The sequence below is a fragment of the Lepisma saccharinum genome, chromosome 11 (assembly GCF_977018435.1).
Source record: "Lepisma saccharinum chromosome 11, izLepSacc3.1, whole genome shotgun sequence".
In the NCBI taxonomy this organism is placed as follows: Eukaryota; Metazoa; Arthropoda; class Insecta; order Zygentoma; family Lepismatidae; genus Lepisma; species Lepisma saccharinum.
The window spans coordinates 68819255-68891343 of record NC_139239.1 but is presented as its reverse complement, the minus strand read 5'-3'; the positions used below and the strand labels follow the sequence as shown (position 1 = coordinate 68891343).

The following is a 72089-nucleotide window of genomic DNA, read 5'->3' as shown; positions in this document are numbered from 1 at the left end:
ATTCTATGCCTTGTTGCTGCTAGATATCTGAGGTATGTTGCTGGTTCATATCTGAGTTAGCTTGTTTGACTATCTATTATTTTTGCTATGGCTGTGGCTATTGATGTCCCTTTCTGAATTCCATGTTGGTTTCTGTTTATCCTTGTTGCTGCTTGTTATCTGAGTTAGGTTGTTTGACTTCAGGACTATCCTTTTTTAACTTTATTGTTGATTGCTTTTTTGTTTATTTCCTTATTTGTTTTTATTTGTTTACTGAATCTATTTGTTTTGTGTCTTGTAATATTATTTACTATAGTAACAAAATTATTTTTAAAAATTGATATTTATCAACATACTTGTATATTTCTTGTTCAGTATTTGTCAAAGTTTAATTTATTTTGTCCGCTATCTTTAGCAAGTAACACTATTTTGAAATTTAATATATAAATTCATGAAAATTTACTGTAATTTTATATCAACTAACATATTTATTTTAACAACAATAACAAAATTGTACAAAAGTTCAAATAGCAGAAGAATTGTACTCTTAAATTATTAACTTTGAAAGAATAGTATTTTTAAAACATTAACTTTGTAAAAATTGTACTTTTAAAACATTAACTTTGAAAAAATTGTACTTTTAAAACATTCACTTTGAAAAAATTGTACTTTTACACCAGAAATAATCAAATATATGGGAAAGAAGGAGAAGTTCTGTTGCTCAGAATAATAAATATCAATTTTTAAAAATAATTTTGTTACTATAGTAAATAATATTACAAGACACAAAACAAATAGATTCAGTAAACAAATAAAAACAAATAAGGAAATAAACAAAAAAGCAATCAACAATAAAGTTAAAAAAGGATAGTCCTGAAGTCAAACAACCTAACTCAGATAACAAGCAGCAACAAGGATAAACAGAAACCAACATGGAATTCAGAAAGGGACATCAATAGCCACAGCCATAGCAAAAATAATAGATAGTCAAACAAGCTAACTCAGATATGAACCAGCAACATACCTCAGATATCTAGCAGCAACAAGGCATAGAATAGAGTAAAACAGGACATGCTTATGGAGAAACTCAACAACATAGGAATAAAAGGGACAGCCAACACAAATACGCTACATCATACATAGCCCCTGCGAATAGAAAATTAACAACATCAGCAGTAACTACTTATACCTGCTAGAACAACTAAGCGACTATAGTTAATCAGAAAAATACATATTTTCACGAACTAATTTACCTCTACGATAATAATACTGTACTAGCAGAATGCCAAGGCTTCAAAAGATAGCTCCCAGAACAAAGTACAGCGTGGAGTATAGGGTCACATGCAAATGATTATTCAAAGGAGCTTCGTAGATCAATAAGACAATAGCGATTATTCTAAGTACTGCAACTTGACCGAAAATAGGAAACCTACACAAGAACATCAACACAAAAAGGAAAGATACTTACTACCATTACAGCACCCACTCAATATCACAAAAGACCATGCAAAATATTCTACAACAATCTGCTTCATAACATAAAAAACTGGTAAGTTCCCAAAAAATGAAAGAAAACTGGATGAAAAGGGAGAACTCTCTACAGTCTCGCAGAATTATAAGAAAATAACAGCAAAACTTGGAAGCCTACACACTCAATAATACTCAATATGCATACACTTCACATGCAATCCCCTGCAAAAGGCACATAGCAGACACTCATCTGAACTTGGACACCAAAAACACCACTTTGGGATTACTAATACTCATAAATACTACATTGCCTGCCCTTGTTTGAATAGCGTGGATGCAAACTTCATAGCAAAATATTGAAAAACGTCAGATGTATGTTCGTATAAGTGTGTAAATGTGTGTGTGTGTGTGTGTGTGTGTGTGTGTGTGTGTGTGTGTGTGTGTGTGTGTGTGTGTGTAGCGTGCGTGCGTGTGTATAAAAGAGAATATATGTGCATTTACCAGAGTGTGGTCTTACATAAATTGATAAAAACAGCAATATAGAACCTGATAGAATAGGAAATAGTAAAAAATAAGGTTTTTAACATGCCAAAGTAATTAGTTTAGTTTGTTAATTATAAAAAACATAAGTTAATTACAAGAAATATAAATGAAATGCGCTAAATAAGTACAATTGTTTGGTTTGAAGGTAGTGAATATATCGAATTTGTGCAAAAGTTTGCATTATAACCAGTGAATTAAACAACGTTTGCGTTAGAATAGCACAAAATAGCATACTTACTAGATTAATAACAAACTTTCTGATGCAGTAAAGTATTGACTAGAGCAGAATGATACAATTACTGTAAAATATTAGTCTATGAATGAAGAAAATAAAGTGTAAACAATAACTTTTGTTTGTAAAATAGGGTTGTTAATTCCTCTGATAGCAGAAATATCAACTTGTACACATTAATTTGAGAGTTTTAGCAATATTTGTCCTGAAATGGATATAAATGTAACTTGTTAAGCGTGCCAAATACGAAATATTTAAGAAACAGTACAGTATAACCTCAATTTTGAAAGCTAACAGTACTCTAGTGTTTCTACATAGGCGTCTGTAGTGGTAAAATACATCCAGTCCTTAAGATTTTTGGCCATCCATTCATCCTCAGCGTCACGATTAGTCACAAAAGCAAAAGAAGCCTGTAGTGGTAAAATACATCCAGTCCTTAAGATTTTTGGCCATCCATTCATCATCATCGTCACGATTAGTCCCAAAAGCAAAAAAGCGAAATCTTGTGGTTGTTATAATTTCTACTTTTCATGCAATCACATACACTATAGTACTAAGTTTAGTGAATTTTGTCGTCTTCCTGATTGGTCTGTTAAAGTTAGTAATCAATAAAATATACTTACATAGAAAAAAATCCTGAAATAGTTGGATTCTCAAAAGTATGTACAATCAGTGTTCTTGCTACATTTAGCACCTAATAAAGTATAAATTGAAGTCTAGTTAGTGTTGGGCTGTAAAATGTTCTGGTACATGTAGTTACTTGAAATAGCAAATATTGGCTGTGTAACTGGTAAAGCACTCAAAAAATCAACTTCGTTTCCTCGTAGTACTCCCTGAAAGTGCTTCTTGCACGCTAATAAGGCTCTGGCGTGTGTTCCTATGCCTCCTACTAGCCTCTGTAAAATTCATATTGACCAGTGCTTAACCATTCAACATGCTGCAGAGCCTAAGCTTTAAGCTTCAGTCAGTGGAATTTAGTTCTCAGGGACATATAGTGAATGTAGAATAAAAAATAGAAGCCTCGAATAATACAGCATAACAGATACAAATAACCCCTGGTATTAATCAAACACTCAAAAAGTCAATAGTACTTGAAACGTACCCGAATAAAAGACTATAAAGGTAAATATCATGGTAAGAAAAGTTTGGCAGGTGGACTTAAAAGCCACGTAGTCATCTGCTAACATCGACTTGTCCTGTGATTTGTCATTATATTGTTAAATTGTTATATTTAAGGGATGAAAGAAACAATATTAATAAACATTCAGTTATAGTACTCTTGGTAAAGGGGTTACAGTGCCTAGAGACATAATAATTTTAGTTACAGTAAAAGTTTGGCCTCTTATAAGTGCAAAAAAAAGTACAAATATTAAACATTTCATACAGATTATCTAGTAAGCAAAAGCAAAAATACAATAACTGCGCAACATACTTAAAAATTAAGCAAGCCGTGATATTCTAGTGGCCCATAATAAGTCTAAAATATACTCGAAAATACTCTGACATAAGGTTGGCGATTATCTGAGATCAAAATTTTCAAGCTTTCTCTCATGCATAAAGTGGCTCTAGGAATCACTCAGCCTCAATAAAAATAGAAACATGCAGTAAAAGCACTTGGAGAGTTGTGGTGATCACATCATATGAAAAACATGCAAGAACAAGAATATATGGAACCCTACTCATATATTTAGGAAACTTTACCTACCCTAATAGTAAGAAAATACCGAGGAAACTCTAAAATAAGCAAACTTTCCTACGAACCAAACCAAAAATAGCGTAGTGGAAGTCAATAAACCCTAACAACAACAACAAGATTCAACAACTACATCAAAACAAAAACAACAATAATAATAATAATAATAATAATAATAGTAATAATAAAATTTGTGGGTACAGTTTTACTTAAAAGTACTTCTTCCTTAGTGATTAGAGAATTTTTTTTAAATAAAGAACAAAACTCAAAGTTAAGAATTAATAAATATAAGATACAAAAGGCAATAAATAGAAAAATTAATAAAAGAAGTTGAAAAAATTATCTTTGCAAGTCTAAACTGCAATAAACACTCCTGCCAGAATAGATGAAATTGTGATATTAGAGTAAAAAATGGAAATAAACTTTTAAAATAACAAGTTAAAAGTTGAAAAATGTCTTTGTGAGTCCAAAATTTAATAAAAAATGTTGCCTGAATAGAAGAAATTGTGATATTAGAGTAAAAAATAAACCTAAACTTCAACTAAAGTTGAAGAAACAGTTTGTGTGTCTAAATTGCCATGCGAACTCTTGCTTGAATCGTTCAAATAGCGTTTTCTGAGTAAAAATACACAAAAAATGCGAAATATTGTCCCTAACAGTAAAAACATCTGGTCAATTTTACGTGAATCCTGATGTTTATAAGGCAATAATCAAATGGTCCGTGGTTCGCAACCCCGAAATAAGGGCAAATAGTGGATCGCATCCACTTTAACCTGTAGATACAGGAACTGAATGTTCCTAGTTCAGTCAAATTTGTTACGCCTTAGGTTAAATAATCGTTGCAATGTTACAAAAGGCGGAAGAAAAAACGCGTATATTACTTCCACCAAATAGAATTGGAACCTCAAAGAAAATCAATACCCGCGTGTAAAAGAATTGGCGGGACCAGGCTTCCATTCAACTCCGGAAAAAAACCGATGGGGCCCGTAACAATAGAGGCGATTCTCCCCTCGTGCATCCATGATCGCACGCTGAATGGGGTGGCGAAGAATGCAAACTCATAACAGGTTCTTGCGGAACAGGTTAATATTAATAACATGGATTCTGCCTGCATACTTCGTTTTCATATAGGATACATCGTTCAATTTCTTCGCCTTTAAAGCGAACATGTGTTATAATATCTTCTACCTCCGTTCGAACGCGTCGGCACCGATTGAATACGGGTAAATCCGGATCCTTAATTATAGCTAATATGACTCACCACCGACGCCAAAATGGCCGAAAATGTCTTTTGTACATTAATGGAAAAACCATTAATTCCAAGTTCCCACGTGTGTATAAATCATCTGTGACTCATATCCGGCAGAAACGCATATATAATATGCAACAAAAGGTTAGCTTAGGCCGAAAAAGGAATACATAATAGTATCTTTTGTGCACTAATGGAAAACCATTAATTTCAAACTCACACGTGTGCATGAGTCAACGATGACTCATCTCCTCCTCCACCCCCGACACGTGCCGACACGTGGCGGTTGATTAAATAACAATAGCGTCACCCCCCGAAAATGAATAAAAAAGCCATTAATGTCAATTAAAGGGTCTATTGTTTGGTCTAAAGTATTTTCCCTTCTACTAGTAGTTCTTCATTCTATTTAGAATATCGCTTGGGTCAGCTAGAAAATCACCGTCTTTATCTTTTATCAAGTTTACTTTAGGTTGCCACCCCTTTCGAAACTCATTTTCACCTTTATATAAATCTCTGATATTTTTATTTTTGCTGTATGTTGTAACGTGTAGCAGTGTTCACGTTACAAGCATGTATATAAACTTAATATTTTCCTTTGTTTGGTATTTATAATTTTTGGGTGCTAATGGTTAATTACCAAGAAAAGTGGAACCCACCTCGTATATAGAGTATACATCCAGATGTTAAATATAAGTTCAAAGAGTTTGTTTCTTTCTGCCAGCAAGCTGAGCTGGAATTTCATTATCGGGGACAACAATGCGAGAAAGCAATCGCTATTGTGTAGAAGCCAGGCAGACTCAACTTTATGTAAACGTTGAAACCGGGGAAAAGACGAAAGATTAGGCTGTCTTCCCCACGCTATATCTGTCGTGTCCCTTGGCGGACAATAATTTAACTAATATCATATTAATCCCTGATTCTTTTACTGCAAGACGGTGTAATCAGAATTTAGTTATGTTAAGGTAAACGAAAGTTATGCCCGCGCAAGACAAAACCTGTATTTAAAAAAAAATTGCTTAACATTTTAACGTTGTAAACTTTCTTTCTTTCCTTTGTTGTCTTTTCGCGTGGCCGTTGCAGGGAGAGAGGGGAGTTGGAAGAAGCAATACTCCCTAGCAGAGGCGAAGATATAGTACAAGCAATGCAAGCACTGCTTGCGTTATTCGAATATCATTTAATGTACTAAATGTTTTAGCCTTATTTAGTTTCCATCACACTCGATTTCGCGAAAAATTACGGCCGCAAACTCCCTCAGCAGCTCTGCAGCAAGCACCAGGCTCAATGCTTGCGGCCGCTCTTCGGGAGAATAACGCACCCGAAGGAGTCACATGGCGAAGCGTGAAATTTGGGTGGAAACAGTCCACAATGCTTCTACAAAAAGCTCTGCTTCCTCCGCTTGCGTGATTCCCGAAAATACCCGAGCTAAACCGAAAGCAGAAAGATATATTGCCACCAAAAACTAGTAACGAATATTTGTGTTCATGAATACGTAAACAAGATCGCGAATATAATAATAATAATTCTTAATCATAAAATAACTAAAAGAAGTTATTATCACTGTTCTAAATTCCATATATATCATATTATAATACAGGTACGTATCCAGGAATTCCTTTCGGGGGGGGGCTCAACACCATTTTTTAAGGGGTATAGTAAGAACCTCACAATTGTATGTTTAAGACCAGTGGTGGCAATTGGGTTCCAAAACGGGGGGGGGGGGGTGTCCGGAGGGCGTTGCAAGGAAAGTTTACTTTCTCTTGGTAGCCAAGGCTTAACATTAAGAGGCCATAATTTTGAAGCAGAAAAATAAAAATTGGGGAGCAACTATCCCTTAAATCGTTGCCACTGTAAGGCTATCATTTTAATCAGAACGTGAAATCAGAACATTTTTACCACTCGACTCCTCTGTTTCCATGCATTAATAATGTGTGCCGGAACCATCTCAGTATGTGTGTTTGTCCATTTCTTCTCATCAGGTATAAAAACATCTATGGTATCTTTGAGTGTTTTTACGAAGCTGTTACACATGCACGGGATGGACAATCCACGACAACGCCAGATTCAAATTGTGGGTTGCGAACTGGACGCCGACAGCTCTCGAATATTTCTCTCTGATTCGAGCCTGAACACCACTAACGTGTCTTGTCCTCCCATTTTTTCAGCTCTTATAAAAGCCGAAACCCACCAAATTGTTCCGATTCAGGCCTTAGCACTCACAAGTGTTCAAAAATGCCTGTCACAGCTTCTGCTGTCTTGTCATATATCGGCACGAAACAAAGGAAGTCTTCTCGAATACAGGTGGATCACGAAACAATTAATGTTAATGCATAATGAAAACCCATCCGTTCCCAACACATCTAATGTTTCGTCTCCCAGTATGATCAAATGCTTACTCATTTATCTCCAGTGACGTGCCCAAGGGAGCAGTGGCGTAGCGTGATTCTATGAAAGGTGTAAGGCTTCCTTAGATAAACCTGATCTAAATATTGGATAAAGAAAACCCAAAGATATTTTAACTAAATTGAATCTATTTGAATGTAAGTCATGCGTGGGGATACTCAATTTCAAACACAAAATGCACACAGTCTATGTTAACAATAATAGCATATGTATTACTTAATGAAAATTCTCATTTATACTGTAACTCGATCCGACGATCCTTTAGTCTGAACACCTCAATCACGTCGTCGTAGAATCGGGAGTTTCTGGTCAATTTCTTTAGCAGCTCCTTTTCAGTGGATATCAGTCCCAAGTCAGATTTCGTTGCCTGAGTCTGTGTGCTGCGTTGAAATGTGTGAATCCTCTTCAGTGCAGAAAACTACTTTTCCACCGACGAGCTTGAGGCAGGAACAGTGAGGAAGAATTCTGTTAGTTTGTACACTTGTTCAACCGCTTCATTCAAATGGGTAGTACGCAAGTACTCATCAAGTTCAAACACACTCTTTACTTGATATTCGGCTTCAGAATAAATTACCTGTAGCTCAACTTCCAACTGGTAGCAATTGACAAATTTCGCATGCAGCTTAGTTAAGGACACAAACTCTTCTTCTGGAAAGGCCATGTCATATTTTTATTCTTATTATTATTTTTCTTTGACTAAAAAGCCATTTGTGGGAAATGCATGGGATACAATTTGCAAATGCAAATGCATTCGAGAATATTACTCATTATCATGGTTACGATATTTGCGCACATTTTGAAAAGCATATCAAGCAACTTAGTCAAAGGAGAAGGTAAAACAAATCTGTAAATCATAACGCTAAGTATTACGCGCATGCTTTTAACATTACGGGCAACTGGGACGCACGCGCCTAACTTTGCTGGCGCTGCCGGATCTAGGATTGCCAGACATTCCTCTTTTATCTTTAACTTCGCTGCTTCTAATTAAGGTAATATCCAACATTAAACCATCTCTTTGTGAACTTAATAGTTAGTTTACACATTTAAAATGACACCCGTTTTGTTAGCTACACCTCCCGTCAAGCATTGTTGATACAACACGGGAGTCGATTTTCTTGGTTCTCTTCCGACCGTGGCAAACAGACGCAGCGGGGACAGAGATCTCGCCAGTTAGCACCCACTCGTAATGCGTCTTACAGTGCGTGAGAATCGGGGCGCCCTGTGATTGGTTGAGAAGATACTACGTAAGCAAACACACCCGCCATGGGCTAGTCCAAATCATTTCTTCCATTCACCCGCACGTAAGTCCTCTCAAGAAGCCTTACAGAGAAACAACTCGAATCAAACCAAGTCCTCAATTGTTTCGTTAAAAGTTCCACTTGAAGTCTGATATTGCTGTGTGTGTTCAAGCGATAAATACGGGAATGAAATAAGTTTTCTTCAATAATTTCAACTTGTAAGGTGGACTTACAAGCCTTACGTGGGCACTACGCGCTGCAAGGGAGGGTTGGTGAGGTAATAACCCCATTTGACCCAGTATTCCTTTTTTTTAAAAAAAAAAAAAGAAAAAAAGAAAAGAGGAACGTCAAAGACAGGGAAAGAATGGCAAAATCAGGACTGACTACCAAAAATAGTATGCGTAACCCCTCTCCCTCCCGAAAATCCTGGGCACGCCTCTCTTTATCTCTGACACATTTTTTTAAAATGAACTCACCAGAAGTTTTTATCACCGTATTGGAGATTGAAGTAAGATGCGTTCTTCCTGCAGGTTTGAATATGATCCTTTAGGGTGCTGTCGTCTGCCTGCCTTCACACCTAACCTTAACAAGGCCCTAATTTTCCATCCTTGTGACTTGGATTTTCAAGACTTAGGAAGGTTTCAGACCGAAGGGACACGCGATACATGTCGATTGGAATACGTGCTATTAACAATAACAGGGTTATAGAACATTCTCCATCTTGTCTCGATAATTATTTCTCCCAAATTATCATGACATTATTCAAGATGCCAAAATCCTAATTTTATCTAGTGTAAACAGAAAAAAATCCTGAAGGGGGGCTCAAGCCTCCCGATTCCCACCTTGGATACGTGCTATTATCAATAACAGGGTTACGGAACATTCTCCGTCTTGTCTCGATAATTATTTCTTTCCTTAAATTATTGTCACATTATTTTATTTCACACCACAAGAAACAAAAAAAACTCATTTTATCTATTGTAAACCTAAAACTTTCGGGGGGGGGGGCTCGAGCCCCTAAGCCCCCCTCTGGATACGTGCCTGTTATAATACAATTTTTTTTTAGATTCTCGCGAAATGTAAAACCCGTAAAAAATTGACATTGGGATTTGGGGCGGGTAGTATCATGGGTCGAGATGGCAAAGGGCGAGCGTTTGTATTTCCAGGAAGTGGAATGTGCACCCCCGTGAATATTCGACTGACCTTGGTCTACACCCTGCTTCCAGCTCGGTCCAGCTCAAATTACGTCAGAAGTGTTGATCGCTACCAGTGTTTGCAACTGCCAAATTATTTAGACAGTAATTCAAGTGAGTTCTTTCTCCAATTTTACAACTACATTCAATAAATAGAACTTGGGTGGGGGGGGGATAAAGATATCTGAAAAAGAACTATCTACTGATATTTGTACACAGCACAGAAGTAAATCGTATACATTGTGCACATTGTGAACAGAAGAACATGTTTTAAGTTTTATTGTTGTTGTTGAGTTCGTGTTTTAAGTCCACTTTATGCACAATAAGGCTAATCGGGACTGGACCTACAGTTTAAAGTGGGCACTAATAAATAAATAAATAAATAAGAAATTCCGTACACCTTTAGTCGTATGCGGAAAGTTCGCATATGCAAGACGTTTACTACCATATCAATAACGTTACCTGGAATTTTTAAAGTAAATGTGACGTTTGCGGATCATATGGTTTATTTTTAGTACCGTCAATTTATTATAATATTTTGTCAAATCCAGCGAACGGGCCAAAGAGGCTATAACCCTCGAACCACCCCTCCTTTCGGCATGCCATTGTACTACTTGTTTTGTTGCACTGAAAACTTGCTTGCCTTCTTCGTAAGACTACGCTTCGCTACTGCTCCCTAGTCAAATTAAATGCTGAGTGTAAAAATTAAAATTATTTTGCATATTAAATATTCACAAAAGGTTAAAAATAGTAATTTCTGTATATAGCTAATTATGTTCCTCTTTGATATTTTATTAATATGTATTTTATTGTAATGTAAAATTGAGGTAAAGATAAAAGTTGGTAAATCCTTCACGGCACCGAGAAATCCTATATAAGCAGCGAAGCTCGGTGGCCCGGGGCCTTTTGTATTCGAACTCCAGATAAATACGGAACTCGTATTACCGTCTTTTCTTTTCACACCCGTATTTCTGCGTTTACTTCCACGTCGCTACTAGGAATTAGTTTATTCTGGATTATCGTTAGGACAATTACTTGGCTCTTCTGGTCAGAAGGCTTATGTTCTCTCGGTTCTATGCTCCTGGTCAGGAGATATAATTGAGAGGATTGTGATTGTCGTAGGATACACCAGAATTCGGGATCGGTCGATAGACTGTTAGTAGTCAACGTTTGTGTCCCTGGTCAGGGAACACCTTTTCTTATTCTGTGGTCACGGATTAATTTTCAGTTCTCTGGTCAGAGGCTGAAAAGAGAAAAGGAAGTTGGGTACTTAACTGAATATCGACAGAACCTAGTGGGAAAAAGGATTGTCGATTGCTTATGGAATCTTGGTCAAGATCTATAAGTACATTGAGAACCTTTGACCTAGAATTACGAGGGACCTTACATCGAGGATTGAAGAAGCCGGAATAACCCGAACCTTGAGCCGAGGAGACTCAAGCCCCGAAGCGATACTGAGTGTGAAGCCGAGGCTCTATAGACCCATCGAACCAAGTACGATCCAGGGCGGATCCTTACAATGTTTCAATTTCGTTAATTTTGCTTTTCAAGTAATCTCTTTTTTTACTTCTAAACGTGCGGTTAACTTCTCGCTTTACTCTATTATAATTGTTTAGATTTGTATAATCAGAGTTATTTAACCACCTAAGTCTAGCCTGATTTCTTATTTCTATTAGATTATGACATTCATTATCAAACCATGGTTTACTTTTTCTCGGTTTATGGTATCCTATACTTTCTTTAGCTGCTGATTCTATTGCATTACGTATGTGCTCCCAATTCTTATTTACGTCTGTTTCATTTATATTTTCATCATCATTTAAATCCTGCAAAACATCAAATCTATTTGACAGTTTAATTTGGTAATCTTTCTTAATTCTTTCATCAGTAAACTTTCCTGTATCAAATTTTAGAACTTTTAGATTTTGTTGTTTATGATTTATCACTGAGAGTCTTTCTCTTAATTTAGCAATTACTAAATAATGGTCACTGGCACAGTCAGCACCTCTATGTGTACGAACGTCAATTATACTAGTATGCCTTCTCTTATCAATGAGAATATGATCTATCTGATTATGAGTTTTACCATCTGGAGAAGACCAGGTATATTTATGGATATCTTTATGTTTAAAAGTGGTACTTTTCACAATTAAATTCTTTGAGGTTGCAAAAGTAAACAATCTTATACCATTATCATTACTTAATTCATGAAGACTTTCTTTACCAATCGTGGGTTGAAATGTCTCTTCTTTGCCAATCTGTGCATTACAGTCACCTAATATTGATATTCGGACTATTGATGCTATTTAATAACAAATCGGACCCTGTTTTGGAAAACGCATACCTGTCGATGATGGTACAGTCACGGATACTTCTGGCTTGTAACGACCCTATTGAAGAAGCACTGAAGCAAGTCATCCATGTCTGACCACCAAGCGCCTTGTGACTAGACAACCCAACCAGCATTGCAATTCTGCGGCTTGTACAATCGACGTAATGTCTCGTGTTCTCGACATGGAATAATACTCAGTCCACGTTACGTTCCATTATTTAATGTTGTTTGGGAACGAACCTGACGGACTGGGTTTATATTTTCACTCCTTGCATTACAGTAAATTCCATATTTTACAATTATATTAATGCTTTGAACGAAAATAATGCCCAGAAAAACATCGAACACACGTTCACACCATTCTTCTCACACATGCACGTGAAAACAAACACACAAAGCTAAGTTTTAACTTCCAAGTGAATGTCCAAATAACAATAAATGGAGAAGCACGATGTGCGAAACATGGGATTTTTCACAGAAAGAATGCGTCTATTTGTGACATACGTGGTTTCTATTAATAGACAATGAAACAATTATGAGAGAAATTAACATGTATTTTCGTCTTCAGGTGCTGAGGAAACAAACAGACTGACTGGAAAAAAGAAAACATGGTGTTATTGGTAGAGTGTTGGTTAGCGTATAGAGCTTTCATCAGTGAGGTCTAGGTTCGATTCCCACCAATGACAATTTTTTTATTCTTTTCTATTAGTGAAGAAGTATGTAATATTGTTTTCTAGGCATTTTGACGAAAGGATACGCATCAAATTTGTTCGTTTAATCTGTATTTTCATTCTTCTAATAAGTTCTCTATCGCAATGGGATATAGAGATTCTCTATCTAGGCGATGGATATCTTCTCAATGGTTACGTAGCTACGATTCTCCAGTCCCTTCCAACCACTTGTCCTATTTATTTACTTCATTTCATATCTAACGAAAACACACAGATATAGTTAGAACAAGAAACACACCTCGCGTCGAAGGTTCCAGACTCGAGTTCTGGCTTTCTTTTGCGATGGTTATTATTCTTGTGTGTCTGTTTATCATCTTTGTCAAAAAAAATTCCTCATTATTGCCGTGATTAACCTAGGGAGAGATCAAAGCGACTAAAATAACAAAAGTACAGAAAATGCAAGACACATCTGCCTAGGCATGTTATACCTTGGGAATTAGCAATCTGAAAATTAACTTGTGTTTCAGTCGACTACTTGCGAAAGAGTTTTGTGTTGTCTCGTTTGGAGTGTTGGTTATCGTGTCGGACTAGCATGCGGGCAACCCGAGTTCGAGCCCAGCGAAAGGAAAGTTTTTTTTTTTGTCTAATTTCATCCAACCTTATTTATAAAACTGAGGTTTCTGCAAAAAACCTTTTGAATTGCATGCCACTTCGTATGTTGGTAATGTGAAAGCAGCAAAGATGAAAATTTGATGTTCCGAAGCGACGATGTATTTGTGTATGTGTTGAAAAAACGCAGTTATTTATTAGCGAAAAACATGCAGCCACGTGATCATTGAGAACGCTTCCTAGTTGTCAGTGCTAATATGGCAGTAGCTACAGTCTGTCAACACACACCAACTTTCACGTTTCCCGTAAAATGATTACCTTTCCACGTTTCAAAATCATGAGTGCTGTCTAAAGCAATACTTTGATACTTGCGTTTGCATGTTCGAATCTAAAGTAATACGAAACTTTTTTCCCAACAAATGACATTGAAACCATTAATAACTGTTTGCAATGTGATATTGATATCATATATGGAAAGAATAAAAATGGAGAATTTCGCTTAATACAACTTATAAATAGGGAGCGGAAGTTGATGAAATGTCATCTTTTTTCTGACATCCCGGACACGATGCCCATTAAATATACACAATATTACACTTCATCTAGAACCCAAAAAAGGTAATTTGAAAGTGCATTATTTTGCATTTGTTGCCATTTGTCAGGTTTTAGGTCATTTTCCCGGATTTTCGGTATTTACCCGTCATTTTTTTGCAATATTCCGTATATTGTTTCATCATATTTTGTCACTTCTTTAATTTTTGTAATATTCTTGAATCTTTTCACCAAGGTATATATATCTCGCAGGATTGCAATTTACGAGCAAAAGAAATGCTGAACTGGTGACAGTCTTTGTTGTGTCGGGGGAAACCACCAGGTGCCCGTCTGGGGCAAACTCAGATTAAGATCAGATAAGGAGAGGCTTGAAATACCATAGCTAGACCCCGTTTGCACTGAAAATCCTCGTTGCATACTTTAATTGAATGTGCATGTGCTATCATTTGGTGCCCTTTTTTTTAAAGCAAGATTGCATTTTGCTTAATTTCATTTTCATTTCAATTTTTAAACTGAAACTAACAAATTTAATGGTCATTTTTTGCATTTTACGTCATTTTTTCCCCATTTTTTAGGATATTCTATAGGTCATATACCTATATTTTTTAGGTCATCAACTTCCGCTCCCTACTTATAAATATATTAAATTATGTGGATACCTCATGTGAAACGTACGATGGACGATCAGAGAGCCTGAATGTTGCATTGAAAACTGCAGAGAACAATGACTGACTTATGAACAGTGAAAGGTTTTTCCATGCTCCAATGGGATTTTATTTATAAACAAGGGAGAAGGACACAGGTTGGTATGATGAACTAAATTGGAATCTAAAAGTTTTAATTGAAGAAACAAAACACGTTCGCGGTTAAAAATATGGCATTCAATTTCAGGCACATTACACTAACTGAAAGAGTATTTTCAAAATTAATAATATTTGGATAACCGGCTCGAACTCGGGTTGCCCGCATGCTAGTCCGACACGATAACCAACACTCCAAACGAGACAACACAAAACTCTTTCGCAAGTAGTCGACTGAAACACAAGTTAATTTTCAGATTGCTAATTCCCAAGGTATATCATGCCTAGGCAGATGTGTCTTGCATTTTCTGTACTTTTGTTATTTCAGTCGCTTTGGTCTCTCCCTAGGTTAATCACGGCAATAATGAGGAATTTTTTTTGACAAAGATGATAAACAGACACACAAGAATAATAACCATCGCAAAAAAGAAGCCTGAACTCGAGTCTGGAACCTTCGACGCGAGGTGTGTTTCTTGTTCTAACTATATCTGTGTGTTTTCGTTAGATATGAAATGAAGTAAATAAATAGGACAAGTGGTTGGAAGGGACTGGAGAATCGTAGCTACGTAACCATTGAGAAGATATCCATCGCCTAGATAGAGAATCTCTATATCCCATTGCGTTAGAGAACTTATTAGAAGAATGAAAATACAGATTAAACGAACAAATTTGATGCGTATCCTTTCGTCAAAATGCCTAGAAAACAATATTACATACTTCTTCACTAATAGAAAAGAATAAAAAAAATGTCATTGGTGGGAATCGAACCTAGACCTCACTGATGAAAGCTCTATACGCTAACCAACACTCTACCAATAACACCATGTTTTCTTTTTTCCAGTCAGTCTGTTTGTTTTCTCAGCACCTGAAGACGAAAATACATGTTAATTTCTCTCATAATTGTTTCATTGTCTATTAATAGAAACCACGTATGTCAAAAATAGACGCATTCTTTCTGTGAAAAATCCCATGTTTCGCACATCGTGCTTCTCCATTTATTGTTATTTGGACATTCACTTGGAAGTTAAAACTTAGCTTTGTGTGTTTGTTTTCACGTGCATGTGTGTGAGAAGAATGGTGTGAACGTGTGTTCGATGTTTTTCTGGGCATTATTTTCGTTCAAAGCATTAATATAATTGTAAAATATGGAATTTACTGTAATGCAAGGAGTGAAAATATAAACCCAGTCCGTCAGGTTCGTTCCCAAACAACATTAAATAATGGAACGTAACGTGGACTGAGTATTATTCCATGTCGAGAACTCGAGACATGACGATCGACAATCTTCATCTCGTATTTCTCTTTGGCATCACTACTCAATTTACAGAGATGTATACCCGTGACTGGTATACAAGCCGTAGAATTGCAATGCTGGTTGGGTTGTCTAGTCACAAGGCGCTTGGTGGTGAGACATGGATGGCTTGCTTCAGTGCTTCTTCAATAGGGTCGTTACAAGCCAGAAGTGTCCGTGACTGTACACGGTCTCTCCACACTAGCTCGCACTAATAGAAGCCTCCTCCCTGTCTCAACACAATCCAATCAAGCACTGACTATTCTCCCTCGACTTCTCGTCTATAGCATTCCCCGTCCTTGCTGAAGTCGGGGCCAAACACCTTCTCATCTGCTGACTTAACATTGTATACGCAGGTAGCGAGCTAGGGCAGGCGATCATGCACCACAATACTCTCCATTCCCTCGTCCTCGTCCTCTGGGACGTTGTGCACTAACAGAACTCTGTGAGGACGAGCATTATCGCCGATGAAAATGAAACGATCACCTACTACATCTGCGCACAGCATGGCAAGAGGTCTGAGCTTCTCGTCCCCATTTCTAAAGGCCAGCAAACTGTTATTTTGGATCACGTGGAGGTTAGTACGTGCCACAATTTTAATTCCAATGCACACCATCAGTCCACCTTCATTTTAGAATGTTTCTTGCACAAAAGCAGTTTTATTGCGTGTTCTACATACCGTCCAGATTAGGCACGTCTATTATAAGGCTGTAGGATGAACCGCAACTCATCAGAGAACACCTGTCAACCCCATTCATTTGTGGTCTCAATTGTGATGTTCCTCAGCCAAGTTTCTACGGACTGAAAGCTGTACGTTGATGGAACCCATACCATGGGTCTATATGCATAGAGGCCATCTTTAAGAAGGCGATTGCAGACAGTTTGATATGGCACCCGCGCCCTATTTCTGTGGAAATGGCAAGTTGTAGTTTCGTTGCATTCTGTCGTCTGTTCCAATCTGTTGTTCACAAGAGGTATCCGTTGTCTCTTGCTGTCCTTGCTCGCTGACCTTGCCTTCGTCGCACATTTCCCGTTGTTGGAACCGAATATACAGTCGAGATATGCACTTTGAGACACTCCAAGGGCTACGGATACCTCTCGCTGTCTGTCCAGCTTCCATCCTTCCTATGGCTCTCCACGCCATTGATTCAGGTAAATCGCACTTTACAGTCGACGTTCCTCAATGAACTCTTGCACTGTCTTTGGACTGCTACTGTCATGCACACAGCTGCGCACTTCAGTTGCTAGTTCAGATATATCGGCATTAATGATGGGCAAATAGCCAATTGAATTCAGTAATGGTGTTAAATCCCATCCAACTTGTCAAATAAATTATTAAAATATTCACATATTTTAATTAGTATAATTATTTTAATCTTAATTATTATCATGATTATTAATAATTTAGATCAGAATTACTATAATTGTCATTTCTAATAGTAAAAGTAAAAAAAACAAAAATTATCAAAACTTTCCATTTACATGAAGGTATCTGGGGAATGGAGTGATAACGCAGAAGGCAAAGAGTTATGACATGCTATCACATATTTTCCATCTCTAGGCATCCCAACCTTACCAACCTTACCAAAAAGACCTAAGTGTACGGTTTTGATAATAGATTGCAGCGCAAATGTAAAATATGAATCTTCTCACATTTTCATACAATTCTTTTCAATTTTTACAGATTTTTCTCAATAATTTATTAGAATAATACGATATTGAATCTATTCATATTATATGACTAAATAAGGTAACTTTTGATAATATAGTCGAAAATATCTTTACAATAAAGATTCACGATCTTCTGAGTCTCAAAACCGATCACAATTCACTGGAAGAATTAAACATTTATGTCAATTTTTGTAGGATATCCTGTCAGCAGGTTGTACCTAATGATTTAATTAAACAACATTACCAGTGGCGTGCGGTGATAAATCAGGCAGGGGAACAGGTCACCTGCACTTGCTCCCCATCGCATGGGTGTCTTAATATAATACAATAGATCAAGTAAAATTCAACCCTTATTGAAATGTCAGAAGTGACAAACATGAGGCACTTTAAAATTATATGACAATAATAATTTTAAAGCAAATGTGATATAATATAAAGAAAACATTAAAAATAAAATTGTTGATGCGCAACAAAGAAAAATTTGATATAAATTTGTGAGTCATCAGAGAAAGAAAATAATATTTTGTCGTGACCTGTTTCATCTCTTTATTCGTAGATTAAGTTGACGTTTTTTCATAGAGTTGAGTATTCTTGTAATTCAAACTTTCTCAATCCAATAATGGCACACAGATGGTTGAGTTTTTCATGACGTTCGCTAGATTAGTCAGGGTGACTACTGTAGGACCATAATAAAATTCAAGTATAATTCCCGGTTTTCAAAGCGAACTTTACAAAAATTCAAGCAGATGTTTTCTCTATTTCAAACTAAGGTTTTACAGTCTCTCACCACCCACACACATACACACAAACAAATACTTATATTAACAATATATGGTTTGTGCGATTCCAATGAATCCAATAATTCTAATTCACTTGGACGGTACATATATATAATTGAAGGCGCGGATTTTACATTTGTCATTTCACATAGCTACTCGGCAGTGGCGTGCCCAAGGGGGGGGGGGGGGTTGGTAGGGGTTATACCCTCCTTTGGCCCAATATTCCTAAAAAAGGAACGTCAATGGTAGGAAATATGACAAAATGAGGGCGGGCTACCGAGAAAAAGTATAGGTAACCCCTCCCTTACAAAAATCCTGGGCATGCCACTGCTACTCGGGACTATAAATACATCTACAAACACAAGTCACATATGTTACGGGAAATAGTAATCTACGAAAAATTGTTAATTCTATAAGAATTTGAAATTTACCTAATCAACTTCAAGATATTTTATCTTGCAATAATCTTCAGTCTATCAGATGGATTGTTCTTCAAAGAACACTAACAAAGCAAATGGATTGAGAGAATTCTGTTTTATTTTCCACGCAGCTTTATTTACCTTCCTCAATAAAAATAAAACCTAAACTGTGAAAAACTTGTTTCAGGTCATTAATAAATATGTATAAATTCAATGGAATTGGGATTTTAAAAAGTTGCAATTTTTCATGTCTACAGAGAAAATTTCAAGCAGAATTCACGCACAATTCCCGGAGCCAATAATTCACGCATAATCCCCGGAATTCAAGAAATTCCCGGTGAGTAGCCACCCTGTTAGTAGAAGTTGTTAATGTGACAAAACCCGACCTGTTCCAGACTTCCTTCTCAGGATTAAACAAGGACAACAATATAATTTGCCACTGGGGGTAAAGGCGGTCAGGGGCGTGATGCTGATCACATCACCCCCACTCACGACCGGATCAAGAAAGTGTGGGGCGTTACCCCCACACCCCCTATATGCCTTCATGGCGTGGTGCTATGCACAGGGGAGCACTTTACCTTTTAGAAGTTAATAATTTACAGAGTTGTAGTAACTCGTTTGAAAATGCTCTGTGTATGATTTCGTTTTAGTTTTTAATTCAGTTAGAATATGTGTTGGTTTGTTGTATTTTCTGCAAAGTTGAATGAACTAAAGGCTTTCGTCCTCAGCCGGTCGATCATACAACACTCGCAACATTCGCTTCTTGTCCTGCCACTGCATGCCTTGAAACTTTGGTCTTGGGGTTGGTGGAACAGGTGGATGTGAGCTGTTCCCTCGGAAGCTATTTCCCAGCGTTTAGCCAAGGCATTTACCAGACGCTTAGACTGTAGAAGATTTTTCCAGTTCGTTATGAATGTCAGACGCAAGTTCTCAACGAGATTAGGAAGTTATAGACTTTCTACACTGAAATGTATCACTTGTGACGCGATTAAACTTCAGCACATAGCAAAAACTGGAAGAAAAGCGAATCCGCAATATCTCTCTGAGGGAACAGCTAGAGTGTTCAACTTCCGTGGTGCCGTGGGGATCGTTTACCTTCGCGCGTGGTCGGAAATACTCGGCTTCAGACAGTAGAGGGCATGATACTAAGAGACCATGGTAGAGCATGGGGTGAGAACCATGATGCGTTGGGGGTAGATGACGTCAACAAACGTCCAGCCACGGTGAAAGATTTTCTTCAGTGTTACTTTTGGAAACGTTGATTTCGAGAGAAAAGTGTTCTTATTATGTTAATATAAATAATTTAAATAGCCCAAAAGCGCAGTAAGTAGGAGGGAACAGCCTGTTGCCTCTGTTCCATGGAGGGACCGCCACTGAACATTACTAGTGTGTAACTTCACAACATCTTTGTATGATCAGTATCTGTTTGTAATGGAGAAGCAGTGGTGGCTGGTGGTCTAGCTCTGTAGGTGTGCACTAACTTTAGCCTCACCCCTCTCCGTGGCGTGCCCAGGATTTTGGAAAGGAGGAGGCGCGTACACTTCTTTTACTAGCCAGCCCTCATTTTGTCATCTTTTTCTGCCTTTGTTCTTTTTTTTATAAATACTTGCCCAAATGAGGGGTTATAACCCTTCCAACCCCCCTTGGGCACGCCAATGACTCCTCTCAATTACTCACACCCCCTTCTGCGTACCGAATGATGCTACATGTACTGGTAACCCACGTTATGACCACCTTTCACTGATAATGAGACAATGGCAGAGTTGTATCATATGGTTGTATTTCATGAAAAAATTTTAAAAGATGATTTCTTTTTAAAATTTGAAATACCTCGGTGATTTTTCCGTCGATCACGACAAGGAAGATGTTGATAATTCAGAATTCGTTAACCTTTTAAAATCACTCAAAACATATAAATACCGATGTACAACATCAATATTATTGTCAATTTGCAAAATGTTTAGTAATAACTAAACTTCCTCCCTCGCTCCGCTTACAATAGCAAACAAGAATAATAATAACATTTTCATGTATTAAACAAGAAACCGTACTATCACCCTCTATGCTATCACATGCAGCCAATGAATTAATCTACCTAGAAGTAGATTATTTTTAATGTCCGACTCGCCGTACCATGATCACCATGATTCAATCTCATCACTTTTAGGGAGACGTGTGCTCTAGTGACCAGTAAATCCGACAATGCAATGGGTGTTTGAGTTTGAGCTTTTGTTGAAAGTCCACTTTGTGTTAATCTGGATTACGTTCATTAATTGCGTTAATCATCACTCATCATCGTGAGTACACCAACAGTTGCAGAAGTACGACGTAAATTCTGTTATTGACAATCGTGCTGTAGAAAAACGAAGACCACAAACGCGCTTCGTCGTTTACTTGTTCGCAGTAAACTATTAAAGAGGGCGCTGGAAGCAGACATTTTCTGACGGGGAAAAGCATTTGTTTTGTTATGAAATGTAACCCAAAATACCGAATTTTGTGTAGTGCAATGAAATTTTCACATATTTGAGATGGTTGACAACCAGGTAATGTGCATAAGTTAATAAAATCAATATTATTTACTAGTATAGAAGGTGGTTAAACGTAATGAACGTGTCGTGTAGTTTGATACGCCGAACACAATTTTAAGCTGCGAAAAATTAGCTCTTTTCTGAAATTATTCTTATAACAACAGTTTTTAATACGCAACTTGTACATTTTGATAACATCAGATGTATTGAACTAAGATATTGTGGGTAAAGATAAGAGTGGTAATATATTTAGTAGCCATGCCCAGCTCACGGACAAATGCATGCTAATATTTTTGGTTGTAATTAATTGCTTTAAATTTACTACAATTACAACCAGATGGATAATCTTGAAGGTAATTTCGGTCCCTGAATCCTGCCAGGTTTTCATGTGAGGTTTGAAGTTGGCATGCCTGAGATGAGATATGTGATTAGTAGTGGTGGTGTATACTGGGTACAGAATCTGGGGCATGAGTTTTCAATACCGGACAACTCTCCAATTTCTATAAAATTTTGCCTACTTACTAATTTCGGTGTCCTGATGACGTATCTGTAGTTCATATTTGGCGGTCACTTGTTAAAATTGTACATTTGCGTGTAGAACTTGTAAAATAACCTTGTGATTTACCACGGTCATTGTCCATACACAGCAATTCGGAACCATCTTTCTTTCGCAATTCGTTAATGGTCTTCCTTTACGCACAACAATCTTGCTACCTTGAATATTGACGTCAGACAAGGAATGCCTACTAGGTTAGGTTAGGTTCCATTAGCATAAATACAAAGAAAAAATAATATTTTGGCTAAGAGAACTATACCTTGTCTTGCCTAAGATGACGTCAAAACACTATGTTGCTAAAGTGTTGTGCGATAAGTGACACCCATTTGGGGGAAAGTGGCGTGTTCCGTGGAGCTACTGTTCTTATGGTAGGGTACCGTAGGGGGTAAATATGCGATATCGCCTGGACGGATTTCTTCAAATTTACAGGAGAAAGTACTTACTGAAATGAGTTTCTTTAGTATTCTGGACGTTCTTGGAGGTATTTTCTTTCACGGAAAGTTAAAACTTCGTAGTTTAATGCTGCCGAACAAGAATTAATCACTTTTTACGTAAGAAATTGGCACTGCCTGCCACATTATGCTGTTGTTTCCATTGTGTGCGTGCAGATGGCGAGAGCGTTGAAAGTCACGCGATCTCTGCAGTGTTTCCAAACGTGCCTTCTTTTTACGAAAATTTCTATTTTTATCTATGTTCGCCGTGCATTCTTTTTTCGATGAATTTAGGGGTGAAATGAGTGCTAATGGAACCTAACCTAACAGGCGTAACCTAACCTTTTGTGAATGGTTTGTGGGGCTATCCGTGGATGGTTTTTGGGGCTAACGTCAATGGTTTGTGGGGCTACCCATGGATGGATTTTGGGGCTAACGTCAATGGTTTGTGGGGCTACCCGTGGATGGTTTTTGGGGCTAACGTGCATGGTTTGTCGAGGTAAACATGAAAAAAAAAAATCGAAATAGTACGTAATATTCCGTCATGAAGGTTTGAAACACTGCTTGCGCACTGAAAATCGACAAAACACAACATGACGCGGGATGATCCATTACGAGTGCACGCCATATTGTCTATTACAGAAGCGGAACAAGTAAAACAAATAATCAATTGTAATATGAAAAGTTGACAGTATTTTATGGATAAAGGCATAACTTCACCTTAAAGAATGTTCCGCAAGGCAAAATAGGTAAGTACCAGTGGTAAAATTAAGGAAATAAATGAGTGAAAGGTGTCCGGGCATTATCGCATATTTACCTGGTTATGTTACGTTAAGAAAACAGTTTATTTCGTTTTTTTCTCGATTTCCATACTCGACCGCCAATTATTACATGCAGATTTGTGATTAGGAGTTCACAATTAGTGAGTAGGCGAAATTTCATAGAAATTGGAGAGTGGTCCGGTATTGTAAACTCGTTCCGAATCTGGACTATCTCACTGTATCATAATGTTCGAATGGACAAAAATTTGATTGTGGGGAGGGATGGGAGGTTCTTGTTCATTTTTAGATATTTTGAAGTAATGTAATATTGTGAAATGTTTATGTGGGCCTAGACGCGAGACCTTGTACCTTTTTGAGAGTCTGAGACCTACCTATACTCACGATTTGAAGCTTGGGGCCTCTTCGTTGGTGTAGTAGCAACATCGTCACATTGAAACAAAAGGGTCCCGGTTTCGATACCTGGTGGATGCACATAGTGTTTTGGATCCCACATTAAACTATAGGTTCAGTCCTCGAAACGAAGATGACCGGATCCCTTTCCGATTTTCTTCATATTTGGCATACTCACTAATTGAAGCCTCCTAATCACGAATCTGAAGTTAAAAGTTGTTCGAAACGTCTAGAAATTGCAAAATAAGTGAAAATAAGGCGTTGGTTTTCGGAATGGAAACCGTCGATTTTCGCGAAATTTTCTGTTTCACAAGGAAATAAATATATACCTATTCCTGATACTACCACAACACCAAATTTCAACTATGTTTGCCTAACCTAACCACATGTCAATGGTTCACAATTATTTTGCAATTTCTAGATCCTGATACTACCACGACACCAAATTTTAACTACTTAAGGGAAGATATTAGTATTATTCCCAAAGCTTAAATGCAAACCAACTAAACAATTCCTCACACAAACGACCAAATATTGTGGTTTCCTCGTCTACAATCTTATTTGCTATTCTTACACTCGATAAGATGCTTAGTGTAACCCGTATCAAACTACAAATTTTATCGCTTTCTAACCGAAATAATAAATGTGAAACACTATCACATTTTTGTTGTGTTTGATAATAATTTGAGCCATTAAGCTGTCCTACATCTTTCACTAGCCAACCTCCATGGTGGGATGGTTACATAACACACTACAAAGCCTGGGGTTCCAGGTTCAAGTCTGGGCATGAGTGTTCTCTGTGAGCAGAGGCGAAACCACAATTGTTTATCTGGAGAGGGGTCAAGTACCAGGACAAACGTGCCAATAATAATAATAGTAATATAGTGGTGGTAGTGGTAGAAATAATAGTAGCATTAAAAGACGTGTGTTTGAACAAATGATTTGAAATATTTTTCCAACACATTCAATTTCATAGCTAATAATGGAAAACAAGCACACAAACTGTATTTTTGAAAGACAGAATATGCATGACGAACATTATTCTTTTTGTACATTTGACACGTATAACTTCCATGTACAACATATATTTTACACATATGCAACATGGAGCGACGTAAAATAAGAAAATACGTATGCAACATATGCTAAATTGTGTACTTATTCAAAGTTTATTTTATATATATTATTTAAATACATTACATGATCAATTGATCCGCCAAATTGTCTCTCAATGTGCGTACTCCTTTTCCTCAAAAGAATTGTTCATGTATTTAAGCAGCAACAATCTGAAGTATATATCTGGCCTTACTTCTCTCTCGGGTAATTTAGAATGCATTACAGAAAATAATCATGTTGGGATCGAAGTGAGCAGGAAAATCTTTAGATCCAAATATTTTCAAACTGAAAAGAATATTGATTTAATAGGGCACAAATAATTTCACGCCATGGCATTCTCTTTAACATTTTTTATTTTTTATTTAGATCTTTTTGGCTCCCAGGGCTGATTCCCGCCACCCCCTAGCTATGGCTCTGAACTTGGACTATAAGAATAGCAGATATTGCGTTTGCTAGTGAAGCGAGCAAGAAAATTTTACGAAATGTACTTTTATTTGTATAAAATTTGAAATTGAGGGGGCAATTGCCCTCTGTTCCCCTTGCAAGTGCCCTTAGCCATCTGGAAGAAAAATGCAAAAAAACACTTGAAAACTAATTCCATCTTGAGTATCCATTTGTCCTGCTATTCTTAGATTCTGCTAGTCATGTATCTTTACTTCAATGGTTGCCCCCCCCCCTAGATTGGACTTCCATCCAAGATCGGGGGGGCGGACAATGTCCCTGCCCCCTCTGTGGTTGCAGAACTATTTGTGAGTGTCTTCATCAATTTCACGTCATCTCTCGTTGTCACGATTAGCTAGATGTGGCAGAATAGCAACACTAAGTAACAAAAATCAAATATCCACTCCCTTTCTCTAACACATGAATCGCTATTACCTAAAGGTAGACTTGGGAAACAAAAAATTAAGCAGTTCAAACTTCATAGCAACACATCAAGAAGTCGTATCAAGAAAAACATCCAAACACATTAGGCACCTTTAATACAAGACAACTCAAAATGTCGCAACTGTTCTAGATACTGAAAATTGCGAAATCATTTCCTGAAGTCTGAATCTGGAAGGGAATTTTTCCCCCCAATCCTATACGTCATTATACGGAATTCCCCACACCTTCATAAATCACAAAATCAATAAATGTCTTTGTTATGTTGCTAGAGTAATACAGGATATAATTGTAAAGATTAGTGAGAATTCCAGGTATTTTTCTGTATTTTTCATAGGGGGGGGGGCAAGGCAGGCTCTCAGGGGGGGCAGTTGCCCCCCCTCTAGCTACGGGCCTACCTCCAGGGCTGGACCTTCCAATATGTCATGTCTGTAATGTCATTTTAAGTGTTCGGCATATTCTTATTGAATGTGCCGATTTACTTTTCTCAGACATACTTTTAATCTTCCCAACTGTTTATCGTTCCTGCCCACTACCGTGGCAGAGAGGTTGGCACAGCAAGCTATGCCATCACGGGTCCTGGTATCAAATCCCAGCCCGAGCATGGGTGTTCTTTGTGAGTGTTCCTTCATCAATTTCATCACTTATCCTCATCATTGCGAATAGTCAGAAGTGGCAGAAAAGCAACACTGAATAACAAAAATCAATCATCAATTCTGTGTGGAGATGTCGACAGTGTTTCAACAAATGTTTTTAACGTTTTGAGAAGAGCAGACCTAACTTTTTCTAAGGAAGTTGTGTTTGTCCTGTGCACGTCCTTTTACAACCTTTCATGTTTAATCTTTCTCCTATTTAACTCTTAGCTAAGGTTTTAGATAGGGGGATATATCCATGTATACATTGAAAGGTGCACTTTTTCCATGTTTTCCAACACATGCAAAAATGCTAATAAATGAAAACTAAGCAGTACTTGTACACAACCATCTTATGTGCCATTTTACATGTTTAAAGTTGATTGCATCATAGAATCAGGATTTAACTCAAAAACGTAACAGTTGCTGGCTGTGAGAACAATAAATATGCAGAGTTACACTTTGGAATCAAATATCTACAGCAGTGGTTCCCAAAGTGTGTGCTGGGGTGCCGCGAATGGCTTCCTGGAGCACCGCGCCATGTTCTAATATTTTCACTGAAATGACACTTATTCCAATGTATGTGCTTATTTAGTACATTTTATGTGTAAAATGTTTCTAAATTTGAAATATGTGTTAATTTTTTAACTTGTGGCAAGCAACATAACCACACAAACTGATCATTGCACGTGTTAGATAAGCCTACAATATTGAAAAACTAAGGACGCCATGAAACGAAAAGGTTTGGGAACCCCTGATTGACAGCATTAATGGCCCCTAGAAAATGAAAGTCAACCAAAAATTATATATATATTTCACACATATAATTTCATTTCAGCCACAATAATGTGTTAATTATTGCTCGAACATGATAAATTCAAATTTAAGCAATGTTTTTTGAGGAAAGAACACTATTATTGGGGAAAATATGCCATGTTGCCCCCCTGAAAAAAATACCCTCCTTGCCCCTCCCTGGAAAAACCCTGCGGACGTCCATGGGCCTGCTCAATGACTTTAAAGCAAGATTCTATAATTATGCTTCACCCATTAACTCTTGCTAAGGTTTTCTTCTAACTTCTTTTCAAAAATTAAATATCATTTGGCTTAACAAAGTAACGATGTGTACATTTATTAGGTATTGCAATTCTTAATTGCAACAGTTAACAGAAAAATTGCCCCATATGGCCATGTCCAAGTTTAAAATGCTACAATTTGTATCACAGTTTGTACTATGGATAACATTATGTGGTGGTTCCTTTGTATAACATGTAAATAGTGTTTAATTTCATATTATTCTTCATTTTGTTTAGGTCCATCAAAGGAACATGAGTGGAACAAGATTTATGGTGCAATGGGAGGAGCATCCAGCACACTTGACTTCTCGATTGGGTCAACTTTTAGAACATCAGACATTGGTCGATGTCACTCTTATGTGTAATACGCACACCTTGCGAGTACATAGAGCAGTACTAGCTGCATGCAGTCCTTACTTTGAGGTAAAATATATATTAATTTTTGTAATAAATGTTCATCACTATTGAGTTTTAATGTATCTTTTAAATTCAGAGTAGCTGTGAGCTAGTGTGTGCAATAATTCCAAAATAAGTTATAAGTGGTCTTCTTGGGTAATGTTGTGTAAAAATTTGTTACTGCCAGTTGAAGTTTAGCATGCAATGTTAATGGTACATTATCCATTGTGTAATGCTTTAAACTCGACTTATTCTAACTCTACGTTTTGAGAGAGCACCTCTTCTCTCGTCGTCAGTTGAACAAGTTCCTTTTATGGGTGGGGGGAATAGAGTCTACGACAGACCTTTCATTTTTATTGCTACAAACCTGTTTAACCAACTACTCCAGTGGAGGTGTCCATAGCCCCTATACCAAGTTTCAGCACTGTTCTTTGCTTCAAACTGGCCTCAGGGTGCTCTTGAGTAGGGCAACTTTAATTGTGCCTACTCAGTACAGAATTAGCATACATTAGTTAAGTATTAACACTATAATTTCGATGTGTGCAGAGAAAAAAGCTGCTCCATATACAAGGCATGTTGGGAAAGTAAAGATACAACTGATGTATGTCTTAGGGAAAATATGTGAGGACAACACTGACCATAACCTTGATCCTTACTCTTTCCAATAACATTCATTGGCAGTGCATCGCTAAGTCTTGTGAGAGTCACATGTGCTGGAAATAGCTGTGGTGATAAAGAATCCCGCCAAATACAAAGTGCTGGTTGTGATATGGTTTCTCCAGGCAAAAGGCGAATTTCCAGAGGAGATTCATCGTCAAATTGCAGCAGTTTATGGGAACATTATGATCATCAAAATGTGACAAAGTGGTGTCTTGCCTTCGTTGACAATGAATGTCTGCTGGACATTCGCCTTTTTCCTGGAAAAACAGCATCGCAACCTGCACTTTGCACGTGGCAGGATTTTTTATCACTGCAGCTATTTCCAACATGTGCGACTCTCACAAGACTCAGTGCAGCACTGCGAATGAACACTATTGGAAAGAGAAAGGATCAAGGTTACTGTCAGTGTTGTCAACTTATTCCTCACATATTTTCCCTAAGTTATACTGGGTATACACAAATGAATGGTGCGTTAATAAATGTCAATAAAAAAAATATATTTTTTAGCTTATGTGGTTGCAGCAAGCACTGTTAGAGATGGAAACTGTCAGAGTTTTTGAAATACGAGTTAAAATTATAATTCTTCAATGTGGGCTTCCCTGGGTGCTTAGTCCCGACTCTCAATACGTGAGCACGGAAACGACCATTTCGTTATTACCCCAACTCGTGATCGGAGAGAAAATCGTAGTCCTGACTGGTCGTTAACGAGTGCCGACTTCGATGGCTTACGAGTTCTCGCTAACGACTGAGAATATAGTCTGTGATGCACTCAAAACAAGTTTGTCGTAAAGGCTACACCCAAAGAACCAATCAGATGGCGATAATTAAAATCGAGAGTTGTGAAGAATCGATCGATCTTCCTAAAAATCGATTGTGGTTTGTTTACTGTCTTATGAAGTTCCAAATGTCGAAATTGATCTTAAATGTAAAACTGCACGGAAAAATAAGTAGTGAGTTTATTCGAATAGATAATATTCATGTATGTGAGTGGCACTCCATGAGGATTTTTCGGAAGAAAAAATAAAACAAATCTATGCACTTACCAAATTAGCTAATAACGTCAAGACTTAAAAAATAAAGAAAAAAATTGTACAATGTTATGAATGTCCAGCCCAATATTTTTTAAAGATGTAATAGTAGTTTTCTTGGTAAATATGCGATAACGCCCGGACACCTTTCACTCATTTATTTCCTTAATTTTACCACTGGTACTTACCTATTTTGCCTTGCAGAACATTCTTTAAGGTGAAGTTATGCCTTACCTCCACAAACCATGCACGTTAGCCCCAAAAACCATCCACGGATAGCCCCACAAACCATTGACGTTAGCCCCAAAATCCATCCATGGCTAGCCCCACAAACCATTGACGTTAGCCCCAAAAACCATCCACGGATAGCCCCACAAACCATTCACACAAGGTTAGGTTAGGCCTGTTAGGTTAGGTTCCATTAGCACTCATTTCACCCCTAAATTCATCGAAAAAAGAAAGCGCGGCGCCATCTGCATGCACACAATGTAAACAACAGCATAATGTGGCAGGCAATGCCAATTTCTTACGTAAAAAGTGATTAATTCTTGTTCGGCAGCATTAAACTACGAAGTTTTTACTTTCCGTGAAAGAAAATACCTCCAAGAACGTCCAGAATGCTAAAGAAACTCATTTCAGTAAGTACTTTCTCCTGTAAATTTGAAGAAATCCGTCCGGGCGATATCGCATATTTACCGTTTTCTTAACTGCATACAAGGCAGGGAGAGGGAGCGTTGTTTCTTTCAAATTTATTATGAAAAAGAGGTGTTTCAAATATGTGGTAACTTCTCGGTCCAAGTTCCGATCGTTTAATTCAAAATTAATGGTGCAATGGTATTTTTTACACGGCTCGATTTTTTATCTGTATTAACACATCGTTACCACACATACTTTATAGTTTTAGTGATTTCTTGCTGCATCTCGTGTGAAGAACGATTTTTCCCTTCCACACATACCTACATGATTGTTTGGGAGTATATATATATTGCAACATATTGAAGGTTAGGTTTTTCTTGGTAAATAATATTTTACGAAATTTTAAGGGCAAAAATACACACATATTCCTAAAATGAATGTTTTGCTTTTCTTTGATACAAATAGCTGATTGGTATCTTACGTTTTAGGTTAAGCAGGTTAGATTTAAGGCTCTTAGAATTAATAAAACATTCCTAAATGGTTTCGTTGTAAGGTTGGGTTAGTCAGGTTTAGGGTTCTTAGCATTATAACAATATCTCTAAGTGAACAAAACATCCAGTCTCAATTACAAAACTACCTTCGAACCTTGATGAAAATCTGCTAAAACTCCATGTCTTACATAACCGGAAACCAAGAATGATTATTTGCTGCAAATCACAGCTACTCGTGTAAGCTCCTTTAAAAATCGAAGTATCTCGGGTAAATAATACTTTGTGTAGAATTTAACAGTGCTAATTCATTTCTCCAAGCTTCAAACTTACCTTCATATATTGTTTCCAGTATTCCAAACTACTTTCTATAATGCAGAAGGCCTTAGAAAGTTGGCTTCGCGGGCTTACAGCAGACAACAATATGGGGGTGTGTCTGCGAGAACCAATCAGGTCCGCGAATGAGCGAGCCCGGTTGCCACAGCTAGCTCTCGCTGCACCCTTCTGGAAGGGTGAATGACCTCTGCCTCTTGCTACCTCGGCCTGTTTGTTCGGCTGAGGAGCAGACGACACGAGAGTATCGGCAATAGTGTGCAAGCGACGTCTGCTGTTAGCCCGCGAAACGCTCTTTCTAAGGCCTTCTGCATTATAATACATCTATAAAATTTGCAAAAATGAAAAAGAAAAGAATATCATTCAGCATTCGGAACCGTTGCCAACTTCTCTATTAATGGCAGAATATTGATTTTCGGTAGGTAATTGTGGGAGTTTGTGAATGAGGGCTGATTTTCTATGAGCATTGTAGGAATATGTATGCATTTTATCCTAAATTTTCCAAAGTTTATTTACAAAAAAAAATATTGAAAAATCGAACGAACACATCAAACATTGGGAAATACAGGAGTTAGTTAATGACATAACATTAAAGTGCAAAAGCAACCTTTTGATGTAATTCTTTTATGGCACATTCCTGGTAAATCCAGGTTCTTCCCCTCACTAATTCATAATTTATTGAATTATACAGAATTTCTTTGCCTTACCAATACAAGTGTGATTTTCCTCAGTGAAATGTACAGAAAACATACCTCAAAAATGACAAAAATATGCTGTCATACAATGAATTTGTTAAAAAATATGCCTTAGGTTTTTTATGCATTTACATGACAAATGACAGCATCATCATAGCGTTCACAGAAGATAGGAAATTTGATTTGGCGTGGAGAAATAAGCTAGGATAAAAACATGACAAAAATCTGAGGCCTGTAAGGGGAAAAAAATCTGAACATATACTTACTGATTTCATAAAGGTGCTTTGTCAAAAATGAAAATTGTTACTTCTGGAAGTTTATGACAGCCACACAATCTTCATTGTGTACCTCAACCTATTTACTTACCATTCAAGTTAACATTTCTGGAGGTGTGAATATCCTTAGCTAGTTATATGCAATAGTTTATGGCAAGTTGTGAATATGCTTAACTAGATGGCACCTCCATTGCAGGAAGAAGACAGTAATTGCATGACAAAGTGTATGCTGTAACTTATTAATGCCTAACAGAACCAAGAAGTTACAGAACTGGCATTGTAAATTTACACAGAGATCCAAGTTGTGGAAATTATGGGAGTGCAATACAGAGTTGTTGTTTTTTTTGGAAACTCTGTGAGCATTGGCACATAATACCAAAGACATGTTTTTCCATTTCATAAATTTTCAGTCAATTATAATGTCTCTAACATGTAAATTTTGCATTCCTAGATGCTATTTAATGATTGGTACAACAACTTTAATTCCTCAAAACTATTTATTCAGCGAAGTGTAATTTTCAGTCGTTATAGTACTGAGACAGTGATGTGAAAAGATTTATGAATTATAATGACAATCTTAGTGTAGGATTTCCCTTACTCTTTGAGTGGAGTGGAGTTTTAAGTCCACTTTTGTGCACAGATAGGCTAATTGGGACTGGACCTACAGTTTAAAGTAGGATCCGAACCACTATCCCTCACCGGTTCTCAAACTTGGAACTCCTTGATTGCAAAGCAAATATGTTACAACTATGCCATCGGGGAAGCACCCCTACCATTTGAAGTAGATGATGTAACAAAAATTATTGTGGATGCCGTATGCAAATGGAAATATAGCATCAAAAGGTAAAAATAATAATAAAAAAAGTATCTCAAGAGATTGAAAATGAAATCTGGAGTCCCCTTGATGTTGAGGTAATTAAGATTTGACTAATCTATTAATGGGGAGACTGTTCAAAGAAGTCCTCCCATTAATGACTATTGCAATATTGTTGTACGAGAACCAGTTGGACCTAACTTAAATTTATGTAATTTTCACGGTCTGAATATAAAAAATATAAAAAAGTCAGTAATTTGAAGATACTTAAATCCTCTTTACCACTAATGAGAAAAGCTGGACATGGGTGAATCTGACTCCAAACACGGCTTTTTTAGAGTTACGTTCCTCTGGTTCTCACACCGCAACATATGACATGAGGTCGTCTTTACGCACAGAGAAGCTACAGTTTAAAGTGGTATCTGAACCATTAAGTGCCTCTGCTGAGTATTGAACATGGAATCTCTTGATTACAAGATGGCAACATGCAACATTTCCAATACACCAATGAAGAGGCTTGAACTGTCAGTGAGCAAATGAGTAAAGTAAGCCAATTTCAGATAGAACAGCACTGAAAAATATATTTGCAATGAAACTTTTCTAAATCAAGTGGGAGGTGATTGTGTACATTATGAAACATGTATTCATGAAATCAGATACACACTGATGCAGACCTTTTGTACACAGAAAAGGCATAGTTAAAAAAAAAAAAACTGACTACATGGGAACTTTGCATGTAATATCAGCTTTTTAAAACTTTAGGAAAACCCTTTTGTGTGTTCTGTTACAGCTCTTGCAATAACAATCTTCTACAACAACACACTACTTTATGGCAAAAGTAACTAAGGCAATGAAGTACATTGATATTTCATAACGACAAACAAGGCTTAAAAACTGTTGCAAAGGGGAAGCTTTAAACAGAATAAAATAAACCTTTTCATGTTTCATCTTGCATATGAAAATATAAATCTCCTTTCTTTAAAGAAATATATTTTAAGGTAACAGCCATCCAAGCCATATGAAATGGCTGATGTGCATTTTACTGAAAAATTATCTGAAAATTCTGGCTCAAGCAGATATTTAGTTTTCTTTTGGTTGAGTCCCAATCTTCAAAAAAACTTTCCAACAGGTAGTAAAAATAAATAACTGAACCATTTAAAGTATTCAATAATTAAATGAAAGAAGTGAGGAATTGGCGCTGCTAACAATATTGAAATAAAGTTCTGGTGTACCGTTACAATGTTATATTTCAAAAAGAATGTCACAGAAAACCTATTTCACACAAACTTAATAACATTAAAGCACATCTGAAGATTCACACACACACACACATGCAGAGTTGACAGTGGATGGGAAAACTGAATTTTCTTCCATCCCTCCATCTTTGATTTTTGTTGCCATAGGAGGGCGATAGTGAAGCACCATGTTCTTTAAAAGACACCTCCATTTTTGTTTTAGGATGCCAATGGTCCATTACATTAGACAGCTATGCACCTCAGGCGTGTTTTTACCAGCACAGTCTATTGGTGTCATGACCCATGGTCCTCTGGATACCCACTGTTACCTGCAAAGATAAAGAAAGGCCTGTCCTGAGTTTCCACTGTAGATAATAAATATCCCAATAACAATTGAAAGTAACTTCACTTAAAATATTTTAAAGGATCAGCAGGAATTCAAGTATTAACTTATGAGCACTTCTATAATCTATTCCTTTACTTCAAGACTACCATGCTCAAGGTCCCGGGTTCGATCCCCGGCCGGTTCAAATCCGGGAACTTTTCTAACGGTGGAAGCGGCCCCGGCGCCTACCCAGCGTCGAATAACATGGGTACCTGGGGGAAACCCTGGGGGGTAAAGGCGGTCAGGGGCGTGATGCTGATCACATCACCCCCACTCACGACCGGATCAAGAAAGTGTGGGGCGTTACCCCCACACCCCCTATACGCCTTCATGGCGTGGTGCTATGCACAGGGGAACACTTTACCTTTTTACTTCAAGACATCTAAAGTGCACATATCTGGTGATGGTTCCCCCAGTCTCTTATGAAGAAACTGTATGTTAAATTTGGCAATCCTCTAAAGTGCCACATTTATAGAAATTTTGAGTACTTTTGTTCAAATCGCAATGTCAATGTTTGACTTCTAAAAATATGCAAGTGTTCCACAAAAGCTCTATTTCCATAGCAAATGGAATGTCGAACATATGAACATGTAATAGCCCCATCTAGTTGCTGCACTTTTTTACACTCTGTGCAGTGCAGGTGTATCCAGTGTCAAGAGTAGTGCAAGGAAATCACGTTCAACCAACTAGACGGAAAGCAGTGTTCCAGTTAAGAAGATTCAACAAATGCCTGTCTGCTGCTTTGAACGGTCATTTGATTAGTTAGCACACACCACATGACCATACACCAGTCCGAAAGGTAGAGGTGCAGACACCAAATACACTACTTGACTCCAAATCAACAAACTAGACAACTCAGTGTTGCACCGTGCTACCAACTAGACGCTTCAGTGCAAAGAGAGTCAAAAAAGTGCAGTCAACTAGACGGGGCTAATGTGTTATGACTCCTAGGTGTTTTATAAACTTGCCTACAACAAACGAGGTTAGATAAATTTATCATCCTCAATTTACATTCTACAAATTCTTTTACATTTCAATAATCTTGTTATTCATATCCAAATTAAACATGTATCATATTTAATCACATGCTCATTGTGTGGCAAACATTATAGATTATGCTAACTGTGAATGTTATGTGAAGGCTTCCATGTAAAGTATTGTCTGGAATAAAAATAGTTACAGTAGAGCGTCGATTATCCGAACGTCGGTCAACCGAACGATCGCTTAACCGAACTGTGTACTCGCTCACTTTCAGATATCTGTAATGAAAAAAGTACGTGACTTAGCTGCTCGTAAGCGTGTAGGCTTGCTTAGACAGACCAAAATAAAGGATTTTTTTAAACGTTAATTTTGTGTACTGTGTGTATTGTTCATGCAAAATGCGTATGTAATATGTACATATTTTTGTTTAATAAACTGTACCACATACTATATATTCCTACTAAAGTTGCCTTTGTACGTTACTTTGTAATACATACTTAAAGAGATGCCTGTTTTTATGAATAAATTTACTGTACAGTACTTCTTTTTGGCAAATAAACATGTACAGTTCGATTATCCGAACAAACCAGTTTTCCGAACACCCATGTCCCCCAATTACTTCGGATAATCGACGCTCTACTGTATATGATTTTATGAAACATTCACGTAACATTTCTATTAATAAAAATGCTTCCACATAAAATTGTCCCTAGCATGGTCTTGTTGTATACTGGTAGGATTTCTTCTTATTATTATTATTACTACTTGTATCTAAGAATAAAACGTTTTGATAACATTTGAAGAACTCAGAAATGTTTAAGTTTAAAATTTACAGATAATGCACATTTTGTAATAATAAAAAGGTGAGAGAAGAGAATACTAGACTTATTGTAGAATACAGATAATTATGAAACAACACTGCACATGTATTCATAATACAGTAATGGTAATAAACATAGTACTTCACATCTTTAATAATGCAGTTCATATATGAGATGAGTGCAATTTAAATACTTCATGGAAAAATTATTAACAATAATTATTCCAGACTTAGAACATCTACATACCTAACAGCCAAGTGTTCCTTGTACCTGCCTTATTCTTATATTGACAAAAGTATCTGATGTTGGAATTCCTCATGTGTCCACCCTGGATACCGAGAGTAGTCACAATATTTTCATTTTAATCGGCTATCTGCAAAAGAGGAAAAGTACTGTAACTTTTGCACAAATAATTGGGTTAACAAGTTGAGGTATTGATCATAATAAGATACTGCACAAAATTAATGATTTTTTAAAAAAATATATATTCATGTTATTCTGAATGAGAAATACCATCCATCTAATGTTACACATTACTCAGTTGTTTACTTCTGATTTATTTGAAAATAGCAACTGTTTTGAAAACCCCACAAATTCACCTTTTACTGTGTTCCAATAAAAAATAATAAAATATTAAAAGAATAGCACTCTGGAACTGTTATTGCCATGAGCACCTTTGATTTGGTTTGTCTTAACAATTATAATTGTATTGTTTTGTCCATGCAAATAGGAATACGAGATAAAAAGTGATACAAATTTGTTTGCTACTCCAGAACTATATGGATAGTATTGAAAATAAACTAGGATGTTCACTTGCACAATATACCTACCTACATGGCCAGTCAGCCACTCATTTCAGTATTTATGTTTTATTACATTTTATTGTAGAAGCTGTCTAAAACTCACCACATGATGGATGTCAATAGGTGTTATTATAATGAAACAAAAATAACGTACAATATCTTACCTACTTTTAACATCCAGCTGATCTGCTTGTATCATTGGGAACTTCATCCATTGTGAGGAGCAATAACCACCATAGCATTGCACACTTGCTCTATACACTGGCTGATGACCTATAACCATCTGGCTGGTACCTCCATGTTGTGAAAATGAGAGCTTCTAGCACCTATAAAATTATTTCAGAAAAAATAAATATAAATTCTCTTACAAGGAAACTTCTATCAAACAGTTCCCACTGACTCAAAGATTTTCATGCTTAAAATAAGTTCATGCTACCCACTATCAACACATGACATAAGGTAGTTAAACTGAGTGCATTCTGTTGATGGTTTCATATAGAAAAAAATATTTTCCCCTTTGCAATTGATGGTTATGAATACAGTATACCAAGTACCCCCTCCCATGCACACACACACACACACATATACATTACTAATGACATTTTTGTCACAAAAAAGGTTTTCTCTCACCAGTGTCTGGGCAACCGAATGGAGTACTTTCACTTTTACTGGTGCTTAGGCGTTTAGGTTAGATTTTGTGATTACAATAAAAAAAAAGATAATTTTACATTCCCGTCGTGATTAAAAAATAGATTTGGGATAAATTCTAATGTCCGTAACTCTGTAAATATACGTTTCTATGCCCCCAAGCTTCTGATATAGTCTTAACAACAGTTAATCTTTCCATGGTGAATTTTTCCTGGAAATTGGAGGGAGTACATAATTTAGTACACTCGACCTGCAATTAATACAACTTAAAACATAGTGTCAAAATTTCCTTTAAAATCTTTATCATCAGTTCACGTACTGTATAAATCATGCGTACCATTTTCCCCCACCCCATATATAACATATGGTAGTGGTGCCTAATTGAAGTATTTTATAGTACCGTAATTTCATTTACTGGTTGCAACAGGACAACATGTTGCAGAAAATTAATTGTTCTTATTTTGTGCGGTATCGTTGTTTTACATTTTGATGTGACGTGGGTGGAATGTTGGCATACATTTCCCAGGTGTACCAAATATATTTTGCAGTAGTATTTTATTTCGCGATTGCTAAGCTTAAGGAATGTTGCAAAAATATCAGCTCTAATTCTTACAAAGTACGTGGAACAATGTAATTAACAATAAGAAGGAAAATGGCACTAAGTATTCAATTATTTAGGTACATCGTAGCACCAATTCACAATACATACGTATTTCACTCTCCCCCAGATTTGTTCCAATTGCCCTTATGTTCATACCCAATAATATTAATAACATACTAACATGATGTACTTACTCGAAATACGACTGAAACGAAGTGGACTTGCAATTCTTCTTTCTGCAAAACCATCCTCCGCAACAGCTGATAGTGTCCATCTTGAAAATCTGCAGCCGTGAACGAACTCGGTAGGTGCCTGGCTTGTGAGTAGGTTCCACTCGTTTTCTGTTAGCGCGTCCGTAACCGTATTCGTTAACGAAGAGTGGAGACTACACTAAATGGCATTCGTTAGCCTTTCTTGACAAAAACGTCACGAACTCGTTAGACCTTAATGTGTTGACAGTTCAAGACTTAGGCCCCAGGTCACACAACACACATCAACGCGGTAATCAAACTCGATCCAGACACGGTAATGTCTTGCACTGCATGCATTATCCGATCACAAAGTTGCAGGATGGAAGTTGGTATTGGTTGTGCATAAACCCTGTCTTTAATAAACCCCATAAACTAAACGCTGCACCATAATCACAGATTTCGACACCTCAAACCAGAGAACACAGTACACCTTCTCGACCTGATGCCATTTTCCAAATTAGGCGCACAACCTAAAAGGCCTCGCAGTTTCCGCCTCTAACAGTGTTTGCTGCAACCACGTAAGTTGAAAAATATATATATTTTTTTACATTTATAACCACACCATTCATTTGTGTATACCCTGTACATCAGTTGTATCTTTACTTTTGTGACACGCCTTATAGTTATAAAATATGCAAATGTAAGTATAAGTGCAACCTTACTGCAAAAAGAAATAATAATTAGAGGAATAACAAACTGGCTCACTGTATTTATGGCAGAATAAATATGTAATTCATGATGTTTTAACCAATGAAATGCACATCACAGCCCATGTGCACCCTGTATTTGAGAGTCTGGTGCAACGTAAAGAGTCCTACGTTCTGTTCCCAGTGAAGTTGCACCCGGTGGAAGCACATAGTGGTTCGGATTCCACTTTAAACTGTAAGTCCAGTCCTGATTTGCCTTACTGTGCATAAAATGGACTTAAAACAGCAACTTAACCAACCAACCTTGTGAAGGTGCAGGCCAACGAGGCTCTGTCTTCTGGGTCGACAGCCAGGATATTCCTATGTGGGATTATGTTGTCTTGTGTTTTTAACTAGATAAAGATGTTTTAGTCCTCAGAGATGGTAAAGTTTTAGTTCTTGTTAAGTAATTAATGAATGTATTAGTTTTAAAAATTGAGTTAGAAAGTTTTAAGAAACATGTTTTATTTTCTTATTAGAGCCCTATTCTGAATTTTATTTTAGTTAAGGGGCTTATTGCCGTATTATGTGACAGGCAAAATAGCTTGTGTGCTGGTATGCCCATATTACAAAAATCGATCAGTTTAAAAAAAATTATAATAATAAAAAAGACAGTGTTGATATAATAATAATCTGTATTCATCCGTTGACCCAATTTGCATGGGTATGGATTTTGTCAGATACACAAAAATATAATATAAGCTATGGTATACAGGCTATTGCAGTATAAGAACATTTTTTTGACATGCTGCACATACGGTATGTGATAAAGAAGTTTACATAAATTGTACATTATATTCACTATTAAAAACAATGATAAGCATGCATACTTGTAAAATAAATATATGTAGTACATGCATGATTTTCTTTTAAAATTAGAGATACATTATTGAATTTCTTTGTATACTTGATACTTGTACCCAGTCTAATTTATAGTTCAGTAATATCATACAGAGCTCTGTCTGCGAGGTATTCTTTGATTAGCTACAATTTTTTCTTTAAGGGAGTGGTATTTTTTAGCCAAGAGGGAAGGTTGTTGTGGAATTTTAAACCTGATGAATGTGGTGATCTGTCTGTCAGAGTTAATCTCTTAGTGTGGATATGGAAGTTTTGTCTTTGTCTTGTATTATGTCCATGAATTTCTTTGTTTCTAACTTGTGTTTTGTCGTAACTAACTAACTCTAGCCTTCTTAAACCTGCAGCAACACAGGCCTTCCATCTGTCCCTATCCTGAGCAAGATCTATCCACTCTTTTCCATCCCTAGATTTCCTTTAGGTCCATCTCAACGTTATCCCCCCATTTGTCTTGGCCTTCCTACTGGTCTCTTACAATCAGGTTTCCCAACAACAATCCTGTAAACTCTTCTTTCCTCTCCCATTCGTGCCACATGGCCTGCCCACCTAAGTCTTCTTGATTTAATCATTCTAATAATATCTGGACATGAATACAAATTATGTAGTTCTAAGTTATGTTACCTTCTCCACTCATCTGTCTCCTCATCCCTTTTAGGTCCAATTATTTTTCTAAGGATTCTCTTTTCAAATACTCTCAATTTCTCTTTCAATGTAAGGGACTAAGTTTCGCATCCATATAATACTACAGGCAAAATTACTGTTTTGTATATTTTAACTTTTAGTTTCTTAGATATTAAACGAGAAGACAAAAGTTTATGAAGAGAAAAGTAACATGCATTTCCTGAATTAAGCCTGCTTTTAATTTCCTCTTTAATATCATTTTCATTTGTTAGTAGACATTAAGTACATAGATAATAGATTTATATACATACAGCGAGTATAAGGACATAATTTTGTTTTCGTGAAATGCAATTCTGCATGTGAATCTGGAAGTATTTTGCATATAATTCAAACAGCCCTTTTCTGTATTGTGAACACACTACACACTACAGGTATGTTGCACAGTGGTTTGAATCCTACTTTGAACTGTAGGCCCAGTCCTGATTTGCCTACCCGAAGATCCTGTGAACTTATAACAAACTCTTTTGTTCGTGGCTAAGCTTGACATTTTAATTTTGCAGACGTTACTACAGTCCATATTCCAACGTCAGCTGGGCCAGCATCCACTCATAGTTCTGAAGGACATGCAGTTTTCTGTACTGAAGTCTTTGGTGGAATTCATGTATTGTGGTGAGACTAGTGTTTCGGAAGATGATCTGGGAGCTTTGCTTCAAGCAGCAAAGTTTTTTCAGGTACTTTATTCATTAAATGTTTTTACTTTTTCTTGATAGTGCATTTGATTATGATAGAAAAGGAGGAGTAATATTAATGTAAATGAAGTAGAATTATCTAATGAAAATGAAAGAATTAACTCTTGACTGTTCCAACAAAGTCATTTTCGAAAATTCCTCTACTTTTGAAAACCACCATGATATTCCAAATTTTGAAAAAATACATTGCTTAGGATTCCTTCTAGATGAATCTTCATGTGGTTTGCTTTTGCTGTTGTCTAGATATCTGTAATAGTTTCATTGCAGCGTAAGTGAATTTTCTATCACAGTTTGCCTTCAATAAACCACAAAATTCTAGTTGGTAAATTACCATCATTATTATTATTATTATTTTTTTTTTTTGAGTCAGTGGTTAAATGGTTCTGATTGATCTGCAAGAATATCAACAACATGTCATTGGCCCATATGGAAGATTATCCTGGAAAAATTTCCCTTGTGGTATCCTTCAGGGCACTGTACTTGCCCCCCACCTGACCTCCCGAGAGTGTGCGAACATGAACAAGTATTTTTTTAAAATAAAATTTTCAGTAAAAAGTTTAAAATTAAGATATACAGTTATGCTTTTGATACTGTTGCATACAGTATGACTTGTCAAATTGTTTGTTCACTACTTAAGAATTTTAAAGTAATTTAAATTGTGGGATATTACTGGGGATTCAGGTATGCAATGGAGGAGTTACTATGTGCTGGAGGCTGAAAAACTGTAAGATTTTATCATTACTTTTAAGGATTTTAAAGCTTTTGTATCCAGTTTGTTTGCTTCATTTGGTATCTCTGATAACCAGTACATTGCTTTTTTGCAGGTGAAAGGATTGTCCTCAATGACAAGAGAAGTGCTTGGCTTGTCAGCGAGCAACAAGAACGCAGTGCCTATAGGTAATGCAATTATTTTTAAAATTAGCAATTGTACCTTTTCAAAATACATAATACCATCAAGTGGAGGAAATTCAAAATAATGTAGGTCTGAGCTGATTGCTGTGCATCAGAATTATGCAGATAGAAAAATTAAATAAAAAATTAACACAAGGAATGGGGAGAGGGGGGAAAGTCAAACAGATGGTCAACTCGTAGGGTATTGACTTCATTTGATTGCAGAAAAACTATATACAGCACATTTCAAATTATCAAATCCCCGTAACTGGTTGGATTATCACCCCACCTCTGCTGAGGCATGTGGGAGTGAGGTCAGTAGGTAGGCCTTGGCCTCCAAGGGCTATTGCACCGCATATTATTATTATTATTAAGAATTCTCATATCCTTGACTTCAGAGTTCAGAAGGTTATGGAAAAAGTGTTTCCATTTTTTTTTATATTGAATTTCCTTCAGAATTTTCTTTTACCAAAGCTCTTTTAAAGGTTTTTATGTCATTATAGAATTTATGTGTTTCATTAATTCTTATTGCTTACTTCTTTTGCTTTATTTTCCAGTCATTGCTGATACTTTCTTTTCATTAAAAGTCTATCTTCTTCTTCTTTTTTTTTAAACAATAATTTTCTTCACTTGGCCACATCATAACTACAAAGTAAGTACTGTACATGTAAGCTCATGAATATAGATTTGCAGTGCATTGGCACTGAATGGCATACATACAAGTTTGATCCCTGCCTGAGTCACAGTTGGTGTAACTTTTCAGTAAGTCATAAAGTCTTAAAGCAAACCATGTTTGTAAAGATAGCTCGAGCAATGGTTTCTGTCATGCATGTATGAATGCACAGACTAGGGTTCAGCTGATACTGATGTCAGTGTTTCTGCATTGGCCGAGAGCAGAGGTTTCGTTTCACTAATATTTCTCTCGGTTTTGGGTATTTCACAGTTTCCTCAAAAATGCCTGCACAACTCTTTTCCATGGTCTAATTATCCTGGAAAGTTTGCAAAATTTTTATTTTTTGTTTATTTTCCACCAGTAATGTGTGGAAAGGTGGATTTTGTGATTAACTTTTAGTGGACTGTTCAAACAAGACCACCACCACATGGCAGTAATTAACATGCCAGTTCTTGAAAACTACAGACGATAATTCAGTTTCGTCATTTTTGTTCATTTATATAGATATGGAGGTATGACCTATTGGAATGACAAAACAACATATTTATTGTTACTATTTTTAAGAAATGTATTTTGAAAATGCAGATTATTTTTACTCCAAAAATTATGCAATATAACTTATGAATGGAGTCTTACTCTTCAACCATTGGTTGTTGCTGATATTTTTTAATTTTATGTGTAAGAATGAAAACAAAGGAACTTGTTCGTAATTTGCAAAAATTAGGGGGTACAGCAGGAAACATCCAATTTTCAAAATTTCCTGAAAATTATGGTTTATAATTTCTAATTTTTTTTTCAAAATTGGGGAGACGGAAATTACACATCCTCAAAGAGTGGTCTTTTGTTGTGCTTCCATGCAAATTTAGTCCTTCCTGCTGATACAACACAAGAAGTGATTTTCCAGAATTTTTTCCCCACGAAGAATCTGCCTATTTTCAATGCAGCTTTGCATGGTTGTAGGAATATACTACCGCTCCTACATACTACATCTTTTTGCTTGCGTTGGTCTATTCTGGTCTTCTTTTTGTAAATTTCATTATTTCGAGGCAAAATGTATAAATGTAACCTCTACTAAAGTGGTTCTGGCCAAAGAATGGACTTGGAAATTCTATGTTTGTCTTTTCTGTCGAAAGCTCGGGAAGGTCACATGAACCGCTGAACCAATCACCTTTGTTCAGTTGCTGTGGTGAGAGTAAATTCTCATGGTATTCTGCATTGCCAAATTTTTCGTTTCGAGCTGTTTTCGAAACAGGTGGCACCCTCAACAAGGTCAAGCACAGCGAAGTCTAATGGTTGCCACAGCGCAGCAAGCAAATATGTCTCAGCTTCCCTGCCTCTCCCTGAAATGCGAGCGAAGGGGGCATGTTGACAGGAAGAGGTGTCGTGCACAACTGGCATGTAGCAACCGGTAGCAACACTACTTTCTCCTCTTGAACTGGAGGCGGAAAATCTGGGTTTCCTCAAGTCCATTCATTGGTCGGGCCGGGCTGACCTTAAGAGTCCTGTCATAAAAGAAAACCATATCTCTGTGGCAATTAGTTCTCTTGCTACAATTTTTTTGTCCACCACGACAAGTTTGAAAAGCATGTACGGAAAGTACCAGAGAGACTCCTTTCCACTAAAGGTACAATGACAGCTGTTTTAATATTCTGGTGTAATTCTTGAATATCTGGAGTGAAAAACTGCCAAATTTCTGCATATAATTGCAGTGGAATGTTGTATATTAATAGTGATCAATACTTCGAATAACTTTTAATTAATTGTTACAGTGAGTATCAACATCGGTATCAGTATTGGTTCACCCCCCCTAGCATAGATCATAATTTATGTCCCAACATATATGTTTTACATTCTATTATCACTTTGCCTCAGTTAATTTTGCACATAATAGGGCCTATGTTATTACATAATTTTTGATGTCAGACATTGCCCACTTATTGAGTAGCGAAGTCCAAAACATACACAGGTCTTGTCTAAAGTATGATGGGAAGTCAGTAAATAGGTCACAAACTGATGTGGGAAAGCTGAAAATAGTAGTGAGTAGTTTCTAAAGGTGACATTAGGTAGCAGTACAATCCAGTTTGATGCTCGAGGAGTATATGTTAGAAGAGCAGCATGCTGTTGTGCTTTTTTCATGGGCAAAATGACTTCCTGTAAGGAATATTCACAAGGAAATGTTTCATGTTTATGGTGAGAAGTGTTTGTTGCATAAAGTGGTGCATAACAGGACCGCTAAAAATGCACCTTGGTGGCAAATGTTTTAGGGATATGAAGATGTTGAACACGAGGTGCGACTGTGGTTGGGACAGCAGCCCAAAGATTTTTATGCAGCAAGTTTTGGGGAACTGATAAAGCGATGGGATAAGTGTATCAATGTTGATGGTGATCATGTTGAAAAATAAAATGGTTTTGTATCTCACTTAGTAAAAAAGAATAAGTAAAGTGCTCCCCTGTGCTTTGCACCATGCCATGAAGGCATATAGGGGGTGTGGAATTAGGACCCCACACTTTCTTGATCACAGCCGAATTAGGACCCCACACTTTCTTGATCACAGCCGAAGGTGGGGGTGATGTGATCAGCACCATGCCCCTGGCTGCCTTTACCACCCAGAGTTTCTTCCAGGTACCCACTTTGTACGACGCTGGCTGGGCACCGGAGGAATAGGTGGAAAGAATCTCTGTTCTCCCTCGCCAGGGATCGAATGCGGGCCTCTCACATGGTAATCAGATGTCCTTAATAACTGAGCTACTGCAGCACTCACTTAGTATTTTTTAAATTAATGTTTGTGACCTGCTTACTGACTTACCTTCATATAAAGGCATTCACATACTCCGTATTTCCTGTAGCTGGGAATCTTAAAATATTGTGACTGGATGTTCAATTTTTCTTGCATTGTAGAATTATTTGTCTTGTAGTCTACAGTTACAAGCATGTTGTGATGTTTCACGAGAATACACACTCCCTTCATCAGACACTTGATTCTAATCAAACTAAAAATAAATGTCTGATGAAGGGAGCGTGTGTTTTGAAACATCACCACAAAAGAAGCTGTTTTTATGCTTGTAACAACCGTAGACTGCAAGAGAAATAATTCTGGAAGTTCAAGTTCTGTTGTTTCTGTTATCACAATGAATAATTGTGTATTTCAATTTTGCAGTTGAAAATGGGAGACTGTCTTCTGAGGATGGAGAGGGCATTACTCGTGTGGCCATCAGCACTTCTGCTCAGGCTGTACAGAAATCGGAACCAAGTCACGTGTCTCCAGCCAAGCCTGTAGTGCAACAAACAAATGCCACGGATACAGCGGAACTCCTCCTGTCTCTTTCTGGGGATCAACAAGAAAGAAATGCCAAAAGCACCGAAACCTTGAATGTTATTCACAACAAGAAACTGACGCCTCCCTCAGTGCAGCAGTTACGGTCAGTTGTGAGAAACGTCAGGAGTTACATGACTGTCCAAGACAGTAGTAAAGTAAATTCTGTGTCGCAGCAAGTTCAGGATGCAGATTCTTCCGTAGACCCACAAGCCGGTTTGACTTTGCCGACAGGAAGTGGACAAAGAATTCAGCCACAGTTCCTCTCAACTAACGGTTTCCCGATATATGTTCCAGGCCCCCGCAAAAGAGGCCGCCCACTGAAGAGGCAGATGAACCTGATATTCCAGGAGAAAGTCATGACGGATGCCGAAATGGCTCTCCGAAAAGAAGCCGAAGCAAGCCGTAAGGCTTTGGAAACTCTTCAGAAACAAATGGCAAGCAATGATGCAGGAAACTTGAAAGCTGTCATAGAACCCAGTGTCCCAAGTGTGGTTCCCAATTCTGTAGATACCAGCGTGACATCTTCAGCTATCGACAACGGAACATGCAGCAATATTTCTCGTTTGGAATCTCCCCCAGTGTCAAGTACAAGTGCAAACTATCCCGGACCTAGGATTCTGTCCAAAACAACAAAAATTTCAAACATTGAAAGTTCATCAAATCAGACTGTTGTAGTATCAACGAACAGAAACATTAGTGCTAATAAAGGTACAGATGAACAGGGTGCGCAGAGCAATCCGAGGAAGTGTATTATAAGCAGCCAGTATGCGGAAATCCTGAAGGAAGCAGGATTGCCTTCAGATGTTCCAATTCTAATGGACAGTGGAGACGGTTCGTATATTACTGTGAACGAAGAGATGCTTATGAACATTGTCGATGGTGGAATGTTACAGTGCCAACTTGCGGATGATGGTGCTAACAAAAGTGCTGCAGAAGAACCAAGTTCAAATGTTTCGGTGCAATTTAGCGGTGTCCCTGCATCAGAATCTTCACGTGAGAGTACAGAGTGCGTAAGCAGCACCACAAGTGTTAAAGATATTGCGAGTGTAAGTTTGAAAAATGAGCTTGAAAAAGAGGAAGTTAATTTCTTGAGTGAAAGTGCAACATTGAGTGATATTTTGGAATCAGCTGGTGAAGAACTGCAAACTGGCGGAGAGAAAGAATACAAAAAGGTAGAAGTTGTTCAACAAGAATTAATGCCAATTGTGAAAGACGTCAGGAGTTTGAAATGTGAACTACCCGATGTACCTGTAAATAGTGATGCTGTAAAAACATGTACTGATGCAAATTCTCCCGGGCATACTGAAGTTAATAGTAGTGCAGATACTGTTAGTGTTGTGCATCAAAGTGATTCTGGTCCTATAGAACTTGACAGTGAGCTTTCAGTTGAAGATAAGCACAACAATTTGGAGCATGACTGTAGTGCTAATTGTGAAGAAAATTGCTCAGATGAAGCAGTACAACAATGCAATGCAACAAGTGCCGCATCCACTGAGGATAAGATACCATGCACTGATGTTAAGGACACAATGGCTAATATTTCAGGAGATAGTGACATTACAACTGTTGTTTATGAAACAGCTGATTCGTCAGACTGTAAAATGGAAGTTGAAGCCGCATCAGATTGCAATGAAGATTATCTTGTACAAGAGGTCAGTGTTGAAGAAAATGATTTAAATGTACTCTTGATCGTAGAAGAGGAAGACGCTGACAAATCAGGAGATCAGAGGATCATCTCTGTTCCAAACATTGATTCTACTGAAGCAAAATCAAAATCAACAGTAGTTCCATCAGATGACAGAATCAGGTGTAAATCATCTGTAGAAGAAAGCAATGCTGAACATGCAAAAACAAGTCATGGTGATGACAAAGAGAATGAAGAATGTGATACAGTTGTAAGTTGTAGCACAAGTAGGAGCTTGAATTCAAATTCCAACACAAGGGATAGACAAGTAGAGAGATCTGTAAGTTCAACAATGAAGGAACCTAATAATAAGTCAAGTGAACTGTCATGTTCTGTGAATTTGGAAACTGAAGCTGCAACAAATCACCCACCGATGCTTGAAGATGAAAAGGAAGAACACATTTTAACAAAAGAACTTGACCCTGAAAGTGTATGTGCAAATACCGATACACATGTAGTGACGGAAATGGAAGCACCTGGTGCATCAAATAATTTAAAACCGATTGACATTACAGCTAGTGACGTTACAGCTCAGCTAACAAATTCCAAACCTGCTACGTCTTCTCCGACGAAAGATATTCCCTTCGCTGTTGGTCTGCTGCCGTTGAGAACAGCTCTTGAGAAGCTGCAGTCCATACCAGATCACCAGCCTCGGAAAACACGTTCGGGTGGAAAAGCAAGTGCAGAAGATGGGTGTAATCTGGCACCGGTGAAAAGAAAATCTGTAGTTACAGAGGAAGAAGTTCAAGAGAAGAAACTCAGAGCTAGTGAGGATGAAAGTGAAATGGAACATGAGGACAAGCATAATGAGAAGGATGCAGAGGAAAGAACTGAAACTCAATCAGTGGAATCCACTATTTTAGAAGATAAGTCCGAGTTGGATTTTGAAGAAAATTTGTGTGATCAACAGTGTACTACTACTGTTTCTGTAGTTGCTGAGAAAAATGATGTTACGGACAGTTTACCAGTTGCAGTACAGGCTGATGCTTCATTTGAAGGTGAAGTATAACTATTTCTTGTTTTTCCTTGGCGGTAATGGTTCGAATAGAGCCAATCTAATGAATGCTGATATGTATTTAGTATTAACAGAAAGGCAAGCTTGACATACCTTGCTTTGGTAATGTGCACGTGGCATGATGTTTCAAATCTATTTAGTATTAACAGAAAGACAATCTTGACATGCTCTGCTTTGGTAATGTGCACGTGACATGATATTTCAACCAGTTAACATGATCTCATCATGAGTGAATTAAAATTAAAGTTGTTTTGTGCTCACATAAATACAGGGTGTTTCATAATTCCCTCTAGGATTTCGGAAGTCAGTTTCTCAGAGGAAAACTCCCATGGGGATGAGAGGCTGTCAGTGAAGAGAGTAAATATCAAAGTTCTTAATCCACCTTACAAATATTCAATAAGTCCTTCCTTGGAGACCTGACAGATGAAAAACGAACAGGTAGGCCGGGGCCATCGCCCGAGACTGTAGACCGCATACGTGCAAGATTACAGAATTGATGTCTGTCGATTCACCAAGGGAGGACATATCGAACATTTGTAAGGTAGGATAAAAACTTTGATATTTACTTTCTTCAATGACGTGCTCTCATCCCCGTGGGTGAGTTGGCCTCTGAGCAATTGACTTCCGAAATCCTAGAGGGAATTATGAAACACCCTGTATTTATGTGAGCACAAAACAACTTTAATTTTAATTGCCAGAGGGAATTATGAAACACTCTGTTTTAAAAAAAATTAAAATGTAGGTCCAGATGTACATCTTGAGTAGAAAGACAGGAGTGAGTTCACTTGTGGCAATGTCAGATGGCTTTTATGTTTTCCAGAGATCAAGGTGAAATAATGTAAAATGAAGAAACATTTTATAAGAGTTACTCTATTGTGACCATGAAGACTGAATTTGTAGTGCGGGAAAATATTAAATCCTAGAATGCAAAATCTGGTTTCACTATACTCTTTTGAAGGTGAAAGTTCTGATCTTCATTGTCTTGCAGTATTAGCAACTTTGGGGAAAAAAGTTCACTACTCATGTTTTTTTTTTTTTATAGGCTAACATTTTCCATTCATATTCCCATTATTATGATTCCATTAAATAAGCAATAAAAACATTTAATAAAATCGACTGAGCCGATACTGATATCATCCGCGGCCAAGAGCAACGTTCATCCTTTTGAAAGGTTCATTCACCCTTCCTTGTGACAGGTTGGAAGGCCAGCACAAGAAGTTCCGCATAGTTTTCCTGAAAAATACTGGACAAAACTCCACCCTCCTGGGAAGCAGATGATTGACAAGATCAAGGACATGAGCAAAGTGAAAGCTGCGACCAAACTTCTCAAAGGTAGTAACTATGTGATACTAACTGTTTGGAAATAAGGGTCATTCCATGCCAAATCAACAAAAAAGAAAGTGTCATTTCTGACACGACCATCTCGGATTTATCTGAAATTCTACTATTTGGTAGTCTTCATGAAGATAAGAAATCCTGAGAAATTGTAGCTTCCTGTGTGGCGTAGTTATGGAGTTTCGAGGGCTCGAAAAATACAAAAAATTGTCGATTTTTAGTCTTCGCCAGAGATTTTCATGGATAATTGCTCTTACCCTAATTGACGTAGAGAGCTGGTTGTAGTCTTGTTTGAAAGGACATGAAATAAGCTTTCCAATGGTGTATCATGTCACTATATTTAGAATAAAATCTTTTCAAGGTCATCCACTTTGACCTTGAACTTTTGAAGATGCATTTCTGCAGATTTTTTTGGAACTGAAATATATTGTTAACACAAGGTTACACTATAACATAACCAAATTTGAATTTGGGACGATTATGGGATAATTAAAGAAAAACAATTTAATTAGTATAAGTGTATTTTTCAGCCGGTCATTTCTAGTGGGAGTTTCCAACACTGCACAATTGCATTGCAGACTTGCTAATGTGCAATACTTCTGCAACTAGAAAGTGAAGAATGTGTGCAGGAGTCTTGTTTGAAACAAGTGTGGTAGAATGTTGAATATATAGTGTGTTTAGTGTGACAGTTTTAATTTGAGCTGATACCTTGATCACCAGCATCATGGCATCATCCAGATTAGAAAGCCTTGAAGATTTTGAGATCCGTGGAAACCTTGACAGTCCATATTTTGAAAATAATAAGTATCACCTGGAAATTAACACCAAAGCAGGAATAAACAGTGGATATCCACAGACAGATCAACACTTGAAACATCAATGAAGCCTGCAGAATTCATAGAAATTCTAGTTGAAAAAATGTGCACCTGATCGGAAATTCTTTCATGCCAACAAGCTTAATTTCTCAATTATCAATTTCTTGATAGGCACTACATTGTACTTTGTGATTTTGCAGGAAATTACTCCTGTGTGTTGCAAGATGCCTCCCAAGGTTTTCACTGGAATAATGGTCAAGTAACAACAATACATCCATTCACTATTTATTATGGAAATCTCAGTACTTCGACAGTCATAACTGAAAATTTGGTTCCCATATCAGATAGCATGATAAAGCATTAGTTCACTTACTCCAGAAAGTGCTAATTACATTTTTGAAGGATAAATTTGGTTCTGACAACCTGACCAAGTTATTTTTCTTTTCTGATGGAGCAGCAGCACACTACAAAAATCGCAAACAATTCATCAATGTTGCCTACCATGAGGATGGTTTCTCTATGTTGTGTTACAGATTTACTAAAGTTAATTCCATTCCAGGAATCCGAAAGGTTCGTGCAGTACTTCCTTTTACAAAAGATGTCATACATATGAAACGTTATTCTGCATGTGATGAATTTATAAAACATCGTTTCATATGTTCAAATGCCTTAGAATTCACAGATATTACTGGATATTTACTTGTGTATATAATAACAACTGGTGGCTAGTGTGTGTTCAGAAAGTGTCTGAAGACACTGGTGATTTACAAATTAACTTTCTTCAACCTCATGGACCATCAGGATCATTTTATGTCCCCATTTGGTCCAACTGGACATTTGTTGGTTCCCAATGTGCAATGTTCACATTTGTTGGGTCCCAACGTGTAATGTTCTATCAAAAGTGGACCCTTCCACTGCTACAAGAAGAATGTACACTTTAACAACAAATGAAAGCCAGTTTGCCATGCAAAGACTGAATGAATGAATACTGAAGAACAACCTCTGAACTATGGTGCATGTAAGTCAGGAAACATACATTCTTGTCCATTTTTCACTACTGTAGATAATCATATTATTCTTAAATGTAAATAACAACAGTGTTGCAAACTACCACTAGAAATGACTGGATCAAAAAATACACTTATATTAATTAAATTGTTTGTCTTTAATTATCCCATAATCGTTCCAACTTCAAATGTGGTTATGTTATAGTGTAACCTTGTGTTAAAAATATATTTCAGTTCCAAGGAAATCGCAGATATGCATCTTCAAAAGTTCAACGTCAAAGTGGATGACCTTGAAAAGATTTTATTCTAAATATAGTGACGTGATACACCGTTGGGAAGCTTATTTCATGTTTTTCCAAACAAGACTACAACCAGCTCTCTACGTCAAGTAGGGCAAGAGCAATTATTCATGAAAATCTCTGGAACAGACTAAAAATCTACAATTTTTTGTATTTTCGAGCCCCCAAAACTCCATAACAACGCCACACAGGAAGCTACAATTTCTCAGGATTTCATATCTTCATGAAGACCACCAAATAGTAGAGTTTCAGAAAATTCTGAGATGGTCGGGTTGTGGACTTTGTTGATTTGGTATGGAATGATAAATGAAATCATTCATTTCCAATTCCGGCTCCCAAACTCGTCGGGTAAGAAAGATGGACTTTTTTTAAAACCAGCATTATTATGCTGGGCTGTGTTCGGACCAGATATTTGCTGAGTTCTTGGGAAAGAGGGGTGAAGGTCGCTGTGGAATTTGTTTTGTTTTATCTACATTCAAGCAGGGAGTGAGGGTTGTGGATTCAGCAATTTCTTCTTGTACTCCTCCCTTTTGTGTAAGTCTTTTATGTAACTGTTGGTATCGACTGATACTGCAGTGATTTTTTTTTTTTTTTTTGCAAACAACAAAGCATGATGGAAATGATGAACAGCATTGCATAAACGGAGCCAGCCAGATGAGCATTATTTTAATAACTGTATTTGCATATACCGTATTTACTCATGTATAATGTGCACTTTTTTCCAAAATTTTTGCACCCAAAAACTGTGGTGCGTATTATGCATGGAATATTTTTTTCATGTTTACGGAACCCTATCATGTTATATATCGTTGTAAAGCTTGAATTCTGTAGTTTCTGAATATGGCAACAGTATTCCATTCAAGATGGTGACACTAATGTTCAATCCAGTTGAAATAAGCTCATCACAAAATGAAGGAAGATTCTGATTTTTGTGGTACTTTGGATGAAAGAAAAGATAAGGAGAAAGAAAGCAATAATTAAAATGTATTACTGGCCAAATAATTATATATCGAGTGTGTAAATTCCTTAATGGCAGGAATTTTGTGCTGCTAACTGCTAGTTTGAAGGTCGTGAATGTGCCGTGTATAAATGTTACATTAGTCACGGAAAAAGTATATATTTTGAATTTCTTTTAGAAAAAGTAAAGAGAAAATTAGCAAAACCACGTGTAAAAGTTTGATTTTCCACGATTTTTAACTTTGTAATGTAATGTTCTGCAACACAAGAAAAGCAGTGCAACTCTGGCGGAATTCGAGCATGCAATGTGTATCAGCGGTATTTGTTGGGCGAGAAATAATAGAAAATAACTTCCTGAGCACTTCAAATCCATAATGTAATTTTGATCTCACTTTCTACTATTACAGAATAAATAAGGTGGTTAATTAGTGAAAGCTTTGGAATGCTAAACACTGTGGAGGGAGAAGGGGGAGGTGGCATGGGTTGGAGACTTATTGTTTACACAAGAGGATATTCTCCTCTTGATCAGCATAGCAACAGCTTTACGACCTACAACCAAGAAAGCCATTTCTTGAAACTGGATTGTACTGCGCATTATATATGAGATATAATTTTTTGTAACTTTTACCCATCAAAAACCAGGGTGCGCATTATACACACATTCGCACTATACATGCATAAATACGGTATTTGTACAGCACTTTTTTCTCTCTCCAGGTTAACCCAAACAAGAATGAATAGTGTTTACATGAAGTTGAAGAAGAGATACAGTCCACCTGTTTTTTGGTGTCACTGCAGCACTAGAAAGTCTAGCAACATTTCAAAAGCCTCTTTGTTTGCATCATTTGGGCCTAGAGAGAAGTTCGCACAAAAAAAATACAATAGTGCTACATATACATATAAAGTGCAATAGTGCTACATGAGAATAACCTGGGAGTTACTTAATATTATTAAAGGAATGTGATGTGATGAGTTAGTATGACTCGGTAACTAGCCTTTGTAATTTTAAATTGGAATTGTTCAAGTATCAGTGTCGGTGGGAACTAGTGAGAGTATCAGTTCAAAGTGTTATCAGCTCAACCCTAAATAAAACATTAATAAAGAGAAAGTTAATTGTTGTAATGGAAACACAAAACAAGATGAGTAGCAAACATTATTTCCCAAAGTAGCCACCACTAACAAACGAGTAGAAGGTGAAAAAGCTGCTTTTGCAATTTTTGTGTACAATATGTTACATTTTATAGGTTCAAATGGTTCAAACATTAAAAAAGTACCATAATCTGGCATGTAGACAGTTTCAAATTACCTTATAGACTGAATATACATTTATGATTTTTATGCTAGGCAGACTACCTTTAAAATACTCATACAAGAAGTTTCTAGATGATTAAATGACTATAAGCCATGTTCTTCTTAAAGGTTTGCATAACCACTTTTTATAGATGCAAAATTATCTAACACAGTTATTTTTAGTGGTTTTTATTTTATTTAATCTGCGACGTTTCGTTCTGGTTCCCCAGAACTTTTTCAAGCTACACCAACCAGAACGAAACGTCGCAGATTAAATAAAATAAAAACCACTAAAAATATCTGTTAGATTATTTTGCGAGGATAAGCCAAAATGGGGAAAATAAAAAATACATTCTTATGGCAATATTGGTCCAAACTACATTTTACAACTAGACAAAATCTAAAACTATTCCACTCTATGTATAAGCTAGGTTATTTTGAAAATCTGCAACACCGTAGGATGTAACACCATTCTTAAATTTAATGCAACATCATTTCTCCATTAGAATGCTTAACACACTGCTAGTTGTAGCCAATATGGAATTAATGTGTTCATCTTTTTCAGATCTGAAATTTTTATTTATCATGATAAAATTTGAGTTGCCTCATATCCAGAAATCTAAAATACACAGCACAAAACAAATTAAAAACTCAGCTCCAAGCTTTTGATGCTTTCTTGGGATCGCATCAGGGAGGAAAACATACTTCATTCCTTTCCCAACTGCAATTAATTAGCTTCATTTTTAGTTAACCTGCAATTTAATTAGTTTTCTGGCTGCAAAGTAGTTGAATTTTACCATGATTGTTCCAGCATGTGGCATAAGAAGTATTTTTGTATGATGTTTGTAAAACTATTTTGTTAATTCAGGGATAGAAATCTATTTCAGATTTGTGCACACACACAGTTTGCGATGCTTATATGTCACTGCTGCACTTGCTCACACTAGGTTCTTCGTGCTTAGCTAAAAATAGCAGAAAAGCAATGCTACATAACAATGATCAATCAAGACATTAGGTGTAGTGCAGGTGCATCCCACTGTAGATGTATGCAAGAATAGCAGTGTTAAGTTCAGAAGATTCAACAAATGGCTGACTGCTTTCAGTTTGTTGATTGGTTAGCATGTACTGAGTGTACACCATATTGTACACTGTTCCAGAACATAGTGCAAATGGTGCAGATACAAAATACACTACATGACACCGAAACAATGAAGTATGTGGCTCAGTGTTGCACTTTGTAACCAACTATACATGTGAGCACAATGAGAGTCCCAAACGTACAGGAAAGTAAATCCTGTACCAGCTAACTGTAGACCAAGCGAACAAGAACAAGTCTGCGCAAGAAGTGATGCGAGACGGCTCCACCAATGAACAGTGAGAGAAACAGGATTGCATAATGGATGACTGAAGTTACCCGATTTCTCTGCTTTGCTCTGTCAGCGTTGCGAACTTTTGAAACTGATAATACCGTACGCACATGACAAACGGACCATATCTTTGTCTCTAGGTCCGTACACTTGGTTTAAGAATTTCTTAGGGAAATATTAGGGATACAACAGCAAGTGCAAATTTTGACAAGGCGTATATTTAGCTTACGGATTAAGGTCTGGACTGTACGTCCGTACATGCTATAGTATTTCTGTTCGTGTGTGTTAATGACGTACGGTTGGCAACATTGCACTTTCACCACTCGATTTCCCTCCTCTGCCGCTATGCATGGCCCTGCTCTACAGTTAGCTGGGACAGGGTATAGGCTACTGAATACCCTAGTTAGAAGTTGCATGTGCATATTCAGGGTGAGTCACCAAAATATTTCGTGAACAACAATAAATATTGAAAAACTTCTTTTGCGGAAATATTGGTATCAGAGGGGCTCGTGAAATTAGTGGACACAATACGTTCAACTACGTAAGGAAGTACGATTTTCAACACAAACTTAGTTGTTGTTTTTTTAAATAGAAACCCCATTATATTTTCAGCTCATTTGTATTGAAAGTATGGAAAAATTCATTAAGAATGGCGTTTGTTACATTGTAATACGTCAAGTAGTTCTCAAGTAATTGTGAAGCGAAGTTAAGTGCAGAAGGTGCATCTCCACTATGCCTGTTGGCAGAGCAGAGCGCAAGTGCCGTTGTGCATACAGCCTGCATGCTTGTGCTGCATTTTTCCTACACTCGCCATAGATAAGTATCATCTTGGCCTTTTCAGAGTTTTTAAATATTATTTTCTTAGCAACAGTTCTGACGTACGTACAAACGTCTGGTTAATCAGTGTACTTTGTTAGGTCTTTGCTTCATTTGATAAATTTGTTAAATCAATTTGAAAGAAAGAAAGAAAAATGTATAAGATGCAAAGTATAAAAATTGAAAACTTAAACATTTGTCATGACCAAACGCGAAGAGTTGATTGTTCCGATGTACTAAAAATTATGACTTAAATGAATGCACGCCAATAAAAAATTAGAAAGATGTTAATGTACTAATCTTTATGAATGTAACATGGCAGAATGTTTAAAATTTATACTTTTTTTAATGTACAAATATTTGTTAACTCAGAAAGATTTATCAGAACCTTTTAGATAATTTGTCAAAGCTTACTTATATACAAACTACACATTTTACTGTAACCTGCAGTTGTTGTAACGTAACAACTTTCCTAGGCACAATGCATAGTATGCAGTAGAGTAACATGTTTGTTATGACACATGAATGTCATCAAACATGTATGTTATGACTAGGGAAAGGAACTTCAGGTAAATAAATGTTTTTTCTGCGATAAGATAGAGACCCTCATTTTTGCCAAAATTCTGATCATAGCCTTATATGTCAACACAGCAAATTTTATTTTACATAAAAACACATATTTTCCAGTTTTCCGTATGTAAATACATATTTTGCGAATTTTCATTTTAAATGCATAAAATCGCTCATTGACTTCATCTACCTCGAAATCCTCGAAGGAAAAATGTTTATTCTCCGCACCTCTTTCATATCGAGAGTGTTAGGTTTGTTTTGTCTTTAAGCACCCTCGCTGGCAGACTTCTGGCACCTCGTCTACGATCCTATTGGGAGAAAATAGCTGTAAGTAGCTGGGGCTGGCTACACGTAACGATAGCAAGGCTTTTTAATGAAGCAATGCAGCTATTGTGGCCGGAAGGCATAAAATTTGACAATGTTCTTCTCTTGACAGATGCTGCAGCTTACATGCAGTAGGCCTTGCTGTTAGCTACCCCAAAATGGTGCACGTTACATGTGTGGCTCATGCGTTGCATAGAATATGTGAAAAGATAAGAGCTCTTTATCCCAATGTCGATGAACTGGTTTCAAATGGGAAGAAAGTTTTTATCAAGTCGCCTAGAAGAATAGACATTTTTAAACAAAAATGTCCTGAAGTTCCCCTTCCCCCTACACCTGTAGTTACGCGATGGGGCACTTGGTTGGATGCAGATGTTATGCCCAGAACTTTGAAAAAATTGTATCTGTTGTAAATGATCTCGACAAAGAAGAATTCTGCAAGAACTGTTGATGGAGCCCTCCTTAAAAGTCGAATTGGCATACATCTCAAGAAACCTGTCCTTTCTCTCCAATTCCATACGAAAGCTTGAATCGTCCACGTATAGTAGAAACGAAACTGAAAGAATTCACTGGATCTAACGCACGAGTGCAAATGTCTAAATGTACAGAATTTTTTGGGAAAAAACAAGGTTTTCAAACTTTGTGCCAAATTGCACGTGTTTTGGAAAGTGAAGTAGAGGAAGAGGAAGCTTTGGAAAACTTCAGCGTTAGTGACATTTCGTGCTTCAAATATGCAAGAATTGTTTCTTGTGACGTGGAGCGATCTTTCTCACAATATAAGATGCTATTTAGAGATAATCGTGACAGATTTACAATGGAGAATTTGGAAACAAACTATGGTGATCCACTGCAACTCTTCCAAAAAATAGCTCACTAAGAGGTAATCATTTAGAAACTGATTTCAGGTGTTTAAAATGCATGTTATAGTTTGTTTTTGTTACCAAATGTTTTTATTTTTGTCACATATTTTCCTGTTTTTATCACATATTTTCAACATTTATGACACATAAAAAATAAATATTTCTGAGTTTTTTAGCACATAAAGTTCCGTTCCCTAGTTATGACATAACGAATCAACTTGTAAGATTGTTTGTTTCAAGCGTCAACTTCACATTACAATTACTTGAGAACCACTTGACGTATTACAATGTAACAAACACCATTCTTAATTCCATACTTTAAAATTAGCTGAAAATAAAACGGGGTTTCCATTAAAGAAAAAACTAAGTTTGTGTTGAAAGCCATATTTCCTTACGTAGTTGAACGTATTGTGTCCACTAATTTCATGAGCCCCTCTCATACCTATATATGTGCGAAAGAGGTTTTTCAATATTTATTATTGTTTACAAAATATTTCCGGTGGTAATTTTAGGTGACTCACCCTGTATAGCAGTAGGCCTAATGTATATGTAATATCCATATGAGTAGATCAGTATATATGTTTTCAGTGGGATTATGTAGAAAAATTGAGTTTGCTTACCATTATTGTATTGTTCATGAAAATTATGGTATTATTAAAGTTTATAATTAGAAAATTTAGTTATTCACCCCTACAATTTTTTTTAGAAGAATCATCTAACTGTTTTGTCGTGCCAGCGGATATGCAGCAAAACCAAACAGAAGATATGGAAGTCTCTAAAACTCTGACCCCAAGTGTTGTGTGAGATCATGGATAGCCATACTGTTAATGTAAGTATAGGTAATATCACTATTATCAACATTCGACAAATGTTTTTATTGTTTATTTTTACCTAGTTTCTAATTTTGTATTTACTTTAACCGACAAGAAAGTAAAGTGGGGCCCTAACTCCACACCCCTATATGCCTTCATGGCATGGTGCAAAGTACAGGGGAGCACTTTACTTTTACTTTTTACTTTAACCAACAAGAGGCTTCTTTTGCTTCGTTTCTTTTAATACCACAAATTTCATGTTTGTGCAGAGGCATTGTCGTGGTGTAACAAAATGTAATGTAAACCATCTTTCAGTGTTATTCTGCAACATTGTAGAAAGTGGAGGCAGGCTAACTGTTGCTTTTTTTAATCTCCAACACACAGCTACTTTACGAGAAAAACTTACTGACATCTTCTTTACCACACACAGAAGGAATTTCATCTTCAATGATCCATACTCTTGACTGACATTTTTCTTCTGGGTCGGATTATACTATTTTGTTAGTTGAGTACTATTCTACAGATCCTACCATACAGCATTTAACATTTTTTGTAACAGTTTAAGTGTAATAGTGTTAATTTTTTTATCTTTTAGTGTTTCAGAAATTTAACATTATAAAATTATAGAACTGATTTGACTGATTTAGTTAATTTTACTTTCCTTTTAAAATTATAGAAGTAATACTAAGAGGGTCAATCTGTATGTTGTAAATGATCAGGGAAGAAAACTCCTTTCGTAAACAAATTATTGGAGTGGGGGAAAAGAAAACAGTATATCTCAGATGAGGGGAGTAAGGAGTGACCCTTTGCGAGAACACCCAAATTTCAGCTTCGGCTGGTATAATGCTCCGTGGGACTTGTGCTGTGTGCTGCCCTTGTGTGTTTGTGATTGTTCCTTCATCCATTTCACCTTCTCACCATTCATCCTCAGCTTTGCGATTAGCTGAAAGTGGCACAAAAGTGAGGTAAAATAAATCACATCAAATGAAATGAAAATCTCAGATGCATTCTCATGTTGGTCGAGGCTTGAACAACTGACTTGCATTGTAGAGCCCATTGAATGACCATGCATGCTTTTTGGCTGCACACTGTACCTCAAGGCCAGTAAGCAGCAGAGCAGAGTGAGAAAATGCTTGCTTTTAGAGGGCAAAAATACTGTGAGAGGAAGGTCCTGTTTTTGTTTTCACAGAATCGCCTCCTGTTTCTTCTGCTGTTATTACAATGCCATACTGCTTGACCGACAGACCCTGGTTTGCTCACTCCCACCTCTCTATTCCTTATACAGTGCTGCAGTACGGTTGCTAGCTCTACAGATGCTCTTGCACATATGTATCAGGTATACTAGCCTGCATTAAGAGCTAACAATCATTATCCTGTACTGTGACCGTGTGGTCTAAGGTGCCAGGCTTTGGGTTCGGGCTAAGGAACATGTACTAGTTCTAGTCCCCTGGGGAAAAGTGTACAACTTTTCTCCTGTGATTTTGGCCATTGTATGGGACTGGTGAGGAAATTTGGGAGCTACGAATGAGTAGCGTAACCCTGTATGGAAACCTACAACATCGACTGGGGGTTCGTCCTGCTGACCACACGTCACCCTGTTACCGGTTGGATGATCACCAACCTCTGCTGAGGCTGGCAGTCGGTAGGAAGGCCTTGGCCCTCAAAGGATGTTCCACCAGGGGTTTTTATTATTATAATCGTCAGTAATTTACACAATAATTGTTTATGTAACTTTATATATGAATTCTAAGATTAATCCTGTTTTAACTTTAATTCCAGGGCAATCTTGGAACATAACAGTGTGGCATGAATGCAAGGAAGTTTCACAATATCTACTTGTAAATATTTTGTTGCTTATCCTTATGTTTTCAAGGATTTTAGGTTTCAGTTTTTGTATAGTATATCTGTCAATGTTGGGCGACATTTATCACCATTATTTTGTTCTTGTTCGAACTGAGCCGTGAGTTATGCACATAGTATATTTTTAATTGACATATGTGAGAAAGTAATGACTTCGTATGTCATGATATGTTTTATTGCAACACACAATGAATGTTTACTTGCCAGTATCATCTTAAGATATTGCTTTCTTGGCTGAATGCATGAAATAACTATATTTATTACATGTAGTATAGGTACCTTTGTACTATTTAATGTTAATTTGCTAGTATATTTCTCTTAACTGATAATTATGTACCTACAGGGTATTATGAGTTTTGTGTGCACATTATGTACATATAGTATAATAATATGTGCAAACATTGCACCTGAATACATTTATCCTTAACAGTGGCATTTAAAAACAAGCTGCTCTGAATAATTGCGGCAGCACAACATTGTGTGTGATTAGATACATATGTATGTATGTGTGTATCCACAAACACACACGCATGCACATTTCTCAACTGTGCAACTTGACCTTTTGGTTTTATAAGATGTTTTTCTAATGATATGTATATTTTGCATTTGAAGAAATCAGTCAACAAATTTTGAAGCATTTTCCCTTTTGAGTGTGTTTGTGTATGAAGATTTTTTTTAAAATTTTTGTCAAGATGAAATCCGAGACAGTTTGTAACTATTCTTATTCAATGACCAGGATCTAAAGATACAAAAACTGAAAGTTTGAAGTGTAAAATTTAACATCTAATTATCATGGATGTGAATCTAGTGTAATTTTAATTTTTGTGCAATAATATTTGTTAAATATACACTGGTGTATGATTATTTAAGTACAGTACGTAGATGATTGGGTTATTTTACAACAGAAGTAAAAAATAAATTTCCATCAATACTTGATGTAACTTATTTCTATGGTACAGAGACTGTGTTATGAATTGACAGATGAAAGAATTTCTGTAGTCAATCTCTGGTGCAAGAAATCAGTATTTTCTAGTCTAGTAATTGAAAATTTCAACCATTATTCTAATGTAGAACTGTTTCTTGTGTTCGTATATATATATATATATATATATGTGTGTGTGGGTGTGTGTAGGTTTAAACTGAATGCTGTGTTTGTAGTGCAATTTAAAAATCAGTTAATACATTTTTATTTCATTAAAATATCACTCTTTGTACTTTTTTTTTTTCAAATTTTGACCTTTATCAAAAATTTGGGAAATTTAATATTATTTGAGTGTTGAGATGGAAAAGAAAATATTGAACAAATGAAAGTGGATAAAATGCCATGTGAAACATTGATGTTTCTGTCCAGAGTTTTAAGTGAGGTATTATTACACAAGATATAAAGGAAATAATTTCTCTCTTGGACCAACTTTTTTTTTCCATGTGCTAAACCTTTAACATGCTGCTAGTGTCATCCATTTGTATAAAGTAGACTTAAAACACCAAATCAATCAATCATTTTTTTCTTTCTACAATGAACTATTGAATGTTTCTCAACGTAGGTTTGGACGATTGTAGGTATAGAACGGTATTATATCTTACATTTTTGTATATGATTTGGGTTAACCCTTCTACAGATGGTCAGCTCATATGTGCACAAAGTTACTGAAAACTTGGTATATGATTGGGTTTTACTGTACAACCACCATTTCTTGCCAATATTATCTCACGAAATTATATTTTTATCCCCCTCCTCCCCAAAATGTGGGATGGAAGTTCTATAGTATTAAAGAGTGGTCTCTTGTTTGTTTCTGATTCCAGGGGTCCCGGGTTCGAATCCCGGCCTGAGCATGGATGTTCGTGAGTCCATTCATTGTGTCATCACTAGACGTCGGATTTTAGGTTTTTAACCTATTTTTTCGTTTCCAAGTAAATAAGAAATAAGTTATATCAGTGTTTCATTAAAAAAAGAAACAACTGACGACGTTTTGTAGTGCCTAATATAAACTATTTTGCTTGTTAGAATCTATTTTAGGTTTTACAGGATTTTTATATCTCACAGAGGTATTTACTAGGTTTGGTGGCAAAATAATTCAATGACTGGCATGTTTGTTTTATGTCGATTTCCCTCCCTCCCTCCAAGTATATGATGTTTACCAAAGCTTTAAACAAAACAAAACATGTCTGACGTCACTGTTACCTGCAGACAGTGGCGGCGAAAAGGGACAGTTCCCCCCTACTTTTTACCCCTGCACTATAGACTCTTAATGCTAAGCCTTGCCTACTAAGATAAAGTAAACTGTACTTGCCCCCCCCCCCTTCCCATTCTCAGTTTTGGCACCCAATCGTCTCTACTGCCTGCACAGTTCCAAGTGCAAATTTCTGATCTGTGTGACCTTGCTTACTCTCGCGTCAGTTCGGTCCTCTTTGGCATTCACACCTTGTGATGAAGTAATGTTTCAGCATTCAAATTAGCACTACTGACTATGTTTCTGTTCAAAGGTAATTTTCAGCACATGAAATTATCCTCACAGAGAAAAGGTGGAGTTTGAGTGTTGATAACGCAAAAAGATTCATGGTGGTCACTAGGACCATGATAAAATTCAAGTATAATTCCTGGTTTTCAAGGCGAACTTTCCAAAAATTCAAGAATACAAGCAGATGTTTTCTCTATTCCAACCTTACGTATTACCGACCCTCACCCTCCCTTCCACACACAAAAATATTAACAATATAAAAGGTTTGTATGAATCCAGTGTACCAAAAAAATTACCTAATCAACTCCAAGATATATTATTTTGTAATAATCTTCCATCTTGCAGTTAGTTCTTCTGTAAAAGACACTAACAAAGTAAACGGATTGAGAAAATTTTGTTTTATTTTCCATGTAGCTTTCTTTTTCTTCCTCAAAATAAAAATAATAATAATAATAATAAAAGCTAAACTGAGAGAAACTTGCCTCAGGGCATTTATAAACATGTATAAATTTAATGGGATTTGGAAGTTGCAATTTTTCACGTTTACGGAGGAAAAATTAGAATAGAGAAAACATCCGCTTGTACCTTATTTCATGTTTTGCCAAAATTCATGAATAATTTCCAGAGCCAATAATTCACACATCATTTCCGGAGACAAAAATTTGTGTGTAATTCCTGGAATTCCAAGTGAGTAGCAACCCTGATACTGGCAGCAAATTATACATGTGTAATTCATTTTTCATATCAACAAGTAACTTTTTCTAACAGCACAAGTGTGGTATTATAATAATTTGTAGATAATTTTGAAAATTATACAAAGAAATGAAAATTTGTTTAGAAAATTAATATTCTGTTATTACGGTTCTTGTGAAATGTTGTTTTTAACGATTGTATCTAATCAGTATTTTTCAGGAATTTTGTACCAAATTAAGTCTTTTTGCAATCTATTTCAGGATTTTCCGAGCCTAATTTAAGGTTTCTAGAACCTATTTTAGGATTTTTAGAGCTTTATTTTAGGAACCTAAAAGCACACTTTTTAGAACCTAAAAATTCGAGGTCTAGTCATCACTCATCCCCATCTTCGCAAAGTAGCCAAAAGTGGCACAAAAAGCAAAGTAAAATAAAGTAAATCAATCAATCTTGTTTGTTTCTGCAAATTTCATGCACCCAACTTCCATAGAACCAACTCTGGACCTTGAAATATATTCCATGAGATGACTACACCAATTTCCTTGTATATATTTATTATTATTTTCCTCAGTAAGTTATTATCAATTTTCAATGTCATTTCGCATGATTGTAAGAAGATAGACGTTGCATATAATTTTTTCCCATTCATTTTTGTTCATTACTGTAGCCATAGCAATCTGCAGAACAAGAATTTTGTGTAAGATTTTTTTTTTTTTTTTTGTGGCGAGGGAAAGTGTATAAATTCCACCTCACTTGAAAGTCCTGACATTGGTAATGAAAAATAAACCAATCTTTACCTTTCTATGGCAAATAATTCTCCTGCTGATATTTTTCATACGTGACTGCACATTTGAAAAGTTTTCACCTGGAAACTTCTTGTCTGAAGAGGCTTCAGGCACGAGAGACTACCATCTGCCAAAGATTAATTTGGGGCCACTGAGATAGAAATTTTATGTAAAATTTCTGTTTTAATTATTCTTGTAACAAAACTTGGAAGGGACAAGATTTCACTTCCCATGAGAGCTTGGTCCACCACTACCACAAATATAATATCAACTCTCTATGATAAATAGTTCTACAATTTTATTTATCTATTAATTGTGCATGTTTAATGGGAATTATGCACGAATTTTATATGATTTTCACTCGTAGGTGTGAAAAATTACCATATCTAGTTCACGTACACTATTGTGCTATTTTTAAAGTGTTTTTAGCTGTTACCCTGTAGCTTTATTGAAAGTTTATATTATTACATTGAGATGTAGTCTGGCAGGTCGTCACTTTATTTGAAAAATATCTCGAGGACTACAAAAGTTGATTGAATGATTTGCTTTGTTTTACTTTGCTTTTTGTGACACTTTTGGCTAATTTTCGAAGATGGCGATGAGTGATGATATTCATGAATGGACACTCCCAAACATCCATGCCCAGTCCAGGATTCGAACCCGGGACCCCTGGCATCGTAGCACGATGTGCTAACCACTCTGCCACGCGAGCCAACTACAAAAGTTAACAACGATGCCTATTTACGTTAATTAATTTATATCAATAACTACAAAAAAACTGCTTAGGTAGACATGTAAATAATAACTATTCTCAAACATTTAGTGTACTATGTTAATACAAATTATTCTTTTATTATAATAATAATTATTATTAATTTTAGCTTCGAATTTTTTGAAAATTTACGTTTGAAACTTAGAATTAAGTTGAATTGTATCTGAGTTAGAGAATAGCCACCCTGCTATGTACATGTTTGAAAAGCACGTACTTTTAATGCCGGACATGTCTGTCGGTCTGTCTGCTAGATATATGTGAAATTTAATAGTGGCCTAAAGCTACATGTCATTACACAGCAGATGCATGAAAATTTGTAGGAGTAGTGCTAAACATGTAATTTTTCAGTTATAACCTAGACTAGGGACGTGAAGTTTTGATTTTAACGATAACACTGAAATGTTCAGGAAAGCAAAATAAAGTGTTTAAAATGTATTTGGGTATGTTAAGGAGGCAAGTTTTCTGTTTTGGAATCTCGAAATAACGCGAATTATGCCATTTTTCAGAATAACACTGAATTTTATACTTTAACGTGAAAAATGCCACGAAATATGCAATATAAACTAGGGATAACACTTATTCTGTTCAAAAAGAACTACCTGAAGCATTATTAGATCTTTCATGTGTAGTTTAGTTGGTGATAGTTCAATTCAAAAGAGATTGTCTTGCTTCATTTATTGCAGCTTGGTGCAGACATGACTGACAGTGTTTAAGGCGAGGAGATACAATTACGCACCAATTGTGCATTTATTTCAGTATCGCCCGAATGGGCACTGCTACTAAAACAAACCCTGGGTGTATCCAAGAGTATGAATTTCTCTCCATGTTGCAAGTGCAAACATTTTGTTATGTTGATTATTAAGCTGGACACGATGTTTGAAAAATATGATGAATAATGATTTTCGGAATCCCATGTATTCCTTATGGGAATCAACTTCAACATCAAGTTCCGGCTAATCAAATGCAAGTTTCGACTTTTCTGCTGGTGAAATTCATCTTCAAACTGCCCTCTTCCCGTTGACATCTCTTTCTATTCCATCGGAATTTTTATATTCACAAGAGAATGAATCAAATCATACTCCCATATGATCAATGCTTTTTCCCTTGCCTCATGGCAGTGTTGCCAAACCTGATGGGCATAAAAGAACTAAATTTCACCTTAAATGGAGTTAAAACTGACTCTCATGGAGCTAGATTTACGAAGGCTGGATAAAGGGCCTTCTAGGGTAATATTAGTTGTCAAAGGGGTGGGACACTGCTATTATCGTTAACTCTAAATTGATGACAATTTATTCTTAGTTTTCAACATCTAGATCCGGCGGCATCGCCCATCTCAATAATCCACCGATGGTGGTATGAAATCGAAAGTAAAGAATTCCCTGATAACAATATTATATCAATTTCACGCCTAACATTGCGCTATAAAGAAGTAGCTGGGGAGATAAGAGAGAGTGGGGCGACTCAGCCAATATAACAATATCACGTCACGTGCAAAATGTATACTCATGGCAAAAGTTGGTCTATGTGTGTCTGAACCAGAGATGGCATCATAGTGTGGCACGGGGGGTGGGTGTCCCAGTTCACAGTCGAATGAGTGCACGAAAGACTGATTGATTGATTTAGTTTATTTTACTCCTCGTTTTGTGTCTCTTGGCTAATTTGCGAAGATGGGGATGAGTGATGAAATTGATGAATGGACATTCGCAAGCAACCAAGCCCGAGCGGGATTCGAACCCGGGACCCTTGGCATCGCAGTGCGATGTGCTAACCACTCGGCCACCGGGTCCGGCTAGAGTGCACGAAAGAGCCAGATCTGGCTCAAAGAGAGCTAAGTTGGCACACTGCCATGGACGGAAGGGCTTGGGAAGACTCCCGTGGAAATTGTATCGCATGCCCTTAACCTCGTCCTGAAATAGAATTAGCTGGCATGATCTTCCCAGAAGGGACAATTCGTAGGAACTGGAAAATTTTCAGGGAGAAGCATCTGTTGTGTTTCAGTGGGGGGGGGGGAGTTTGTGTATGTATGTGTGTGTGTGTGTATGTACACAAAATGGAATTTTGAGGTCGCAGAGGTTTTTTTTGGCATTGTAAGGGAAATGTGATGTGTATTATTGTGTTAAAAGATTTGGATGTTATCATTCAATAAACATTTCATATTTAGTGGCTGATGCGACGAAATAATTTTCCAAATGGAAGAAATTGGACCATTTCTCACAAAAGTAAGCCACAATTTTTTCATCATCAAAACTAAAACTTGTCTCAATTTTCCAGAACTAAAACAATTTGAAAATCTTAAGCATAGAAGGAACAGTAAAAATGCATGTAAAAATAACACCGATTTTAAATTAATAACACCGAATTTGGCCCTAAACTGCAAAAAATAACATCGAAATTTAGGGGAAAATAAAATGAAAACTTCACGTCCCTACCTATGACGAACTGGGCATAACTTGGTAGAGCACTACATGCCCATCTCGAAACACCAAGTCCAGTGTCTCTACATTCATTTTCGAGCGAGTTATCAATTGAAATGACATGTATATTTGAAAAAAATTGTATACTATTTAGTGGGAGTTATGAATTCTCCCTTCCTCATTCATACCTGCACCTACAGAAAACAATAGAGTGATATTCCAATTTTCCCCACTTTATATCATTTATCTTTCCGGTCACAGTGAAGCAAAATGGTATAAAATTTTTCCACATAAGTTCTGTATCCACAGTTCCATAAGAATTTGTAATTCAATGTTCTACTGGAGTGGAGTTGACAGAACCTGTAGCTAAGGATTTTATCACCTGAGACAAAAATCAGTGCCCCATCCCTGCTTAGGGCAAATTTTATTCTCTTAGTTCACGCAAAACCGTGATCATCTAAGGTATCCGTAACAAAAATTATATCAAGTGCGTGCACTCATCTACAAGAAAAATATTTTTGTGACAGCTCACTAAGACAAAATTTTCTCTCAACAAAATGTTGGAAATACACAGTGGGCATTACAAGGTTATTTTCAGTGTCTCGCTATGTAGTATTTGGCTGTATCAAAAAGTAAGGTGAATTTTCGATTTATTGAAAAACGTGCATAGAAAAAATATGAAACTGAAGTATGTTTGAGACATGGTATCACACTAAAATTCGACATAGGAACCACTTCCTTCGTGGGCATATCGTGTGAGGTGGGTCAGGGAAATGCCCATTCGGTGGTGGTTTTGGTCCTCACTCATATTTTTGGGCACCCAGCGCGAACACACTTTCCTGAAGCCAAGTTGGTCATGGACAATACTCCTCACTGAACCATATGAGATGTTCAATGCATCAGCAATGTCATGCAACCTGGCTCTTCTGTCTTCAAGAATCATTGCATCCACGTCTCACACATTGCTGTCGGTGATGGACGTTGCTGGTCTGCCACTTCTGTCATCATCTGTCACACTACTCCTACCACTTGCAAATGAGTTACACCACACATACACTTGTTTCTGCGACATAACACTCTCTCCATAGACCTCCAACAATTCTCGATGAATTTCAGATGGTTTCTTTACCTTGACCCATAAAAAATGAATAACACTGAGCACCTCCTCCTTGGAGTAATGTTCAAGTCGTTGCGCCATCATTGAATTGCTCTAGGTACCAGACGAGTTTACGTAGAAGACTGTAATTGCCGTCAGACTTGCATCACCTTGGTATCTGACACATACAAAAAATTTAATTACCTACACAAAAAACTCTGGGTTTTACAGACAAATTCACCTTACTTTTTGATACAACGTTGTACTTTTAGTACAAGTATTATAGCTGAGAATACATGTGTCTTTTAATGCAGCTTCATAATCACTTCATTTTGCTATTTTGAATCTTTTTGATTTTAACCTTTTTGATTTTTCAAATACTACTGCATATACTTCATACGTAATGTCTGTTTTAAGCAGTGTGTGTATATACATGATGATCATGTTACTGATCTGATTATATTGCAAGCAAAATGAGCAAAAAAATTTTTAGTTCTACATTATTGGACAACTTATTGGACTCGTTAGTTGAAAAAATGAAACACAGATAGACTCATTGTATGTAGAGAAATTTGACAGATTTAATGTTTTGTGATACACATTGCATTGTTATACACACTGCAAGTACTGTCATTACTTCGTATGACCACCTTTGTTTTGCCTCTTTTTGAGCCCATTTTAATCATTGTTTGTGTACAATTTTTACTCTTTTTTTTTTTTTTAAACTTCAAACCACGTGGTTTATGAATTACATGTTGCTCCGGAGATACAAATAAAGAATACCCTTACAACAATCAGAATTAATATTATTTCCTTTGTTATAACCAAACAAATAGCATAAATAACAGGGTAAACAATGTACGTATTGTTCCAGGCATTTTTGCAAATGTGCAAAGAATCATGTTGCCACCTATTCTTGGGACACAGTCATAGGCACCGACTCCATGGGGCTTAGGGGGGCTCGAGCCCCTCCAATGTTAATGATGTTGGGGCAGAGCCCCCCCAATAATTTTGCTTAAGAGGATCTAATGTATTATTTTTCTTCTCTTGTAAAGTTCTCTGAATTGTGCCACATGAACTTAACTTTAAATACACATTTGAAATGTTCTAGACCATCAACTTTGGGGGGGGCTCAGACTGTTAAACCATCAACTTTGGGGAGGGGGGGCTATGACCGGAGACAGCAAAACACATGACTTATTACTAGGGGCATGCATATTTCGTTTTTGACGAAAACACGAAATGTGACATAATACATTCTAATGTTAATTCTTCATCTTTCTGCAAGGTGTGAGGTGCATTTTACTACCCTGTTTTGTCACGAAATGGTGCGAAATGAACTGCAAAATGCGAAATAGATTCTTAAACACGAAATTTAGAGTTTATTTACCGACGTGACACTTTCTCAAGTTTGAATTATCCTGTGAGTTATGCAATTCACGGAAAACTGTTTAATTCTGCTGTAAATATTTGAGAACCAAGAATGGACTCCTTTATACAGTAATATACTTAACACTATAGTATATAGTAACTACACAAAGGTGCTATTAGAAGGGTTATGTTTTATTTTGTAATAAGTGCCGTTTTTAAATCAAATTTTGGATTATGTTTACAATTTTAAAACCAAAATATCATTTTATATACTGCTTTCGATCCGTTTTTTCGCCGCTATAACACCGAACATTTATTTTATTTACCGCTTTTGAACCCGAAATTGACTGTTTTTGTACAAAAATTTTGCTTTTGTATTCACCAAAAATATGTGCCTCTACTTATTACTATATACTACGTATATAATTATTATTTACTATTATACATACATTAATCAGAGACATAATGAATTTAGCGAAGGACTTGTTAAAGACTGTTTGGGAATCCCCTAAAAGAATGCAAATATTTCGGAATATTATTGATGTGAATGAGAAGGCTGGCCATACTGGACTGCGACCCTTTTCCCTCGTCGGTGCACGTTGAGAGCCTCCAGTATGCAACTATGAAAACCTTCTCAATTTTCTTGAGAAATTTTCTGAAGAAGATTCTACCGACGCAGCATTAAAATGTGCTGGATACCTGGAGCCAATGCTTCACTTCAAGACATTTTTCTTTCTCTCCCTCTACTGCCATGTGATGGGTCCAATACAAGAGGTAAACTGTAATATTCAGTTTCCACGCATTGGTGTTACAGAAGTGGAATCAAAAGTAAAATACTTGACTGACATCTTTCAAGAAAAGCTAATGTGTTTTGAGCAGTTCTGGCATAAATGCACAGAGGGCAAACCCAGCCTCGTTGATGAGCCAGAATTGCCCCGGCAATGTCACGTCCCTAAGAGACTTGAAAATTCTGATGCTGCCAAACATTACAAGTTCTACACTCCAAAATAGTATTATAAATCAATATACACTGACGTGTGTGACACAGCAAAATCATGTGTTAAACAAGGACATGAATCTACCGGACTACAAAAAATAACAGCCGTAGAGAATGAATGCATCTCAACTGTGAACAGTTGCA

General features: G+C 36.7%; 1 protein-coding gene and 1 long non-coding RNA gene across 4 annotated transcripts; one reads left to right on the top strand and one right to left on the bottom strand.

Moving 5' to 3' along the window:
- Positions 1-21534: 21534 nt before the first annotated feature.
- Positions 21535-62476, top strand: LOC145994895 (uncharacterized). 3 transcript variants are annotated; one of them, XM_083131357.1, is made up of 7 exons: positions 21535-21664; positions 27749-27934; positions 41284-41454; positions 42297-42369; positions 46195-49035; positions 59396-59518; positions 61281-62476. In XM_083131357.1, exons 1-6 carry the CDS (start codon positions 21650-21652, stop codon positions 59491-59493), a joined length of 3384 nt encoding a protein of 1127 aa, XP_082987483.1. In that variant the 5' UTR covers positions 21535-21649; the 3' UTR covers positions 59494-59518; positions 61281-62476. The 3 variants fall into 3 exon arrangements, with proteins under 3 accessions (XP_082987483.1, XP_082987485.1, XP_082987486.1); XM_083131359.1 differs by having other exon boundaries at positions 59396-59528; XM_083131360.1 differs by lacking the exons at positions 59396-59518; positions 61281-62476 and adding an exon at positions 54183-54610.
- Positions 34363-38518, bottom strand: LOC145994896 (uncharacterized). The gene is made up of 3 exons (XR_014442400.1): positions 38505-38518; positions 36505-36631; positions 34363-34400 (listed from the first exon to the last, which is right to left on the bottom strand). It is a non-coding gene; the product is annotated as an uncharacterized LOC145994896 (long non-coding RNA).
- Positions 62477-72089: the final 9613 nt, after the last annotated feature.

Bases quoted from the DNA above. Each gene is read 5' to 3' on its own strand.
- LOC145994895 (XM_083131357.1), top strand. The intron at 41,455-42,296 runs GTACTTTATTCA...GCTTTTTTGCAG, and splicing joins AAGCAGCAAAGTTTTTTCAG to GTGAAAGGATTGTCCTCAAT. The intron at 42,370-46,194 runs GTAATGCAATTA...TCAATTTTGCAG, and splicing joins CAAGAACGCAGTGCCTATAG to TTGAAAATGGGAGACTGTCT.